The sequence below is a fragment of the Cannabis sativa genome, chromosome X (genome assembly GCF_029168945.1).
Source record: "Cannabis sativa cultivar Pink pepper isolate KNU-18-1 chromosome X, ASM2916894v1, whole genome shotgun sequence".
NCBI lineage: Eukaryota > Viridiplantae > Streptophyta > Magnoliopsida > Rosales > Cannabaceae > Cannabis > Cannabis sativa.
The window spans coordinates 31,296,789-31,368,877 of record NC_083610.1 but is presented as its reverse complement, the minus strand read 5'-3'; the positions used below and the strand labels follow the sequence as shown (position 1 = coordinate 31,368,877).

General features: G+C 30.0%; 2 protein-coding genes across 2 annotated transcripts; both read right to left on the bottom strand.

The window, feature by feature from the left end:
• Positions 1–17,961: 17,961 nt before the first annotated feature.
• On the bottom strand, positions 17,962–19,734 carry LOC115721788 (uncharacterized). The gene is made up of 3 exons (XM_030650869.2): positions 19,137–19,734; positions 18,367–19,073; positions 17,962–18,231 (listed from the first exon to the last, which is right to left on the bottom strand). The coding sequence occupies exons 1-3, from the start codon at positions 19,732–19,734 to the stop codon at positions 17,962–17,964; spliced, it is 1,575 nt and encodes a 524-aa protein (XP_030506729.2).
• A 23,776-nt stretch (positions 19,735–43,510) lies between these two features.
• On the bottom strand, positions 43,511–45,015 carry LOC115712206 (WUSCHEL-related homeobox 4). Its single transcript, XM_030640459.2, has 3 exons — positions 44,644–45,015; positions 44,180–44,506; positions 43,511–43,993 (listed from the first exon to the last, which is right to left on the bottom strand). Exons 1-3 carry the CDS (start codon positions 44,908–44,910, stop codon positions 43,814–43,816), a joined length of 774 nt encoding a protein of 257 aa, XP_030496319.1. The 5' UTR covers positions 44,911–45,015; the 3' UTR covers positions 43,511–43,813.
• Positions 45,016–72,089: the final 27,074 nt, after the last annotated feature.

The following is a 72,089-nucleotide window of genomic DNA, read 5'->3' as shown; positions in this document are numbered from 1 at the left end:
CTCAGGGAAAGCCAGCTCCTACAAACTTTGTATTTAAACATTAAACTTTTATAGTTATATACATATACATACAAAAATTCGAGATCCAGTTTTAAAATTTATATTCATGTTCTGAATACATTTTATAATCATGTCGCACAGTGACTACAAAATAAAGCCCAAGTCGTCCTAAGATCAAACTCTCCATGTCGAACCATCTTGACATGTACAATCATCCCTGAGCTCTGGACTCACTGCTGCTCAACCTTACCCTTTCCCTTACCTACACATGTAAATAATATCTGTGAGTCAACAAACTTAGTAAGAAAAGTATGTATAATATAATATATATTATCGACTTGCATTTAGGCATCCATACACCTATCCACAAGGCTTAACAAATGATCAAAAACGTTCTTAACAGAGGTATGACCTCTGTACCATATGCACTGAGTACAACTATTGTACTAGTATTGGTAGGGTTGAATCGTACCCGCGTACTCTTGAGTGTTGTACACCCTTTGAACAGTATATATTGTACCAATGCACTCAGTAACACTACCGTACTAGTGTTGGTAGATATGAATCACATGAACTGCATGCATATAATACACATACACATATACATATACATGTTCTATACTAATCTTACCTCGTTTCCAAACTCAAGTGTGACAGTCGACCTGAATAGAAAATCACGCGCTGAGCGAAGGCCCTATGCCACAATCACATAAATTGGTAAATAACTTGCTAAAACCTTCTTGGGATCTAAACTCAAAACTAAAAATTTTCCTATCGATAAAAAGCATGGCAATACCCTAAATATCTAAAAAACACAAAACCTAAGGCTCTAGAGACTGCCCAAACTGGTAAACCAAATTTCCAAACGGCAAACTGCTTTCTAGGGTCCTGTTTGGAAAACGGTTAACCGGTTCTCTACAAAAAAGCCTAAAAACCTTAAAACACATTAAATTTTTCCCCAAGCTCAACCACACTTTCCAAAATACTTGTAACATCATCCAAGAACAGTTTCTACGCAAAAGCAGCAACAAAAATACACAAAAACTCAAAAAACCATTATTGAGCCAAGTTTGAATTTTTCAACTCAAACTTACTCAACACTCAATAACCCACTAAAAACCACTCAAACTAGCTCCAACTAATGTAGAATTAACTGAGAAAACTAAAATAATTAACTCATACAAAAACTAATTCTCATTTTGCGTACTTAAACTTAGCAAAACCTCAAAAATTCAAAGGATAAGGGTTTTCTAGGGTTTACCTTTGCTTGAACCACCTCAATTCCTTGTTGAAATCTCTATAAATTGATGAGATTGGCTGGTCCTCCTCTGGTTCTAGTGTGCCGAAAGGGAGAGAAAGAAAGCAAAAAATAATTTTGCTTTCAATTTAGGTTTTTTTTATTAACTTAATTTAGATAACTAAGGATAAACTTAAGTTTATCTATTCACAAAATAGTGGCCAGCTGCCATTTAGTGGAATAATCCACTTATCCTCAAGGAAAAATACCGAATTTACCCTTACTTCAAAGCTTAAATAATAAAATGGCCGAACACCATAATTTTGCCTAATCCTAATATCCAAAAATTAAGCATATGATTTTCCCCCTAAATAAAAAGTTCTAAGTTCACCCATGTGACTCTAATGGTCATCCATCACATTTTCCATCCTTACCGAGCTAAAATCATAAAAATTGTAAATTTCTCATTGAACATAAATAACACACTTAGAGTTTAATAAAATCTTCAAAATTGAGAACTTAAAAATCTAATGCCCATTTTCTAAAAATAGGACCCACAACATATGTAGGAATTTATTTTACCAGGATCTTAGATCTACTCACAAGTATGTTGTTTAAACACCCTAAATATGAACTTTCTAAAACGATAAATTAAACACATATAAAGTTAAGAAAACCTTACATTGATGCAGCGGAATTAATGTCTCCTTCCGCTCAGATCTCTAACCCTTGTGTCCTTTCTGTAGCAAAGTATAATCAAGATCTGAGCCCGACTGTCCTTCTTCTTCAAGTTTGATCCTTCACAGTCTTCCAATCTATGATTGAGTTACTGCTTGATGTGTGTGGACACTCACTCTTTCACTAGGGTTCGAAATTGATGAAGGGAAAAGAGAAGAGAGGGTTTCGACCAGGTATAGAAAGTGGGGAAGGCTCAGTTTTTCTGAAGAGAGAAATTTCTGTCAGAAAACTAATGAAAACATGTGATTTGACTGAGCCCTCACTTTCTATTTATAGGCAACTACTAGGTTTAGGTTAGGAATAATTTGGCATTAAAATAATGAAAAAAATCAATTTGAAACTCCACAATAAGTGGCCGGCCAAGGTGTAGTAGTGGGTCCCACTTGATTTTGCAGTTTTATCAAATTTTATTTCTATTTTCTCAAAAACGCCAATTTTCCAATTCTAACATTTTAAATGCCAAAACTAATTATTTAATAACTAAAGTAGATTATTAAATAATATTGTCATTTAATTTAATTATTAATTAGACATATAAAGTCTATTAATAAATAAATAAACCTAGAAACTCTTTTCTTTACAATTTCACCCCTGCTTAGTGAAAATTCATAAAATTAGACATAGTCTAACTTTAGAATTATAATTGATCAATCACGAATCAATTAATGAGTCTTACAAGCAGAATGTTCTCAACTAGAATGGGGACCATGGATCTATATGCTGAGCTTCCAATAAGTGAACCAAATTTACCAAGTAAATTCATACTTATTAATTCTTCGTTGAATCCACTCTTAGAACTTAGAATTGCACTCTCAGACTTATATAGAGCATATTGTATGTTCCACGATATCAATATGCTATCTCATTTAACCATTGTTATAATCTTATTGTGATTTAAAGATCCTCTATATAGATGATCTACATCGAGATGGGATTTCTTTACCGTTCTCACCCCTCAATGTATTTTGCCCCTTAAAACACTTAGCTACCTGTAAATGGTGTTTAGTGATCTAATGATTAGTCAGTTAAACAAGAGCTCATCCATTTACTTCTATTTGCTAAGCTCGAAGGGAATCATCACTGGACTTCTATACACCATTAGAAGCTATAGATTTCATATTTATGTTCAGCACTCCCACTCAATCATACTATCATGTTCCCAAAATATACGTATCACCCTGACCTAAAAGTAGGCTTAACTAATAAATCAAAGAACATGAATAGCACTCCTGAGTTTAGCCTAAGCATATCAGGATTTTGATTCTTTTAATCTTAAGATCAACTACTGATATTGACTTGGAAAGATATATATAACGGTAAGTTTATAATATCTTAACTTAGTTGCAATATCGGTCCAGTCCAATGTATACTCCATACATTCGAAAGTAGTATACTTTACTAATGTCTTGGAAAGAACATACACTTACTCCAAGTGTAAGTACGCATCATCGCTGATTATCACATTAGTGTAAATCCAATAACACTGATGAAACAGGGACCAAGTCTTTTGATTCATATGATCACAATCACATTCCACTGTGTTGACGATACTGTAATTGTGAATAGACATATGATCTGGATTTAACTGATTCTGTGTGTAAATGTAATAAACATATTAAACCCAATCACTTCAAATTTCGTATATTGATAACTAATCAGATTGTAAAGAGTTTTATTTAGGGCATAAAACCCAACAAACTCCCACTTGCACTAACATAAAACAAACTGTGCAAATAGGACAATCTGATGTCTTGATCTTCAGATCAAGTGTAGTATATTTGAATCCACCCAAACTTCTGGAAACTAGTTCATAAATACAGATATGAAACATCCTTTACTATATGCTTTACTCATCAAGGGATACTGAAATCTTTACTGTTTTAAAAGTACATCCGAATTAACAGAAGACATATCTCTCATATTTTGAAATATGTAATTGAGATAATACAGTGTAGACTTTTCTTCAGCAATATAACTTTCTGGTATTTTCGAATAGACAAAGTTATAATTCTTCTCTGGTAGAGCTTGAATTATTATTCAATAATTTCTCCACCCCCAAAGTAAGCACCATCTCAAAGATCTCGAAATTAGATGGTGAGATACAAGGACAACTGATACACAGATCCTTAATATCTAGCATATAGATCACTTTCATAAATCTTTCTTGAATATCTTCTAATGTTCCCTATTTGATTGCATCTCAGATAGCTCCCACTCAATAGCAGATGTCTGGCTAAATAATACTTTTAACCTCTGATTGTTTGGAGAGTTACCTAGTTGTGACTTTTGTATTAGTCTGAATCATTAAGTTAAGACTAAGTCATCAACATAGCAGACCGGTATTTGATGTGAAAAATACATGCCAGAGATAAAGTAATCAAAATTAAGATACCATCAAATTTTATGAGGATTAAGAATTCTAGGTTCAAGTCATTCGAATGGACTAAACTAGAGTTCTTTATCTTTTTCTCATAATTCTGATAAGCTATTCCTATCCATTTGAATGGTTAGATTTGCTTTTCAGTAGTGTTCTTAAGTACCTATCACGAGTATCAACCTGATGAAGATGTGTATAGAATTTTAAAATTCTCCCACTCAATTAAGGTAGTGTGAAAATTTATTAAAGAACTTTCAAAGGTATCAAACTTTTACTTACAACAGTAAAACGAAATGGAACATACAATCAAGATCAAGAATTTATATTGATAATAGCTGACTCATTATATTACTTCCATGTTTAAAGAAAATATGTGTTACATAGGGAATTGTGGAATAGACTCCACCCCTAAGAATATACATATAGGGTACTTGTGGATAACTTCCACCCCTAAGTATATAAAGATTATGATCCACCCCTAAAGGTTGTAAATATCATTATTCTCTTAGTGTGATAGAGTTTATGTGGAGTTGAATACTATTCAGAGTTCATTAGATATAAAAGATCGTTGAACTGCATAGTTTTCTTAACTTTTCTCCACCCCTATCAGATCAAAAGATCATTTTATTAAACAAACTCTTAATAATTGTATTAGAATTAACAATTATTAATAAACATAGAAATAGTTTCTAGTGTTTATTTAATATAACTCTATGAAGAGTTGTAAATATTATAGAATTTGCATCAATAATAAAAACACTTACACATACAAACATATAAATATAATGTGGTAATAATTGATGAAGATAAATTAAATGAAGCTCATTCTCATAAATTGCAATGGTTGAATTCGAAAATAAAGAAACTTTATTAATAATAAATTTTAAAAAAAAATGTATTGCAACAATATAAGAAAAACAGGGATAAATATCCCTAACTAAAATTTGAAATCCAAATTGTCTTTAAACTAAAACAATTAATTCAAAAAAAAAATTAAATTAAAGAGCTTCATCTTCATCTGGACGATTTCACCCTTTGATCCAGCTTTCTGATCCAACTCATCTGAGTTCAAGTAGCTTGGCCTATAAGAAGAAGAAAACAAATAAACAAAGTTAGTCCAGAATCATAAATCCAATTGGATAATAATTCACTAAAACTCTTAAAGTTTATAAATAGAAATACCTTGTTTCTTTGCAAGAAGTTTAGGACATTGGGGTTTCCAATGACCTTTTCATTGCAGTAGAAACATTTTCCCTTAAGTGTAGCATCACCAGAAGGAATAGCCTTTTTATTCTTCATTGCTTTTGTTCGCTTCTTGGTGTTCTTCCACTTCTTCTTCGATTTGGGCTTCGAAGCAGAGGCAACATTTGCTTCAGGTTTCATCGTCCCATTACCATTCCCAGGATTGTGAGGTTTACTCCCTTTCTTCTTGCGTCCTCCAATCAAATTTTCATAAGTTTGAAGGTCATTGACTAATTCATGAAAGTCAATTTCTTTCTTATTCATGACATAATTTGAAGTGTATGGTAGAAATGCTAGAGTTAGGCTATTCAAGATAAGACTTACTTGAGTAGCACTATCCATTTGAGCACCATGATCCTGGGCTTCTTGGAAATAACTTGACATTAGGAGAACATGGTCACGCACGTTTTGATGAGGTTCCATCTGTGCATTAATGTACTTCTTAGTCGCGTCAAAGCGTGACTGAAGTGATGCCTTACCGAATAGCTCATTTAACTTCGTCATGACTTCAACAGCCTTCTCGGTTTTAGAAAGGGTGTCAACCATGCTAGAAAGCATAAAGTATAGAACTTTGTCATTTGCTTTTTGCCAACGCTCATACTTTTCTTTCACAGCTTTGGAAGCATTGTCCCCGGGCACTTCAGGTGACGGCTCAGTTAAAACAAACAAGGCACTTTCTCCTATGAGAGCAATATTAATGTTCTCATTCCACTTATTAAAGTTAATCCATTCAGCTTGTTTTCAGTCAACAGTGATAACATGGGATTCATTTTGATAATATAGGATACTACAAAATAATAGAAATCAACAAATAGAAATTAATAATGGTTTAACACAAAATCAATTCAGAAATTATAAGCACATAGCAAGTAGGAATGATATGAGAAAATACTTAAAAAAAAAAATTCAATCCTAAATAATTTCCAAGGTTTTTCAACAAACTGATATCAGTGTCCCGTTTAGGCGAGAGTCAAAGCTACCATCCATTGAATAGAGTTGTCAACTCATCTAAAATGTTAAACATTCTAGCAACCTTTTATTCGATCAAGATTGGAATCCAGCGTTGTCCCGTTTAGGCGAGAGTCAAGGCTATTCTATCTTATGAGCTACTACCATTGTTTCGCAATTTGCAAGTCAAATATGGTCGCCACCATTAGGGTGATCTATACCATATAAAACACTTACAAACTACTTATCTTTCGAGATTAAACGGTGCGAAATTGCTAATGAACGTTCCTCCATTAGGGAGGATTACTCACTAAAACAAACGCGATGTAAAACCAACAATGGAGATCGAATATCTTAATAATAATAAAGCTCATTCTTTAAAATGTATTCTCTTTATTATTCTAATAAATAAATTCTCATTAAATTCGAAATTTAGAATTAAAATTCAAAAATAAGAATTTAATATAATATTTATAAAATTATACTTAGATGGTGATTGAAATAAAATTAATTATTTACATCTTAGTAATAATCTTAAATATAAATATTAAGGAAATTAATTTAAGTTGAATTAAATTAGATTAATTAGCAACTTAAAAATTTCCTTGAGAATATATTTATTGAGTTCGAAAATTTAAAGTATAGAAACTATATAATTTTTGAAAAAATAATAAAAATAGAAAAGAAATACTTCAAGCAAAAATATCACCTATCTAGATTTTCTATTGACTAGTTAATTCAATTTCTAATAATATATATTTTAAATTTCTTTTATTTTAAATTAATCAATATATGAAAAAATCATTGATTTAAGTTGGCCAAAGAATTAATTAAAATAAATAATTAATTTACAACTCAATCTATTTTTCAAGAAAAATTCAAAATTATTGCATAATTAAAATTCAATTTTTGAAATTGATTAATAAAATAAAAAATATATATTTTTTGAAAATTATTTAAATTTAAGTTGAAAAATTAAATTTCAACCTAAAAATAATTTTTTTTTATTTAATTAAGTGTCATGAAAAATAAATATTTAAGTATCATGATGAAAATCAACTTAGATATTTAAATTTTTCAAGTTAATTAAACGTATTAAATTCAAGAGATAAATAATTAAGTGTAGAGAAGGCTTAATTATTAATTTCTAGTTTAATACTAGGAAAAATATACTTAAATAAAATTGTACCAAAATTAATTATTTAAATAATTAATTTCACAATGTATAAAATTTTCTATGTAAATATTAAAAATAATAAGTAGTCTAGAAATTACTATCTAGAACATATCTTATTTGACTAAGTATCTTTTCAATAAAAATTTGAAAAATATCTAATTTAAGTTATATAGAAATAATCTAAAACTTAAATAATTTCAAATTTAGATTTAATTAAATATCAAAAATTAAGTTATAACCACTTAATTTGAAGATATCTTTTTAAGTTAATATTCGAAAAGATATTAACCTAAAAAACATCTAAATATTCCATTTTAAGTTAATATTCGAAAAGAAATTAACTTAAAAAAATATCTTAAGAATCTTAATAACTAATGCCTAGGATTCCTCAACTTGATTTAAAATTTAAATAAAATATTCAAATTTAAGTTAGATAAGAAAAATCAGTTGATACAACTAATTTATAACTTAAATAGGAATATTTAATTAAATAAGTTCCAGAAAGAATCTAGTTAGTTAAAATTTTATATTTAATTAAATATAAAAAAAATACAAATAGTTTGTCTAGAAATAATATCTAAAACTAAAAGTGTTTTTCTTAAAATTAACTTTAAAATATTAAAATGAAAATAAATTTTCATATATTTTAAAAGTTAATTATGTTGCTAATTCAATTTTATTAGGTCAAACTAATATAATTAACCTAATACAGTTATTCAAATCAGGCAAATGGGCCTTCACAATTGGGGTAGTTCATGTGAGGGGGTGCTGGATTCAGTATGTCGTACCCACTTCTATGGCTCCCAACTCTCACACAAGGCCCAAAAGAGAGGAATTTAACCTTAAAATAAATAACTGTTATTAATTGAATAGGTCCAAGAACTAAATGGACCTAAATAAAATCTATCATGGTGTGACATTTTATTTAGCAACAACCTATATGCATCTATATTAAAACAAAATAAACATATAGGCTCACACAGGCACACTTTGGATGGGTCCTATTATGTTGCTAGGTCATACACAGATGAAAGAAGATTGTAAAATTTACCTGTTACAAACTATTAACTTGACCAAGGGAGCCATCAGATCATTAGATCTGGCAAAAAGTAAGCATGACTATTTGCAATCAAGTAATAATAGGTTTTGAAAACTTACACACAAGCTAAAACCACATACTCCTGCAACAAGGTTAGCTGGATAGTTGGAAGTAGGATTTATTTAATTTTAAATAAATAAATTTCGAAAAATAAAGTAATTAAATAAATAAATAAAATAAATATTTTATTTTGAAAAATAAAATAAATAATAATATTAATTTATTTTTCGAAAAATAAAAATAAAATTAAAATTTAATTTTCGAAAATAAAAAAAAAATATTTATTTAAATTTCGAAATTATAAAAAAAATATTTAAAATTAAACCTACAATTTTGAAAAAATTAGGTTTCAACCAACCTAAATATCATTTCAAAAATTTGCTAACTACTTTTAAAAAAAATTAAATGTTATTTTATAAATAAAAATTAAATAAAAATTAGAAAAGATAAATTAAATATCTTTTTCAGATTTTAAATTTAATTTAAATAAATAAAATAACAAAATTTAAAAGTTAGCAAAATATCTTACATCTATTTAAAATTACATGATTATAGTTATCTTATTTTAAATTTAAATATGTCAAATTATTTAAAAAAAAAATTAATTTTAAAATATTTAAAATCTGACCTTAAATTTAAAAATAAGATAAGATATAATCAAATTTAAAAATAAGATAGATTATTAAGCAAATAAGATAGATACTAACTATTTTTAAATTCAAATTACACTAATATCTTGAATTAAATTTAAAAAATATTAAATTAATTCATAATGATAGTTAGATTTGAATTAGGAATAGTAATAGTATAAATACAAAACTACACAAAAAATCGGAAGTTAATTCCATGAAAAAGCATGAAAAAAATGAAGAAAAACGAAAATTTTGGGAGCTGTACGGACAGTATGCCAAGCATACTGTCCGCGCGCGTGCTCCTAGGTGACAGCCGAGAAAACTCGGCGGAACAGGGAAGCTTGCAGGGTATGCGCGCGCGGAATGGGGCACCAAACGTGGTCCGCGCGCGGATGAGGAGTTCAGACAAGAAATTTGTCTGAATCCGCGCGCGCGTGTGAGTGCACAGCCCCCTTATCTTTTTTCGAATCTTCAAAAAATCATAACTAATTCAAATTAAATCGAAATTGAGTTCTGTAAAAAAGTAACTTGCTTAATTTTTTCCATACTATCAAATAAAAATAATTCCGGAAACAAAATTTCAATTATTTTTCACGAAAATTCACAAACATCAATCAATCATCATATAACACTCAATACAACATGAAACCATCCAAATAACAAACAATCGTTTTAAAGTCCAAATTTCATGTAAGTAAATCAATAACCATGGCTCTGAGGCCAGTTGTAGGAATTTAATTTACGAGGATCTTAGATCTACTCACAAGTATGTTGTTTAAACACCCTAAATATGAACCTTCTAAAACGATAAATTAAACACATATAAAGTTAAGAAAACCTTACATTGATGCAGCGGAATTAATGTCTCCTTCCGCTCAGATCTCTAACCCTTGTATCCTTTCTGTAGCAGAGTATAATCAAGATCTGAGCCTGACTGTCCTTCTTCTTCAAGTTTGATCCTTCACAGTCTTCCAATCTATGATTGAGTTACTGCTTGCTGTGTGTGGGCACTCACTCTTTCACTAGGGTTCGAAATTGATGAAGGGAAAAGAGAAGAGAGGGTTTCGGCTAGGTATAGAAAGTGGGGAAGGCTCAGTTTTTCTGAAGAGAGAAATTTTTGTCAGAAAACTAATGAAAACATGTGATTTGACTGAGCCATCACTTTCTATTTATAGGCAACTACTAGGTTTAGGTTAGGAATTATTTGGCATTAAAATAATGAAAAAATCAATTTGAAACTCCACAATAAGTGGCCGGCCAAGGTGTAGTAGTGGGCCCCACTTGATTTTGCAGTTTTATCAAATTTTATTTCTATTTTCTCAAAAACTCCAATTTTCTAATTCTAACCTTTTAAATGCCAAAACTAATTATTTAATAACTAAAATAGATTATTAAATAATATTGTCATTTAATTTAATTATTAATTGGACATATAAAGTCCATTAATAAATAAATAAACCTAGAAACTTTTTTCTTTACAATTTCACCCCTGCTTAGTGAAAATTCATAAAATTAGACATAGTCTAACTTTAGAATTATAATTGATCAATCACGAATCAATTAATGAGTCATACAAGCAGAATGTTTTCAACTAGAATGGGGACCATGGATCTATATGCTGAGCTTCCAATAAGTGAACCAAATTTACCAAGTAAATTCCTACTTATTAATTCTTCGTTGAATCCACTCTTAGAACTTAGAATTGCACTCTCAGACTTATATAGAGCATATTGTATGTTCCACGATATCAATATGCTATCTCATTTAACCATTGTTATAATCTTATTGTGATTTAAAGATCCTCTATATAGATGATCTACATCGAGATGGGATTTCTTTATCGTTCTCACCCCTCAATGTATTTTGCCCCTTAAAACTCTTAGCTACCTGTAAATGGTGTTTAGTGATCTAATGATTAGTCAGTTAAACAAGAGCTCATCCATTTACTTCTATTTGCTAAGCTCGAAGGGAATCGTCACTTGACTTCTATACACCATTAGAAGCTATAGATTCCATATTTATGTTCAGCACTCCCACTTAATCATACTATCATGTTCCCAAAATAACGTATCACCCTGACCTAAAAGTAGGCTTAACTAATAAATCAAAGAACATGAATAGCACTCCTGAGTTGAGCCTAAGCATATCAGGATTTAGATTCTTTTAATCTTAAGATCAACTACTGATATTGACTTGGAAAGATATATATAACGGTAAGTTTGTAATATCTTAACTTAGTTGCAATATCGGTCCAGTCCAATGTATACTCCATACATTCGAAACTAGTATACTTTACTAATGTCCTGGAAAGAACATAACACTTACTCCAAGTATAAGTACGCATCATCGCTGATTATCACATCAGTGTAAATCCAATAACATTGATGAAACAGGGACCAAGTCTTTTGATTCATATGATCACAATCACATTCCACTGTGTTGACGATACTGTAATTGTGAATAAACATATGATCTGGATTTAACTGATTCTGTGTGTAAATGTAATAAACATATTAAACCATTAGCATGTAAAATTCATGCAAACATCAATCACTTCAAATTTCTTATATTAATAACTAATCAGATTGTAAAGAGTTTAATTTAAGGCATAAAACCTACCAACATATATATTTATATGTAATCTTCAAATAACAATAATTAATGCTAATTTTCCTACTAATCTGTATCTTAATCACGCGGTCAATAAAGTACAAATTCAAGGGTCAGGCTTACCTTTGCAGCAATAACTCAATCCGCTTTAGAGCAAGATATTGCCTCGATTGGGACCCACTTGATGCTGATGCACATAGTCAACGCCCACCAATATTGCACCACCTATCTTACTTGATGCAATTTTACCCCATGTTTTCCCATTTATCTCAGTAATTTGTCCCACTAAGCCACTATTCTCATACACGAAATGTATGAATCTTAGAGCAAAGTTACTCTATAAATAAGAGTTAAATACAATGTAAACATCATTAGATTTCAGAGAAAAAATTATACTCCTTTCATTACTTCTTATTTCTAGTTTAGTTTAAGTGAATTATTTTAGAAATATTGGTGAGATTAGAGTGTAGCTATTATACTTTTTATTCATAATATTGGTATTGATTCTTCTGTGCTTCTTCTATATATCTCATTTATTAAATTGTTCTTTATCTTCTAATTTTTCTTCCAAAATTTAATAGTATCTTTTATATAAGTTCAGTCACACTTTTCTTATATTAGTTAGGCTATTATTTATTTTGGTATATTTATTATATTGTATGTCTTTTACTGTATTTTGCCAATGGAAGTATTTTATCGATTTATGATATATATAATATGATAAGCTGTCAAGTTAGAAGTAAGATTCAATTTATGCAAGATTGAATAATTTGTGCTTTTAATATATATATATATACATTTTCCAGTTGTAATTTATGGTGTAGAATTACAACTGCTTTGAATTAATATCAGTATTAAAATGAGATTTGTATAACTACATTTCGATTTTACCAAACTCTTTACATGATCATTATCTCTCTCACTCATCATTTTATTATTTTTAATTCATTCCAATTGTTACAATATTTTATTTATACTAATTTTTGTAGTAACTGTATCTTCCTGTGGATACGATATAGTCCGGTTACTAATACGATTGTAGTGTAACAAATTGGACGATATTAATTTTTGGCATCATTTTTAAGAAGATTTTTGCACTATAAGAGGTTAGTATAGTAGTGTACTTTTAATTTTCATTATTTATTTTTCTATTTGTTTGTTTGTTTATTTCCAAAAAAAAAAATTGTTAGTGTATATATAGTGTAGTTATTTTTTATTACTTATTCTTTATTTCTTTTTAGTATTATAGTTATATGTGTATATAGTTCTATTAAAAAGAAAATCTGTAGTAAAATTTTTTTTCTCTCATTTTGTTATTGTAGTAAAAATAAAATCTAAATTTCGTATAGTCTGCATATATAGTTTCTTTTTCATTTATGTTATTTAGTAAAATTTAATTTACTCTATTAGTTTATTTATTTTAATTCATCATAGACATATTTTAGTTATAGGTTTGTTAATTTTTCTTTTACTTTATTGTTTCTTTAATACACTTTTATATCTAGAATTAGAGTCTTTTTTTAGGTTAGTTTTAGGCTACTAACTTAAAAAAAAATTGTGCCTAAGATAATTCTATCTAAGAATGATTGGCTTTAAAAATTTGTGGTAGAGTACTCTCTACACTTTCTAGCAACCTCAGGAAGTTTTAGTAAAGTGTGGAATGGAGCGGTACCTTAGCAACTTTCTCAATCAGCCTGGGAATATCTCGTGTATATACCCTTAAATTATTACATAGTTGAACTTTATACTAATTAAAAACAAATAAAGAAGGTCATCACCGATTTGAATATTTGTATCCATTATATCTTGTTTCATTAAACAATAGAAATTCTAGTGCTACTGAAAGTACTAGTAATTTTATTGAATAAGAATTTAGTGATAGGAAGGAAGCTTTCCAATACTATTCTTTTTACAAGAATGAGAGTGCCGAAAAGTGGAACAGTTGGTCTAATAATTCTAATAATTATAGTTGGAAACATGAGTACAACTATAATCCATTATATGAGTAGAATTATGAAGAGAAAGATCCCTGGTGTAATCACAGTAGTTTTGATGATCATAGTTGAAAAACTAAGTACAACTATAATCCATTATATGAGTGGAATTGTGAAAATGAAAATTCTTGGTTTTCTCATGACTTTCAATATTTATCGAACTGTTCCCTAGATGACACTATTGTTGAGTTACAAGAATCTATGGCGACATATTACAAGATGATAAAAGACTTACTTGTTGAGCAGAAACAAGTTAAGAAGAATTGAACAAATTATCTAGTCACCTGGTAAGTTTTCATGCTAATGGTTTTCCTTTGCAACTGGTGAATGAAACATTGATCTCCACTACCACCTTTCACAATTTTAACGACGTAACTATCACCTCTACTTCTAGTGGTGAAATTTTTGAAGAATCGACTCTACCAAGTACATATGAGGGTTATCATAATGAAGTGGTACCCACATTATTCATAGAGGAGAACAGTACCACCACTATTCAAAAAGAAACTCTTTCCCATTCTATCATTCTTCCCCTCACTGCAGATGAAAATAAATACTATCATAATAATATCATAGATAAAGTCATTGAGGAAATTAGAAAATTATTTCCACTTAGTCATTTACAATATTTCCTCCACGACTTACACAAATATCATTTTCTTTATTCTAAAAGTTTAACTAATGCTTCTATTATTAAGACACAAGATAAAAGAAAATTCATTTTTGATGCTGGATAGTCAAGAAAATTGAGTTGGTAAGCCAACCTGTGGAGACATGTCTCCAATTTGCGAAGACAAATCATATTTTATCTTTCCTCAGTTTCTTTCTTTTATTTATTTTTGGTACGTCTTAATTTTTCTTTTGTTAGTTTATTTTTTTCATTTTTTTTTCTAAGAATCAACATCATGTCATTTTTTATTTGCTCGCTCTCTTAATGTTCTCATTTTATACACTTCATGTATATATTTTTTTAACAATAAGGATATTTTCTAATTTTAGTTGGGGTGGTAAGCATATTCAAGTACTGTCATTTGCATTTTGTCATATTAATAATTTCATTGTCAAATTTTTCGTATTTTGTCATATTAATACTTTCATGGTCAAATTTTTCCAAAAATTACTCATTTATTCTTGTAAAATATTATTTTAAGCTAATTTTTGTTATCTTTATTGCTTAAAATTTTTTAGAGTTATAAAATGCACATGCCTAACTCTATGGTAAGATGGTTATTAGCACACTTTTGCTTAGAAAATTTGTCAAGTTCATGTGTTCATATTTTTTGAGTGGCGAGATTTGAGAAAATAAATTTTAAATTTTCATTGATTCATAGAAATAATTATAATTATTTTGGACATGGTACTAGGATTTGATTAGATGTTTTTTTAAGGGATAAGTTTCTATAGACAAATCTTATTAGGGAGCTTTTTTATAATTATTTTCTTTTTTATAAAAAAACAAAAAAAAGATACAAGAGAAATATTTCCATCATTATATGTTTTTTCTTAGTCAAAAAAAAAAAAAATGCAACAACAACATTTCTCTCTATTTGTCTAATATGTTGCCTCTTGTTCAAAAAAAAAAGTGTAGTATTTAATTTTCATTTATTATGGCTCTTAGAATAAATGTAAAAGATTGTATATTTCCTTTCAAAATCCCAAAAAGTTAGTTTGTGGTACTCTTTATAGTGGTTTGTCCAAATAATTCATAACATATCTTTTTTTTCTTTATAAATCAGTGAGTTGTATTGCACAAATATATTTACACCCTAATAGCACCCACACAAGGGCCTAAAAATCTATACAATGTATTTCTCCTTTCTTCCTCTACTCAACTATCTTCCATTTTTACAATTCATCTATAAAGCATAAAACCAATCCTTATCTACACTTTTGATTTTCTTTGGTAAAAACATGTTGATCCGAGTCTTCAAGTTCCATTTGATGTCTTCAACAACCTGGCACTTATTCACCGGTTTCCCTTGCCAAATTACCTCATTTCTTGCTCGCCAAACATGGTACACCAGCGTTGCTACAGCAGCTGAAAAAACCAGCTTTTTGAACTTTGAAATCTTTGCCCTGCCTATCCACCAAACTAGTTGAGGAAGAGACACAGCCTTTGCTTTCCATTCAAGCCAACTTTTGTTTCTCTCCAAACAGTACCCAGCAACACATCATTCAAAGAACAAATGCTGCCCATTTTTGACATGTGAATCACATAGGCTGCAGTGATCTTGCACCAGGATGCCATACCTCCTCAGTCGATCTTTTGTCTTCAACTTATTGAGCATTGCAAGCCACAATATCACATTGTGCTTTGGTGTGTTCAGTCGAGCCCATACCTCTTTGCTCCAATTCAGTTTAGCTTGGGGAGAATTGAACATCTTATAGCTGATTGCTATAGTATATTTCTCTCTCTGAAATGAATCACAATCAGTTATAATGCTGATTTGGTTCTTGATAGCTACAAGCTTCTTCTAATACCAACTTGCATGAATAGAAGCATTGTAACTCCACCAATTATGCTCTTTGATGTAGACACTATGAACCCATCTAAGCCAAAGACTCTCTTGGTTATTTGAAATAGCGCACACATACTTACTCATGGCTGCCTTGTTCCAATCTTCAAGTTTTTTAATTCCTAAGCTCCATGTAGCTTTTGGTTGACAAACCATATCCCAAGAGACTGTCCCTGCACCATGAAATAAGGCCTGTCCTTTCCAAAGGAATACTCTGCAGATAGCTTCAATAGATTTCAGGCTATTCTTTGGCATAAGCATTATTTGACTCCAATAAGCTTGAATAGCTATAAGAACTGAATTGATCAGTGTGATCCGTCCAGTAAAAGATAGGTTCATTGAACTCCAGCTTTTAATCCTTGTTGTCATTCTTTCAGCTAGCAATTCACATTCTTTCCCTGCTATCTTCTTTGCACAAATTGGGATTCCCAAATATGTGAAAGGAAGATCCTGTCTTATGAACCTCGAGAGTTGTAATATCTTGCTTACACATCCTTGAGGCATATTGTTGCACTAAATTGCAGTCTTACTTGCATTAGGATGTAAGCTAGATGTGAGAGAGAAGAGCTTCAAAGCCTGTAACATATACACCACACTTTTGAAATCTCCATGACAAAAAAGTAGGACATCATCAGCAAAAGCTAGATGATTCAATTTGAGACCAGCACACCTGTCATGAAAAAAGAAATCATCTTTGTCACCAATCTTCCCCATTAATCGAGATAGATATTCCATACCCAGTACAAACAGTAGAGGGGACATGGGGTCCCCTTGCCTAAGCCCTTTCTTGGATTCAAAGAAACCATGCAAGGTTCCATTGAACATAAGAGAGAACTTAGGAGTAGAGATGCAATTCATAACCAGATGGATAAAGCTTCTAGGGAAATTCAGACCTGTTAAAACCTCCTCAATAAATTCCCATTCAATATTGTCATATGCCTTTTGGAGATCAAGCTTGATCATGCAACTTGGCTTGTTTACTTTCCTTCCATAGTGCCTTACCAATTCCTGGCAGATCATGATATTATGCCCTATAAACCTTCCTTTAATAAAACCTCATTGGGATTGAGATATTATATCAGGAATGATGTTACTGATTTTAGAACTCAAGAGCTTAGTTGCAATTTTGTAGATAACATTGCAACAGGCAATTGGTCTAAAATCCTTAACAGAGTTAGGGCATTTACACTTTAGAACCAAGGTAATTATAGTTGAATTAATGTCTTTAAGAATGTTACCTGATTCCAAGAATGATAGCACAGCCGCACTGATGTCACCCCTATGTACTCACAATTGTCTTGAAAGAAGCTGCTCAAGAACCCATCAAGTCCGGGGGACTTGTTTACAGGGATTCTAAAGGTAGCTTTCTTCACATCTTCTAATGTGAATTTTTAAGTAAGAAGGTTGACATGATCAGGTGTTAGAATAGGACCTCTAGCCAGAATATTAGTCTCTATCTTCCTTCTATTGTCCATTTTGGTGCCAAGTAGCTTGTTATAGAATTCCAAGAAAGCCTTTGTTATCTTAGTTGGATCATTGACCCTACTCCCATCATGCTTCTCAATAGAAAAAATCCTATTCTGCCTCTGTCTCTGTTTAATACAAGCATGGAAAAGGGTTGTGTTACAATCACCACTTTGTATCCAGGAAGATTTAGCTTTCTGTTGTAGGAAAGATGTATAATCTCCTTAAACTTTGATTAACTTCTCTCTAGCCTCTTTTTCCTATGTATGCAGATTAGAGTCTAACGGGTTCTGATGAATCTGATTCTGCAGAGATTCTAATTCTAGCTTTGCCTTGGAAACAGCAGCATGTAAGTCATGGAACCCCTCTTTATTGATCTCTTTGAGCTTGAGTTTAAACTGCTTCATCTTAGAGATGACTTGAAACATTTTAGTACCAACCACAGGTCGATCCCAAACCTCTTTCAAACAACTATCATACTTAGGATGTGATTTCCACATCTTAAAGTATTTAAATGGTTTTTTCCCACTCACCAGGTCTGGATGAAGAGACAAAATCGCAGGAGTATGATCAAATAATCCTTCGTTTAGATACACAGCCTCTGCAAGTTCATATTTGTTAATCCATGTTTGGTTGGCAAGTATTCGGTCAATCTTCGAAAAAATCCTATCCTCTCCATGTTGTTTGTTAGACCAAGTGAAAAAATTTCCACTTGCTTTGACATCTTGTAAAAGGTAGGAATTTACACAATTCACGAACTCAACATGGGGGTAAAATTTAACCCTGTGGCCAACCCTTTCTTCCTTAGCTAAAATATCGTTGAAGTCTCCCATTAAAAGCCATTTCTTAGCTGTGTTCAGGTCCATCAAATCCTTCCACAATATCCTTCTCTCTACTCTGCTATTTGAAGCATACACCACAGTTAAGAAACTGTCATAACCTTCAACAGTTGACAACTTTAAATGCATAAGTTGACTAGTACATTTAAGGATGTCAACAGTGAACCTCCACGGGTTCCAAGCGATAACAATCTTACCACCTGCATGTCATGCAATGTTAGAAGAAAAACACCAATTATCAAACACATTCGAGTACAAGGTACCAAGTTTTGGAGCCTTTACTCTAGTCTCAAGGAGACCAACAAAATCAACCTTCTGAGAATTAATAAATTGCTTTATTAGTTGTTGTTTATGTTGATTGTTGGCTCCTCTCACATTCCAACAAAGGAGTTTATCCATTAGAAAGAGAGGGCTCCCCCCTCCTGTGTTGACCATAATTGGATATTCCTCCACTGCTTCAAGATTCACATCCTCTTCACCAAGTGCCTGAAAAGAGTTTTGCACAATTTTACCACTTGCCCCATCTGAACCATTTATAGTGCCTCGGACAACCCCTTTTCTGGAGTTGGTAACTTTTGTAAGGCCTTCATCATCTACTTGCCCTTGCTTCCTATTATCCTTCTTAATAATCCACTGTTGTGTACCATTCGAGTTCTTCTTACACTCAGCTGCAAAATGCCCCACACCAGAGCAATGAGAGCACGAAACAGGTTTCCATTCATACTTTATCCCAATTGTCGTGTTCATGCCAAACTCATTCTCAAAGTCTACCATATCTGGCAAGCTTTGATCCATCAAGACTTCAATTAGAACTCTAGCATAGTTCAATCTCTCCCTCTTCTTTGTTACATTATCCAACATAATTGGCTTCCCAATCTGCCCAACTATCTTGAACAATGACCTTTAACCCCAATATTTCAAATCCAAGTCCTCCAATTGGATCCAAATAGGCACACTCTTCACATCCTCTTTCTTAAAGTTCACATTAGGGTCCCATGGTTTCAGGATAACCGGTCTTCTATTGATGAAAATATATCCCCCATTCGGAATTTGGTCCCTGTCTTCAATCGAATGGAATCGGATAATAAAGATGCCATATGAAAGCATCTTCACACGATCCACCTTGCCCTTCCAGATTGTATGCACAAAACCATCAAGAATATGCAAAGGAGGATTCACCCCTAGTACATAACAAACAATCGATGGTGTCCAAAATAAAATCTCATCTTCTATGTCATCCATAGTAATCTTCACCTTGCTCTCATTATGTCCAGATTTCTTAAACGAATTGTCTAAATTGTGAACAACAGAATTAGAACGTAAAATAGGGGGAATCGAGTTCTCATCCTGAGTGATGTCACTGTTACATTGGTCATTTGCTTGGAGAAACTGAACAAAATCACTATGAACATCTTCCTGCCTTTGAATCGCAGCTAGGGAGGATTTGGGAGACAGAGGAGGCTGGAAAACATACTTCAGAGTTGGATTGTCCTCCATCAGTTCTTCCTCATCCGAGACCTCCAAGGCTTTGATTTCAGAGATCTATTCTATAAGATTGAATTGAATAGCATCCTTCATCACTTTCGAGCCATTCTTCTTCGTGAATTCGGTAGCAGATTTGGTTCTCCCCTGAATCTTTGATCTTGTTTTAGCCATGGCACCAGCTAAAACCAGCTGCAAGAACACAGACCCAAAGAGATACGATTTTCCACTAAGAAATTGGCATGATATTATAAAGGGCTTATTATCCTTCATAACATATCTTTGCTTCAATATTTATTTAATTGTTTATCCTAAATTGATCTATTCGTTCAAGTGCTCACTTTTCAATTTCTAACTCCATGAGAGAAATTCTTAGCCATATATAAAATATTTTCAATTACCTGTGAGATTAATGGAGTTGAGACTTTTACTTAGTATGTTTCTTGAAGGCTTTTATGTGCTATGGTTTGCGATAAGAATATTTAGGTTTGGTGTACACACTCACAACTTTAGATTTATTTAAGGTAATTTTGTATAGTTTTTATTGGCTTGTTACTAATATTTTATTTGAATATTTGTGTTATTTTTAGAATTTTTGACCATAAAATATTATGTTAACGTTATATTTTTTTGTTTGAATTGTTAGAGACTAGCAATAAATTAAGGAGTTGTGATTAATGTGTAAAATTAAATATTATTAAGAGTCATTGGGTGAATAATTAGAATTAAATTATCTATTTGTATGATTTTAAGTGCAAAAATTTAGAGGAAATTACACTTAGTATGGGATTTTAAGAGTTCTTATGATAAATATGGCACATTTAAGTTTGACCAATTTATATGGTATTTTTTTATTTTTAGTTCTTTGTATGGTATTTGATATGTCATATATATATATAAATTAGGTTTTCAAATTCCATATTTAATGTTTTTATTTGTTTAGGTAGTTTTATTTGTCACTGATGTCGGAAAAGTCACCGGAGTTTGCTGTCGGTGCCAAAAAAATCACCGGAGTAGCGGTCAGTACCGGAAAAGTCGTCAGAGTTGGTGCCGACGCCAGAAAATTCGTCAAAATTGGGATTGTCGCCGGAAAAAACACTGAAAAATCACCAAGAAACTTGTTTCTTGAAGAAAAAATCGGTTTCTTGGTGATTTTTCCTGTGATTTTTCTGGCAAAAATGCTAATTCCGACGACTTTTTCGACGCCGGTGGCAACTTCGGCGACTTTCTGGCACCGCAGCTACTCCAACGACTTTTTCAATGCCGACAGTAAACTCTGGTGACTTTTCCGACACGAGTGACAACTTCGGCGATCACTGTAGTTTCATTTGTTTTATTTTTTTAAAAAATAAATATAAAGGGAACTTTAATATTTTTTATGGTAATTCAATTAAGTTTTTATTTTTTATGAATTTTAAATTCAAATTTTCTTTTTAATATTTTATATGGTTTTTTTTTTTAATTCGATTGGTTAGATAATATAATATTTAGTGGCATTTACTTTTTATGTCATATTTATTATAACCTTAATAATTTTTCTCATATTTTTTAAAATAGTCCTTTATTAACTTAAAAATATTTCTTAATCCAATTATGTATTAATTATCAAATTTATTGCATTGGGAGATAAAAAAGAGATGACAAGCAAATGAATTGGCCCAAGCCCAACTCTTCTTTTTCTCCGTGTCATCAATAAATGATAATTTCTTTAACTTTTTGTGCTTTGATGACTCCAACTGAAATGGGCCAAGCGCAAACCAAGTTCAATTACAAGCATACAATTCAAGTGGAATAATTCACTTCATTACAAATTCAACGTGGGTCGGGCTTATCTTTGTGGCAATAACTCAAGGGCTATTTAAAAAAATTATGAGAAAATAAAAATAAGTTTTGATATATATGGCATAAAAACTTAATTACTATGACATTTTTTAAAAAAACTTACAAATATGGGAAAAAGTCATGAGAAATGCCATAAAAAACTTTAAATTTGTGTTTCTTTTTTTAAAAAATAAAACAGTAAAATAAATAAAAAAAATGATCTCAACTATAGATATTATTTTTTTTTACAATTTTTTTTTTTCAACTACTATTTTTTTTTTGTTTTTTTTATTAAAAACTAATTATTTCATTAAAAGCAGCAGAAAAAAAAACCAGTTTCATCAACATCATCCTGAAAAAATAAACAATATAAAAAATTATAATCTAAATATAATATAAACTTTAAAAATCAGTTTCATCAACATTGAAAGAAACTAATAATTTCATTAAATTAATAAAAAAATAGTTTCATTATGTTATTAGAATTTTTTTTTAAGTTACTTTTTTTATTGTTTTGTTTCTTACACTTATATTTTGTTATTAAATTATTGGTATGCATTATGTGTTGTTTTGATTATATTTGTGATTAGTTTTTTTTTTTTTTGTAGTTTTGTGTGTGTGTGTGTGTGTATTTTTATTTGATTGTCTGATGAAACTGGTTTCAGTTAACTTTATTATTAAAATTTATATTTTGTTATGATTTTTCATAGCGTCAAAACTGGTTTCACATGTCGAAACTGGTTTCACAGGTTTTAACTGTTCTGTAATGGGGTTGCTCCATTTTTATGATATTATTGTATATTTTTTAATTTGAATAAAACCAGTTTTATTATTGTATGATATTTGAACAACAGTTTTTATTTTATTTTAAATAATCAGTTTCTGACACACATATTATTTTCATAACTGGTTTTTTTATGTAACTAGTTTTTATAACTGATTTTTTTTTATTGTTGTTCATAATTGAGTTTTATTCAATTTTTTATTAATTTATTTCAAGAAACTGGTTTTTATTTGTTTGTTTTTGTTTTGGTTGTTTTACTAACTGGTTTCTCACATTCCACTGTTTTTTTTTTATTCTTTTATGGTTTTTATTGCATTTTTGTCTCTTTAATTTTCTTTGTTTCTTTTTTTTCTCTTTGATTTTAATTTATGATTCTCTTTGTTATATTTGTTGCACATTGTATGTTTAAATTAACTCTAATTTTTGAGCAAGCAAATAAAAAAATTAAATGTCAAAATAAAGAATGAAGTTAGAAGTTTGATTATTAGGTATTGATGTAAACTTTATATGTTCGAACCTGGTTTTTAAATTTAGTATCTTTTGTAAAAGTTTCGTTATTAGGCATTGTGTATTTTTCATTATGTTATTGATGAAACTATTTTTTTTCCTCTTTTAATGAAATAATTCGTTTCTTTTAATATTGATGAAACTGGTTTTTAAAGTTAGTATCGTTTTTAGATTGTAATTTTTTTCATTATCTTGTTGATGAAACTATTTTTTTATTCTTTAAATGAAATTATTAGTTTCTTTCAATGTTGATGAAACTAGTTTTTAAAGTTTGGATTCTTTTTAGATTATGATTTTTTATATTGTTTTTTTTTTTTCAGGATGATGTTGATGAAACTGTTTTTTTTTTGTTTGCTGTTTTTAATGGAATAATTAGTTTTTTTTTTAAAAAAAAAATAAATAGTAGTTTAAATAAAAAACAATTTTAATTTTTGTAAAAGAAAATGAAATATAAAAATGTACACTTATGATATATATTAAAAGAAAAAAATTAGTTTGAGAAAAAAAATAAAAAAAAAAGAGAGACAAAGAGAAATTAGAAAAAAAAAATAGAGAGAGATAAGAGAAAGAAAGAAAAAAAAAAGGTAGCAACTGACTTAAAAAATGAAAAAGAAAAAAGAGAGCCAAAATTGACTAAAAAATATATAAAAAAAGACAAAAAAAACTTTTTGAAGCTTCAATAAGTAAAAAACAGTAAAAAAGAAAAAAAAATTAAGAAAAGTATAAAAGTAAAATTTTCTTGTCAAATTAAAAATGTAATGTTTGAAAAAAAAAATGTAGTATTTGGTGTAAATTTTCCAAATAGAAAGATTCCCTAAAATATAAATGTAAAATAAATTAAAAAAAAAATAAAACTAATTAAGCTAAAAACAAAAACATAAAATATGGGTTTGGATAATAAGTTTATAAAAATATGGCATATCAAATACCATAAAAAATCTTAAATATGAAAAAATATCATAAAAGAGTGACAAACCTATAAATACCATATTTTTCTAATTTTTTTTTGGTATGAAATCTTATATTTTATGTAATTTTCACATTACTCAATTCCACTCTAGAGCAAGATTCTGCCACAATTGGGACCCACTTGCTATGCACACAGTCAACGCCGACTAATATTGCGCCACTCATCTTACCCGACCCGATGCAATTTCACCCATGTTTTCCCATTTTATCTCAACATTTTGAGCCACTAAACTACTATTCTCATGCACGAAATATATGAATCTTAGAACAAAGATAATGTAAACATCATCAGATTTTAGAGTAACAATTATACTTCTTTCATTACTTCTTATTTCTAAATTAGTTTTACTTGTGACAAAAGTGAACTATTTATAAAATATTGGTGAGATTAGAATGTAGCTATTGTATTTTTTATTCATAAAATTGATATTGATTCTTTTATGCTTCATCTATATATATCTCATTTATTAAATTATTTTTCATCTTTTAATTATTCTTCCAAAATTTAATAGTATATTTTATATATGTTCAGTTTAGATTTTTTATGTAAGTTAGACTATTAATTATTTTAGTATATTTATTATATGGTATGTCGTTTACTGCATTCTACTAACAGTTGTATTTTGTCAATTTATAATACATAATATGATATGCTATCAAGTTAGAAGTGAGATTCAATTTATATATGCAAGATTGATTATTTTATGCTTTTATTATATACATCTTCCAGTTATAATTAATAGTGTAGAGTTGCAACTGTGTTTCGAATTAATATCGGTATTAGAATAAGATTTACATAACTACATTTCGACCTTACCTTTATCTAATCATCATCTTTCTCACTCATCATTTTATTATTTTTAATTCATTCTAACTTCTATCATATTCTATTTATACTAATCTTTAGGGGTAATTTGCCTCCCTATGGATACGACATAGCCCGTTTACTAACACGGTCGCAGTGTAATATGTTGGGCAACATCAACGATTATTCAAGATATGATCATACTTACCTAATGGCCAAGAAAAATGTGAAACTTTTGCAAAGTTTATGAGTTCAAAGCTTAGCTGAAAAGCAATTACGTAAGATTAGATTGAGGTAGAGAGTATTTAGACAATGAATTCAAAGACTTCCTGATGTAGCATGGGATTCTATCCCAACTCACAGCACTTGCAACACCAAATCAGAACGACGTTTGAGAGAGAAAAAAGCAAACCTTGTCAAACATAGTTAGGTCAATATTGAGTTACTCTTCACTTCCACTCAACTTTTGGCACTATTAAAAACATGGCCTTTAGAGGCGGTTTTGGTAAAATTCGTAACTCTTGGTGTTCCAGGGATCACTAAAGGGGTTGAAAATTAGAGGCGGTTGTTAGCAAATAACTGCCTCCATAGGTGTTTTTTTTATTTTATTTTTTATATTTTTTATTTTAATGGCAGTAAAATGGAGAATAATGAATAGAGTGAGACTAACTAAGAAATTGCAGATCTAAACGTAACAATCCATAATAACACCTTTTTTTCTTAAAAAATGCATCACAAATCTAAGTTAGCCGCGAGAACCACCTAAAAACAAAAATAAAATGGTAAAGAAAATACAAAATGAAAAATATGGCAAAAAAAGAAAGAGATGGGACCTTCGGTGGTGGTTGGGTTGTTGGAATTGGTTTCTTCGTGGTTGAGGCACCGCCGGTACTAGAGATAGATTTTTTTGCTGGTGGTGGTGAGTTCTTAATGGTTGAGGCACCGCTGGTGCTAGGGTCGACAGTGGCTCAACTAAGAGACACATAGAAAGAGTGGGAGAGAAAAAGAAGAAAAAAAAATATACCTTTCATGGCGGCCAGTGTGGTGGTTGGTGAGCCAAACAAAGAGAGAGAGAGAGAGAGAGAGAGAGAGAGAGAGAGAGAGAGAGAGAGAGAGAGAGAGAGAGAGAGAGAGCGGGGTGTTTCCTTAGGGTTTTTTGTGGTTGAGGCGGCTGAATTTTCATTAGGGTTTTATAAGGGGTTGATAGGTTTTCTTATGGGCTGAAGCTCCTTTAGAAGTTTGCAACCCCTTTAGAGGCGATTATTTGGAAATAACCGCCTCTAAAAGGGTTTCTATATATTTTTTTTTCTTTTACCTATGGCAACACTTTTTTTTAAGTGAATGAGAAAAACAACCTCTGAAAATCATTTTTGTAGTTGTGTGGGAATACATGCTTCAAGCGGCTACTTACATTCTTAATGAAGCACCTTCAAAGAGCATAAGCAAACTCTAATAGAATTATAGAATGGAACAAAACCTAGTTTGAAACATTTCTGTATTTGACACTATCCTTCTCATGTTCTAAGACCGAAGATAAGGAAACTTGCTCCTAGGTCGGAAGCGTGTATAATTATGAGATATTCACAGGAGACTTGAGGTGCATACTTCTATAGTCATGTGGACTAGAAGATATTTGTTTCTATAAATGCAATCTTTCTAGAACATGATTATCTGAAGGATCACAATGCGTGCAACGAATTGGTTATTGAGGAAATAAAAATGAGCAGATTTTTGAATTGTCAACTTTAGTACCATCAGTTGAACGACCAACCATGGTTGCCACAGTTCCTGAAAAGGAAACCCCTGTACATCTTCGTAGTGAGAGGGTTGTGAGACAAGTTGTTTGCTATGAATATGAGGCACTCGTTCTTGTCTTACACAAACAAGGTTGATCCATTGACTTTAAAGCAATCAATGGATGACCCTGACTCAGACAAGTAGAACAATTTTAAGGATCATGAAATAGATTCCATGCGGACAAAAAAAGTCTAGGAGTATGTAATCCTACACGATGGGGTAAAACCTATAAGGTGTAAATGGATTTACAAGAAGAAGAGAAATGTTGAAGGGAAGGTTTAAACCTATAAAGCAAGGCTTGTAGCCAAAGGCTACACATTGCTAGAAGGTGCAGATTATGACGAAACCTTCTCTCTTGTGGCCATGCTTAAGTCCTTTTATATTTCCTTCTCCATAGTTATCACATATGATTATGAGATATTGCGGATGGACGTCGAGACTGTTTTTTTAAATGACAATCTTGATGAAAATATTTGTGTGTACTAACCAAAAAGGTATGTGTAAGACGGGGAAGATAAAAAAGTTTATAAATTTCTTAAATCTATTTATGGATTGTAGCAAGCCTCTAGATCTTGGAATATCGCTTTTAATGAAATAATTAAAACATACAGCTTTGAGCAAAATGTGGATGAAGTATGTGTATACAAATACATTAAAGGTAATATAGTGGCATTCCTTGTTCTTTGTGTTGATGACATTCTACTTATTGAAAACAATGTAGAAAAGTTGTAAGACGTAAAGAAGTGGTTAGCCAAAAAGTTCCAAATGAAGGATTTTGGAGAAGTTACCTATGTTCTCAGCATTCGTATATATAGAGATAGAAAGAGAAGAGCATTAGTACTTTCTTAAGAAACTTATATTGATAAATTTCTGGATAGATTCTCAATAGAGAATTCTAAGAAAGGATAGTTATCGTCCAGACATGGAATTCATCTATGCAAGAATCAATGTCCAAAGACTCTGCAAAAGATGAATGACATAAGAAAGTATCCTAATGCATCAACTATTGGGAGCTTAATGTATGCAGTGTTGTGTACAAGACCTGGCATATGCTATGTAGTTGGGATTGTTAGACGTTATCAATTAAATCAAGGTTTGGAACACTAGATAGTTATGAAGCACATTCTCAAGTATCTTCGAAGAATGAGAGATCTCATGCTTATGGAGCAGAGTTGAATACTACTGGATATACTAATTCTCATTTTCAATCAGATAAAGATAGTCCTAAATCAACATGAAGAACAATATTCATACTTGGTGGTGGATCTGTAGTCTAGACAAGCAATGAGCAAACCAATATTGCAAATTCAACCATGGATGTCGAATATATAGCAGCTTGTGGGGCATCTAAAGAAGCAATTCGGTTGAAGAAGTTCTACACTGATCTTGAATTAGTTCTAAAGATATAAAATCTATTGTTGCTCTATTGTGACAATAGTGGAGTGATGGATAACTCTAACGAACCAAGAAGCTATAAGAGAGGCAAGAATATTGAGAAGAAGTACCATTTACTCAAGAGATATAGTAGACAAAGGTTATGTGACGGTCTTAAAGATTGCATCGAAATGTAACCTAGCAAGTCCATTCAATAAAGACGCTACTAGCAAAATCTTTTACGAGTCATATAACCAACACGAGATTTTGGGGAAATGCTCAATTTTGTTTAAGGGCAAGTGGGAGATTGATATGGTTTATGCCCTGAAAATCCTACAAAGACATTTATGATTATAAATATTACTCGAACTTTTGAAGATATGCTTGCACATTAAATTATTAATATTTTATATTGAATAATTTATATGAAAAAAATTGGAAAATTTCTTATCCATATATAGAGTTGTGACTTGTATTGTACAAAGAATTAAGATAACTGGCCATGAATAAAATAGTTAGCAACATATCAAAATTATAGAATTTTTAATCAACAGTTACTAGTACAATTCATTGATGCTCGTTATCCAATGCAAGCATTCTCGATTTGAATTATTGTAGTATGATATCTAAGTGAAGGTGTTGTATACAATAAATATTATAAATGACCTGGACCGATATGTAATTATGCTATTTTTACCAAATATGTCGTTCACTATAAATTAATTCATATCAAAATTATCATCAATTAGTAGATGGGTCTAAATTTTGAGTAATCATGAACTCATGTTCTTGTTATTAGTATCTTTGATTCACTCACTAAAGTTTCTCGAAGAAGATGATTCTCAAAACTACTATTTTGGGAAGCTAATAATGTGGATGGTTGGGAACTTGATTTAGAATCATGGAATCCTGACTTTCCAAACATATCGAATGTTGGTTCCCATTAAGTGTGAATTCTAGAACTAAAAAGTTGTGCACAAATTTAAATTGGATCAAAATTATACTTTATCTAGTGAATTAATGGTACTAATGGCTAAAGAAATAATTAGACGGATAAAATAATAATTTGACCAAAACTAATTATGAATCGATACAAAGAGGCTAATCACTAGTATTTATTGATTAATATATATGGATACTGTAGTAAAACTCAGTGAATATAATTTTATTATTACTAAGAGTTCAATTCTATATTTATAGTGGAGTAATCATGAAATTAATAAATAAAATTATTTGGTTGATGATCAGATTCAATAAAGTATCTAATTTATTGAAGCTTGGTATTATAAGTCCATGGTCCTCAGATGATGTTCAAAAAAATCTATTCTTAATTAGAAAAATATTAATTATTTATTTTGTAATATATAATTTATTTTAAATTTATTAAATAAATAAATTGGGGAGACAAAGTATTTTTAAGATAAAGACATCACTATTGTTTGGTTAAGATAATGGTAGCGCTTAGCACTGTGTAATAACAAAATGATAGGCACTTATGGATAATGATGGTCCTCGTTAGATTTGTTTTTAGATTAATTAATTAATTTAAAGGTAAATATTTATTTAAATTTGAATTTAGTTACAGATAATTGATATGGTTGAGATATTCCCTCAAGTTGTTGAGATATTCTTTCCAAGTTGTTTGAAATATTTTCAAGTGGTTGAGGTATTCCCTCATTCGGTTATTAGATATTTAGTTTAATCTAAATATTTAAATTCAAAATAAATATCTATAACAAAATCAGTCATATATATTTATTCAAACATTTAAAATATTATTATTTTTTAGTTGATATCTTATTTACTTCAACCTTTATTATTATTTTATTAGTTTAAATTATAATACTAGTATAACCTAATTATTATATACATATAATTTAGGATACCTAAAAGGATGAAGCCATAAAATTATTTTCACTCTAGAGAGAGTTCTTGCTCATTTGTTGAGACAAAACCAAGAACTTCATTATTTAGTGTATCCTAATTATCCCACACTGATTCTCATATGTGGTGAGAAATTTAGAAGATCAAAGTGTGAGTTTTTTTATCGACGTTCTTGGATACAACTGTTGGAATTTATGCCCTAAAAGCAAGTAATTAATGGATAATATATTAGAGAATATATGAAATATAATTATAAGATAAATTATATATTAATTATAATAGTATAATTATTAAATATATGAAAATTCCTTATTCATATGGAGAAGGTATAATAATTTTATAAGAATGTACAAGAGAATTAAAATTGTACGATATGAGTAAGCTAAGTCGATAGTGTATTGAAGTATTGAGAATCTTTAATATGGTACTGCTATATACGGTTTACTATACACTATGCTTGTAGAGTGTGTGATTTGATTCGGATCACATATGTAGATGGACATGTAGTAAAGATAATGTATATAATTAGAATATACATGACTGGACCGATATGTAATAAACATATTTCATTAACTTGCCAATTTATCATATCACAATGATGATAATTAGTAGATCAACCTGAATCTTGAGTATACATAAACTCATGTTTGTGTTCATTGAGTTCTTTGATTTACTCGTTAAAGTTTCTCAGAGAAGATGAATCTTCCAACTTCCACTACTACAAAACAACCCTTTAGAGGCTATTTTTTTCTACAAGTTTCATAATAAGGGAAGCTAAAGGGTGTATAAATAATTGCCTATTAAAAATTGACATTTAGAGGCAATTTTTCTATAAAAACCGTAGAAATAGAATTGGACTATACCATTTAGAGTCAGTTGGGGGAGTTATATTTCTAAGGATTATTTAATAATCTTATGTCGTCGGTCATTAGGAAATAACCAACAACATAGTGTACACACGATAAATTGACACGTGTATCTTATGCCGTCGGTTATTTCCTAATAACCGACGAGATAGGATTATATAAAAACCATATCAGCTTCGTCTTCTCCATCTTCTTCTTCCTCCCGAATCCAAAATACCAGCAGCAAAGAAAACCCCAAACCCTCGCCACCTTCGCCAACCACCCATATTACAGCCCATATCTCCCTCATTTTTGCATCATTTGAGCCCATTTTTTTTCAATCATCTTATTTTCAATACCTAAACACATACACAAAAAATGTTTTGATTTTTCCCCCTTTTCACAGTAAACTGAACCCATACAAAGAAAGTAGTGGTTATAACTCCGACCACCAATTTTAGTACATAAAATATTGATATTTAACATCCATTAAGGTATAAATATGATTTTTATTAATTTAAGTAATGTACATTGCTTTATTTTTTGTTTTTGTAAAATTTTTTAGAATTTTTTCATATTATTAACATTATTGTTGTATATGTGTATAGTGGCTGGACTTTTTGCAAAATTGATCGCTGGATTGTGGTTATAAGGTAAAAATATCAACCGTAATATATAGTATATATATGTATTTTATATTTTATTAAATATGTGTTTATGGGTGCACTCTTAATGGGTATTACCCATGAATGGGTAATATTAGAAAATTTTGAGTTTTTATGATTAATTTTTCTATTTAATTAGAAAAATTTCTCATTTTTACATTATATGGGCTGAGATTGGTCCATCAGCTGAAAAAAAATAATAAAAAAAAGTTTTTCGACAAAAAAGTGATCAAAAAAGTTGAATTTCACTTAAATATTTTTTCATATAAACATATTTTTGATATTGTGTAAAAAGATGTATTTTTTGATATTTTCTTTAATTAAGTAGCTAAATTAAGCATAGAAATTCAAAATTTTCTTTTATTATTCATTATCGGACCAAAACCCAATAGTTTAATATTTTTAAAATTAATATTTATAGTTAAATTTATTTATTACCCATTAATGGGTAATACCGTAATACCCATTAAGAAGTATTCCATATATAAATGTATTGTGTATATTATTTATGTAAATTTTGTAATTCTATTGTATATAATCTAAGTAATATATATGTAATGTGAATGAGAATAAGATAAGAGAAATTTAATTAGTTAAGAAATAAAGTTTTTAAAATTGTGTTAGCGTGAGATATAATTTATTATATGAGTGACTACTCAATGATTACATTTTTATTGTAACCATGATGGTAACATTTTTTTTTACCTGTAATAGCAGGTTACCAATAAGTAAAAATTTATTTTTTAGAACTAAATTAATCATAATTAACAATTTTCTTAAAATAATTATTTTAAATTTAAATATTTAATAAGACTCTTTTTAGCAATTAATATTTATAAATACTTTTATTTTTATATTTAAGTTCCTATTGTAATATTTTTAACATTTAAACCATTTAACTATAATATTTACAATAAAATTTTATTTTATTTTTTACAAAATTTAGACTTCCACCCTTTCTAAAATAAATTTTTGAATACTTAATTAATTTTTAAAAATTACATCTAATTATTATTTTGCAACAACCGCTTGACCCATCTTCCTCCTTTATAAAAAAAATTTTAAAAATTAAATTTTCAGTTTGTCCCAACCTAACATTATATGAATTTTCTACTTCGATACAATCTCCTACATCTATGCCACAAATCCATTTCTCTATTTAACAAGCTACAGTTAGATTTCTCCTTGATTTTTAATAATTTGCTAGCTATTTCTTACTGATATGCTTATTTGTGAAAGCAACAATTTTAATTAATTGGTAATCTACTTTGATAATTTTTCTAACAATCTTTAGATTGATGAAGATGATTTTAACGAGGAGAGAAAATGGTTAACAATCATTAATTTTATAGTTGTTATTACATTTCTTTACTTAATTTTTCATTTTTTAAGAGAAAAAAACTAAATAACTTGAATCAATCTTGGATTGACACACTAATTTGGCACTTAGAAGTGTTAAAAAAATAAGATTCATGAGCGTAAAATTACCTCTAATTAGATGTTATTTATACTATTTTTTTATTAATTAAGGTTATGTTTGTAATAACTTTAAATTATAAGGAGTTTTGTTGTATTTATTTCAATTATTTAAGTTAGAAAAAATAATTGCTAAAAGATATTTACTTATTAACAAATTGCATAAAATTAATTAATAATTATCAGTAATGTAATTTTAAATAAAATTAATTTTAATTAAGTTTTTATAAAGGAATAAAGTATCAAGTTATAAGTTTTTTTTTTTTTTAATTTCTAAATTAATCACAACCATTCAACAATGATCTCATGGTTAAAATTACATGTAACAATGATGGTAAAATATTTGATGTAAGCATTGAAACCTCCTCCTTTATTATATATGTATATATATGTAATTTTTTCAAAATTAATGTGTATAATTTAGTAACTAGTAACTTGTTACTTTTTTTTTATAACTAGTAAGTAATTAAATAATTAAAATTTTAATTTTATTGTATTTCATTATATTGTAGGTTGTGAGCTAATTTTTAAGGTTCAGAATAATTTGGCGTTGATCGAATTTTAAGTTGCTATAGGTATAGACATTCATTAACTTTTTGTTATGATAATTTATTATCAATGCATGGTTAGTGGAGTTTGAATATCTTAAATATTCATCCATAGTAAAGTAGGTTCTGTGATATATCATAATGTGGTCGGATGGATGTATAATAATATGCATATTAGTTGAGTTTGAATATCTTAAAAATTCAACCATAGTGAAGTAGGTTCTGCGAATACATGTACTGCGGTCGGATGGGTAGATAAATTTTGTATATTAATGTTATTTTGTTTGTTTTGTATTGTTTTGTTTGTTATTTTTGACATTTTTAAAATTTTTTGGAACGTCCAATTACAGCTGTTATCCTGCTGAAATTTTAGTAGAATTAGGATAAATTTTACTAAAAATACATAAATATTAAAGGAAAAGTACATAACATAAATAATTAGTTAATTACTAGATAGTTGTAAGAAATTAGGTGACATAACACAAATAACTACATAAACATTTATATAAACTTTCCTATTATAAATGAAAAACCAAACAAATGAATGGATTCACTTTAGAAAAGTCATTCCATTCCCGGATCCATTCCAATCAACTAATTACTATCCTAGTTAGTAAATTATAATTTATACAACTTAATAACATGAACTAAACTAAAAAATAATTATATTGAGTTGATTATCTATGATATCTATTGAGTTCATTAATTATCTTAATTAATAGAATCAAATAGATGTGATTTGTAACGCCCTAATGTCAAGGCACGCTACAGCGCTTTTTCAATTACAGTGAAATCTTTGCTAATCAAAGAATTTTCTCGAAAAACGTGTCAAACTAAAATTTTTATATTAATTAATAAACTTTATAATATATTAAAATATTTACAAGTGCTGAGATCCCGTTTTTAAACTTTTTAAACTTAATATTCCAAAATACATAATATACAGGTCGCACAGCGACTACAAAATACAACTCCCAGATGTCCCGAGACCGAACACTCCAGGTCGCGCTGCTTCGACATGTACAATCTCATCCCAGCCCAGGTTCACTCCTGTTCAGCTTTCGCCTTTCCTTTACCTATACAAGGAAGCAGAAATGTGAGTCGACAGACTCAGTAAGAAAAGCATATAACATATCATATAATTTGCGACTTGTACTTAGGCGCCCATACACCTATTTACAAGGCTTAACAGATGAGTACGAACGTTCCATACTAGGGTATAGCCACTATACCACATACACTACGTACCTCAATGTACGAGTGTTGGTAGGGTTTGTTCATACCCTGAGTACCCCTGAGTGATATACCACGCACTCCCAGTACCTCTCCGTACTTATGCCGGTATCACGATACTCTCAGATAACATTCGCTATACCAATGCACTCTATACAATAACCGTATAAGTGTTGGTAGTGCAAATAACATTTTAAGCATGCATATACACATAACATATACATACACTCAGATATTCATATCACACATTATATACAGTTCTTACCTTCTTTCTTAATTCAAGTGTGCTGGCCGACCTGAACAGAAAGTCTCGTGCTAGATGGATGCCCTAATCACATTAATTATAACAAAGATGAGTGACTCGCTAAATCACTTTCCGGGGACTTAAACTTGAAACTAAAAGTTTCCCTATCGATAAATAACATGGCAATACCCTAAATATCTCAAAAATGGGAAAAACTAGGGTTCCAAAAACTGCCCCAACCGGCAGACCGGTTCCCAACCGGAAGTCCGGTTCTGGGACACCAACCGGTCGACCGGTTGCTACAGGTCCCCCAGAACCGGAATTCTGGTTCTGTGCTGGGAACCCGAAAAATGCCCCCATGACCTCAAAATCAAGCCAAACTCTACCAAATTTTCCAATATACCTGTACTATGCATATACAACATAATCCAACCAGAAATTCATAGAAAAATTCAATGAATCTCAACTTGCCATTAAAGACCTAAACTTGAGTTTCAAAACTCAAGCTTGCTCAAATTCATCATCAAAGCTCAAAACTAACATCCAGAACTCAAAATCAACTCAAAATAAACTTAGAATTCGAACCCTAAGCATACCTAAACCTAACAGCCACTATTTCTCAAAATCACAAGTTCAAACTAAGTAAAAAGCTTAAAAACACACAATCAAGAGTTCTAGGGTTTACCTCCACTTCAAGAGCACTTAATCCTTAGCTTAATTCCAGAAAATTGAGGAGGAAAAGTTGGCTTTTTCTCTTGTTTTGTCTCAGCTGAAAGAGAGAGAGAGGGAGCTCCAAGGGTAATGTCTCTTTTTTTCTATTTTTCTTGATTTTCTTCAAATGGGAAAATGATTACTTATTAATCCTTGCTGCCCTTAGGAATTGCTAGGTGTCACTAACATAACCAGCCACCTAACCCTCAAATAAACCAAAAGACTAAATTGCCCTTTAACCCAATACTAAGGTTTTTCAAAAGCTAGGGGTAAAATGGTCAAATTCCATAACCCCGCTCAATCCCGATATTTTATTTTCTCTAAAATATTTCCCATTAAGAAATAAGTTTCGAAACTTACCCATGTGATCAAACTAGCCATCCATCGCATTTTCCGTTGTCGCCAAGCAAAAATTACAAAAATTATATATTTCACATATAAGTTAAATAATACCCCTAGAGTTTAATAAAATCTCCGGAATTGAGAAATTATAACTCTAATATTTATTTCTAAATATTGGGGTCCACAAATAATTAATTTCATAAATAATCATAAAATAACAGAAATTAGTGCAAATTGCCTTTTATCAATCCAAATTACTAAAGCGGTCATTACATGATTAATGGAGGGGTCTAGATTAATCAATTTCAAAAATAAGTTTTTAATAGATACAAATATTTAATATTGAGAATATTAAATGATTAATCAAACAAAGTGAGCCTGAAGGAAATAAAAGTATGAATAAACTAAATATACTAGAACCTAATTCTGTATATTGATCTAATAATAATGTGGTGGTTTCTGGGATCTGGTGCTACATTATGTGGTGGTGCTACATTATGTGGAGGGTCTCGTTCATATGATTTAGCTTGAGCATTCGAATGAGATAGAACGTTTGTAAGAGTTATAAAATGAGCTACACTTACTTTTAGTGCAAGTGGGAGATTGTTGGGATTTATGCCCTAAAAATAAGTAATTAATGGATAATATATTAGAGAATATATGAAATAAAAATTATAAGATAAGTGATATATTAATGATACGAGTATAATTATTAAATATCTAAAAATTCCTTATTCATATGGAGAAGGTATAATCTTGTAAGGATGTAGAAGATAATTAAGATTATATGATATGAATAAAACAAGTTGGTAGTGTATTAAAGTATTAAAACTCTTTAATATAGAACTGCTAAGTACGATTTAATATACAACATCTAGTGTGTGTGATTTTAATTTGAATCACATATATTGATAGACACGTAGTAAATGTACTGTGTATGTTTAGACTATACATGACTGAACCGATATGTAATAAATATCTTTTATTAACTTTCTTTTTACAATTAAAAGAGTTTATCATACCACAATGATGATCATTAATAGATCAGCCTGAATCTTGAGTATACATAAACTCTTATTTGTGTTCATTGAGTTCTTTGATTCACTGGTTGAAGTTTCTTAGAGAAGATCATTCTTACAACTTCTACTTTGGGAGCTTAATAACATGAGTGGCTGGGAACATGTTATATAATAGTGGAATCCAAGCTTTCCTAATAGATCAAATATTAGTTCCCTTATAGTGTTAATTTTGGGAGTACTAGCAGTTGGATCCAAATCTATAATAAGTTATAAATTAACTGTTCACATTAAATTAATGGTACATAAATCAAGAGATAATTAGAAGGATAAAACAGTATTTTGACAAACTCTAATTATGAACTAATAATTGGAGGACAAACTACTTATATTGATTATATCAATAGACTACAAGTAAGAATTCTATAAATATAATTCTATATTGTCAAAGAGTACAATTTCATATTTATAGTGGCGTAATAATAGAATTAATAAGTCAGATTATTCTATTGATGAGATTGATAATAATCTTGGGTTTATTAGAACTTTAAATTATAGGTACATGGTCCCCGAGTCACTTCTATAGATCACTGTCCATGGGAAGGTTTTATTTGATGAATTAATTTCGAGTGAGAATTAATTTCTATGGGAAATAAATTCTTAAGCACAAAATAGTAATTTGTGAAATTATTTTTTTAAATTAATTATGACAATTATGAATTGTATAATTAATACTATTTTAACTATTTAGTTTTATTGGATAAAACTATATTAATTAGTTAAATATAATATTATTCTTAATTAATATTAAAGAGAGAAATATATTATTTTAGAAATAATAATATTTATTTTAATCCTTGTGAAATAAGAGATTAATGAGAATTAATAAATTATTATTTATTGGTAAAATAAATGATAAATCTTATTTATGACAAAATTGAGAAATCAATTTTGAATCTTAATATATGGCCCACACGTGTAGGCCCATTCTACACGTGTAAGGTGACATATAAAGGTTCATGATTAATTTAGTTTACTTATTTTATTAAGTTAAAATAATTTAAATTAAATTAAGTTAATTCACTTTTATTTATTAATTAAATATATTATTAGATAATTATTGAATTAAAAAGATAATTATTAAAATAAAAGACCTACTGATATTTTGATATGCAATTATTAAATATTTATATTTGAATTTGAATTATGAATTCAAATAAAATTAGATATTTATCTTTTATTTTAAATAAAGGATTAAAGGCTTTCTATATAACACTATTTATAGATATATAGTAGGATAAATACAACACAGTAAATAAGCCAATTAATAGAGAAACAAACCGACAAAATAGAGAGAAAATAGAATTAGATTTTCTAACCCTATTCTCTCTCTCTCTCTCTCTCTCTCACGTGTCACACTTTCTCTCTCTCTCTCTCTCTCTCTCTCTCTCTCTCTCTCTCTCTCTCTCTCTCTCTCTCTCTCTCTCTCTCTCTCTCTCTCTCTCTCTCTCTCTCTCTCTTGTCTCACACGCCCATGCCATTCAAGGTGTGTGTGAGATCAAAATCCTAATCTCATTACAGTGTCTTATGAGTTGAGTACACAGTGTGATACCTAAATCTGTTCATCTAATAAGATCTAATAGCCCACTCTACTCCTGAGTGTTGAGGCTGGCTTGGAAGATCAAGTTGTTGATTCTTCAACATAGTTCTTGGATTGAATGTTTAATTGTTATACAAAAAGAAACAAAGATACCTTGATATGCATCAAGAGGTAATTGAATTTGTTTCAGTATATTAGATTCAATCTATATATTTTATGTTGAGATCACTGGGTTTATGGTTCATATTAAATAAAACTATTTTTATCAAACTTCTACTTCCGCTTTTATAACACTGATATGGACTATAAAAACCAATAATAACTTGGCAAAAAAAAAAAAAAGAATACCATGATAGGCTTCAAGTTGTAAATGTTTCTATTCATCTATTTATTTTAAATTTAATGTATATACATATGGAGACACTGAGTGTGGCACAATGATAATCATTCAAAATGCTTAGTACCACAAAACTAATAATTAATTTATTACTGGTGATCTTATTCGAGTACATTAATTGGTAGCTTTATTGGATTTTTTAAGTTACAAAAATTTGTTCTTAATATTTTATAAATCTTAGTGATGTTTGAATATTTTAAATATTTATCTGAAGTGAAGCAGGTTATGCGATTAACTATACTATTGTCAGATGGGTAGAGTACGTATGAGAGTTGAATTTTAATATCTTAAATATTTATCTATAGTAAAATAGGTTTTGTGAATATATGTACTAATTCAATGATGCTACTAATTCATCTTTTCTTTCTTTAGTTTTGCAGGTTAGGTTCGACACGCCATACACCGATAATGATATTAATGTTCTATGTGATTAGTGGGCTAATTACATGAAAGATGTGTTTATGTGGCAATGAAAATTATGAATATATAATCATTCATGTATATTTTTGGTTAGCTTAGATGCTTTGTTTGGATTAAGTAAGGACATGTTTACTTTGGTGTAATCAAAATTGGAGTGAAATGGAGATTACAATTATAATGTTTGGAATTGGGCCTTTTAATTTTTGTAATCCTTTTACATTGTAATGAGTATTACACCACTTGCAATTTGCATGAATTATCATTACATGAGTATGACTCATGAATGAGGATTACAATTACCAATACATTACAAAAAGACTTTTCTGCCCTTCTCTCTCTTACCACTTTATCAAATGTAGTTGACAATAAATAAAATGAGAACATTTTGGTCAATATATTAATTATTCAATTTTTTTTATACAAAACCAAATTAAAAAAAAAATTGATTACAATGTTCATTACAAAATAAACCAAACATGTACTATTACCATTACATTTTATTACTATTCCTATTACCATTACAATTACATTTCAGTCAACCAAACACCACCTAAGTAGTTTCATAAATACATTGGCATGATTATAAAGTTAGTTTCTTAATATCTGGAATTTTTTTATATTAACTCAACCACATTGCTAGATAAATTGTTGTAGTTGTATATATGAAATTGTAAAAAATCAAATTAATGTAGGAGAATAAATAGCAGAAAAAATTTATATTTTCAATCCAACAACACATCATTGAACTAGAATCGATGCTATTCAAAGAAATAGGCATCGATTCCAAATAGTCTCTTACTGATAGGCGACCGTTCAGAACCGACGGGAAAGGTTTTCCCATCTATGTATAACTGACGACTATAATCTACCCTTTTGTTGTTGGTTTTGAAGGGTTGGTATTGCTCTTTACCGACTATTTCTAACTAGCACCTATTCCACTCAGTTTTGCGTCAGTTGTATAGGCGTAGATTTTACGACCCATCGATAAAAATTTACCTTACTATTTAAAATGGTTGGAAAATATTTATTTTTAGTATTGAAACTTTGTATTAAATAAGCTAATCCCAAGACGAGAGAACTTCATAGTGTCGTTGATACTTTTGTGAGGTTCCACGTCCATGACAAAATAACACTTGGCGCAATGAATACATGCAACAAATTTGTGTAAGTTTTAATTGTTACTTATTAATTTATTCATACCTTTATGTATTTGACTTCTATTACATTTTGACAAATTTTTTTTTGTTCTGTGTAGGCCAGATGGTTGAAAGGTTCGAATCTAAACCTACGTCGAGTAATCAGCCTAGTGTTGGTGATGTAGATCCCACCCACTGTCTCCAAGACTTCTCTGTTATGACATAAGTACTTGATGAGCAGTTAGACCACTTAAGAGGCCTTGTCCATTTGCTTAGACTAAGAGCAGTTAGGGGGAAAAGGGTGTCTACAAGGCCAGGTTCCACCTCCGGGCAACCTACTATCAGCATCGAGGAGTATAAGACATTGAAGCGAGAGGTACAACAGTAGCGAGAATACAACGATATGCATACACAGTACATGTAGTCAAAGAATCAGTACCTCACAATAATCCAGGATCAGTTTAGGTATTTGTCACCCTTTTTCCTAGCTCTCAATGGCTCAAGTGACCCCACCTCCACCGCTCCATGTTCTTGACTCTGGATCTTCGTCTCAAGCTGCCCTACCGACCTAAGGCAATGATGATGATGACATTTATCTTTAGTAATTGTTGTATGGTGTATATATAATTGTATTGAGCCATTATGACTTAGGATTATGTTGAATTTTATTATGTGACGAGGGTACTGAATTTTATTATGTGATAAAGGTATTGAATTTTAATTAGGATTTATTGAATTTTAATTTCTGGCTTTAAGTTACTTTTAAATTATAATTATATTCAATTTCAAAATTTTAATTAAAATTGAAATGTATTAAAAAAAATTCAAAAACACATTTATCGGCGTAATGATCTACATTGAAGAAAATGCAAAATTAAAGAAAGATATTAATAATGACTTTACATGCACGGGTAAAAATTTCTTTCATAATTATTATGTTTGCAGGAAAATTTTGTTCGTGCATTTTTACGTAGGCAAAAGTTTCCAACCAAGCCATGTCTCACGAGCACACATCGGTGCATAGTTTTTCCTAGTGCACTAACGCGTCAATGAAAACCACCTTTGCCGACGAAACATTAAACACTAAAAGAGTCTTTGTTGACTACACTTTGCCAGAAACTTGTGCTGCCGAAGTTTTTCATCGTCAAAATTTTCGTGTGCTTATAGTGCACCTTTGCTGGTGTAAATTTGCGCGAAGAAAAGTGAGTTTTCTTGTAATGGCTATTAATTTCATAACAGGGTTTAATATTGTTTATGGAGAAGTGTTAAGATCGTTTCTCCTATTGGATCATTTGTGTGCTCTTGAATGGCTCAAGGCGCTTTGGTGTGGGTGGTGACATGGTTATCCTTCTCCATGTTTATATTTTGAGCATTGCTATTGGGCACCAGTGGTGCCTAGCACATTCTAAATGTGTCGACTTGCAATTGGCTAGCGATACTCTATAAAAATTATTATATTAAACTATATGGGACCCGATACTTAATTGCACCAATAGCGATATTGACACGTAGGAGGGTGCTAGGCACCAATGGTGCCCTTTAGCATTTCTCTTATATTTTGGAGATTTCCAAATTGTTATTAACTCCATATTTTGTGGTTTGATCCTACATCAGTGATTAGTATAAATACTTGAGTTGCCAATTTTAATTTTTATTAAAAGATCTTTGACAAATGCATCTTTATTCTAAGTGAATTTAGCATTCATTGCAGTCCTTTGAACCGTTCACAACTTATTAATATTTTAGTGGAACGTAATATTAGAATTTTCTTTTATTGTAAATGACATCAATTTTTTTTTTTTCATCTCTATGAGTATTATTTTCATGTAATATATTTTGTCCAATTTACCAGTAATATTTTTATTTTTTTTTAATAACAGAATTAAAAAAAAAAAGGAGTAGCAGCAATAATTAATATTTTGGACTGAAATCGTAATAGGAGGGAATTAATTAAATTGGTTTTGGTATAGCAAAAACTCATAATTAAGTGGTGCGCAAGATCTTTGTATTTTAAACTTTCCTGATCTGCCTTTCCCTCCGAATCCCATCTCATCATGATCAGCATATATGGTTCACAATTGGACCCACAACACACTATCAGTATACTTTTCTTAAATTTAGTCACCAAAAATAAAATTAAGTTGCATGTCAATGATTTCACAATATTATAACAATTAAGATATGCATGTCTCTCTTACTACTTTTATTGAAAGTCATAGAATAGAAGCGGCAAATTAAACTTTATATTTTATTTATCACACATACATACATACATATATATTTATATATATATATATATATTGGTTTAAAATGGATGCTAGCTAGCTAGAAAAGACGATTTCATTTTCAATGCCAATTTGAATTACTTAGAAAACGAAAGGTGTAGGTTTAAAAAGGGAGAAGTAGTAGCTATTGCTAGGTGCGTGGACTTCAGTGTTTCTTAGATAGCTAGGTTGCCGCTTTTAACCTAAAAGCTTCGAAGAAGAGCCAAAGTTGGCTCTTTAGTCAAAACTCAAAAAGGGAAGAATGGGCGCACACACACAAACACAGTGACACCCAACAGAGATTGGAATAAAGATCAGTAACAAAGCGCGCTTTGGTTCCAATAAGCAGCAGATATCAGATCATCATATATCAATAGTACAAAGAGACAATTACTCTTTTTCTTCTTTTCCCGAAGCGAAGAAAAAAGAAGGAAAAGAAAAGTGAACAAAAGCTAGCGTACATGATTTATATATATATATATATATATAATCAAAGTTGCTAGTGTAAGGATGGCATTAGAAACATTAAAGCTGAAAAATATACCCCAAGAATTAAACTACTATATATATATATTTTTTATTATTATTATTTCCCAAAAACACCCGCATCATGGTCATCATCATCTTCCTTCCGGGTGCAAGGGAAAAAGCTCCAGAGTTCTATCTCCCTCCTCCTCCTCGTTATTACCATAACATAATCTACTATAATCTTCTACCAAACATTCGAATCCCCAGCTTCTACACTTTCTCTTGTACGGACTAGTACAGCCTTCTTGCTCTCTCTCTACTACGTACTCTCCCTGCACAGATCAAGAGCTTAATTAATTAAGCATTCCATTAAACAATGATCTATTGGCTATTTTGACACGTAATATAACTACTCAAATGAAATAAATGTTTATAAAACGCGATACATGTGCTATAAACATATATATTACATAGTCACGTAAATACGTAGCTATAATTAATTATAAATGATGTATTACCCCAAGTCTTGTTTCTAAAGCTACGGTAACGGAGTGTAGAGTAGTGGTGGATGTGTTGGTGTTGGTAGTTGTAATGGTGGGAGTTCGTGGACTATGGCTGAGGCCAAGACTGTTACGCTTTTGCTTCTGTCTCTCCCTAGCCTTGTGGTTCTGGAACCAGTAAAAGACGTTTTTGCCCTCGATCTTCCCGAACTTACCAAGCTGCGCCGTGATTTGTTCGATTTGTTGGGCGTTCGGAGTCCGCATTCCTCCTCTATACAGCGTCTCCAGTATTCCTATCTGCTCTTGCGTTGGATTCCACCGTGTCCCACCAGGGTGTGTTTCAACCTGTATTATATGCACCCCACCAATTATTATTATCATTAATATCTTTGTTGGTGTCAACTATTTTCATTTTCAGATAATATTTATGTATACAGCACCAAGTACATTGCAATGTACGTAACGTAAAACAAATAATATACCTGAGATGAATCTTTCTTGTGGTGATCAAGAGAAGATCCAAGCTTTCTAGGACCACTTTCTGGTCTAATGAAGCTCTTGAGATCGAAGGGAGCAATGGAGTTTGGAGAAGTAGTGGTGGTAGAGGAACTAATATTACTACTGTCTGGGCTATTGGGTTGAAGTTTTGGAGCCAGAGGGCGTAAGCGTTTGCAGCCTAGGGTTAGAGATGGTTCGTGCGCTTCCCAGAGTCCACGTGCGAACTGATGAACCTTCATGCTTCCTCCCATGGTGGAGGACTAAATCATGTGGAAGGCCTGATTATATAGAAGAGAGACCATTCATGTCATGATAAAAGAAAAAAAAAAACAAAAAAAGGTCACTAAAGTGGGAAATGAGGTGGTGCTTGGGATAACCAAGACCAAATGATGAGGTGAGGTTGACTTGGGGTTTCTCCATATATATTTTTTTAATTTTCTTGTTTTCTTTAAAAATAATAATAAAAGTAATCTGACAAAAAAAAAAATTAATAAAGCAAACATAAATAAATAAATAAATAAACAATGAGAAAGAAAGAGAGAAAGTGAAAAAAATAAAATAAAATGATAATGAATAGATCTTTATGGCTAGCTATTAGGAGGATTGATGATTATTGTGTGTATATGCATGTATGATGATATATGGATCGTACGTGTGGGTTTTCATTTGTGTGTATGTGCGTGTGGGTTGGCCCGTCAAATCGGGTCGTTTTTTCTTGCTTTCATGATAAGGTGTACATGCTTTTCGGTGGCCTCTCTGTTTTCTCTCTCAAGCTTTTTTTTGTTATAAAGCAAAAGAGAGGGAATGAGAGAGATCCCTCCAATCCCAAAACTCGAACATGGCAAACCCTTCTCTCTCTCTCTATACTTTTCAAGATACGGATAATATCATATATGGTTGTTGATGAATGCCGTCGTCTTTTTCTTTGGTATAAATGGAATGTTTGAAAATTACTAAACACAAAATAAAGATGAAAATTCTCTCTGAAAGCCGTATAGGAACACCTTTCTTTTATTTTTATTTGCCCAAAACTGTAGCTCCAATTTCCCAAACAGTAAAGTATATATTATATGAAGAACTATATGTATTATTTTAATTTACTTTTTTATTGTAAGGAAGAACTATATCTTATTAAACCACCGAACCCCACTTTATTTCTTTTTTGTTATTTCAACCTGATCAATTTCTCTATCTATATCTGTCTATTCTATAATCTAGCAATTATAACTAAATATATATAGTTTATATGGCTGTCCCCATTACGTATTTCACTACGTATAGTGTTTGAGTAAACTAAACTGGGCATATCACAGTGCTCATATAATTGCAATCACCAATTGTATGGGATAGATTTAGGATAAACACGTGTGACGGGGCACGTGCTTCATTCAACGATAGTCACTGAAGAATTATCACAAACACCTGCGGTGCATTGAAGCCTCATTATGGCAATAAGGCTAAATTCCATACATGATCATTCTTGAGGGGCCAATGCCCAACGCCCCTACACTCGACTCATGCACCCTTTTTATAATTTTCTTCTCTTTTTGTTCTCAACCTCTTATATTTAATTTATATGTGTTAATACTACTGTTCACTACCAAAAAAAATTATTTCTAGTCACAACAATAGTCGTGGCTAAAAAATAAAATAGTTGTGACTAATTACAAATTATAATTCTTGTGTTGTGACTAAAAAGTTAGGGGCTAAAGGTATTAGTTACAAAAATCACAAATTGTTGTGATTAAATATTTTTTTTAATCACAATACTGGTTCTGACTAACACTAAATTAGTGACAACTTGTATCTAAATATTATGTTTTAATTACAAGTAATTTTTTGTTGTGATTAAAAAATTATTACTAAAAATAACTGTTTTTTTTTAGTGGTTTTGGGCGGTACAGTTACACCGTGGCAAAAATATTCGGATAACAAATTAATCAACGTCCACTTCATTTAATTGCACTATATTATCTCCTTAAGCCTCTAAAAAAATTAGGGATAAGTTGAAAACTACCCATTTTTATTATACATTAACTAAATATAACTCTAAAATAATATTAATTGATAAATACCCTTTTTTATAATCAAAGTATCAAATATAACCTCACAAAACTTATCAAAATTAAACTTTTTAATGCACATAATAAGAATATAACTTATAAAAGTGAGTATAAATTAAAGAGTAGTAAAATAAAAGTAAAAATTAAAATATGAAACAAAAAATAAGTATAGCGTATAATTTCCTCACAAAATTAAAATGAAAAAAATGAATTAAACTGAGGGGTTCATTTCTCAACTGACAGGATTATTTGTAAACTTATTTATTATAAACACTTTATATTGTCATGCCATCATATTAATTATAGAATTCGATGTGAGGCTCCCACTAATTAAGTAATTCTATTAACTAGTATTGTCTTTTATTGGATGGAATACGAAACATGACCATGGTAACACAAATGTGGGGCCCATGTATAACATACAAGGAATTGATGAAGTCTTAAAATGACATTACCAAAAGTAAAAAAAAAAATGGAAGACACTACAAATGTGAATGTATTAAAAGGAATTGTTGAAATTTTTGAATAAAGGGTTTGTATGAAACTTATGTATATTTCTGTAAAAACAATATATATTGGTAATCAGCGGAAGGACATGGAATATTAATGTTGTATCAAGATATGGTTACGAGTATGATGTGACTCGTTCTCCTTCTTCCCGGACCTTAGACTATGGAAAGAACTTGACACTGACAATTATTATTTGATATCGTTATATATATATATATTATATGTATATATATATATATATATATATAAATATATGTGTACAACTAATTCCTATGTATGCATTAATTGGACTTTTGGCTGCTTAAGTTGCGAAACAGCTCATATTTTATGAGGTCTATATGGATTTTACTTGGACAACAAATCTCGGTGGATCTCACTTTTATCCCATTCTTTCAACTTAGACTTCACATTTCCATGTGCCACAGTTACTCTTGAACGAAATTTGCTCAAACAAAAATTCTTTGCACCTTCGAGTTACAGATTAGGCTAATCAAAACTGCTTCTTAACCAAAAAAATAAATAAAATTATAAGTTGAAAAACTATTGTTAGTATTGTACGTGGAGGGTCTAAAGAGGAGAGAGAGAATAATTCTTTACTTTAGTTTAAATTAAAGTATATATAAATAATTGAGTGACTTGCCGGGGGACATTTAACTTTCTTAGCTTTATTTAATTTTCCAAATGTAATTATGTAATTATGTAAATATAGAGTTCTCAAAAATACCATTTTAATTATTGTACATGAGCTATATATCATACTTAATTTTTTGTTTTAGAAAATTACAATGGGAACTTTCTTCTTCTTTTTGTTTTTTAATAGTATTCTTTCTTCTTCTGTTTCCTTTTTTAATAGTATTTATTAATTTTAATCATTTACCCATACTAAAAGAAAAATTGCCATGAGGGACGATTACATTAGGGACGAATTATAGTCATCCCTAATAATAAGGGTATCATGGATGACTTTTTACACTTCAGGGACGACAATATCCTCTCTATATGGTTTGTTTTTTTTGAAATGTGATAATTTGAAATGAATAGGATTTTTCTCTCTTGTACATTAGGGATGACAAAAATAATCTTGACACATCGTCGCAAAGGGATAAAGGATGATAATATTTTAAACTATAGTGAACAACATCGTCGTTTGAAATATTATCAGAGATGATAATATTTTAGTCTTGACACATCATCGCAAAAATAATCTTGATATATCGTCGCAAAAATATTATCAGCGATATTATGATCCATGATAATCACATTAATAATAATAAAATAATATTGTCTCTTCTTCTTCATTTTGATGCCTCTATCACTCACTCTCTCTCTCTCCCCTCTCTATGTCACTCGATCTCGCCTCTCCCTCTCTTCGATCTTGCCTCTCTCTCTAATCTCCGCTCCGTCTATCTCTCGCTATATCTTGCCCTCTCTCTGTCACTCAATCTCTTGCACCTCTATCTCTCTCACGCATTTCTCTGTCACACTCTCACCCTTGCATGGGTCGGGAACGACACCAGAGTTTCTCCGCTTGTATGCTCATCAAACCTCTCTTTATTTTTTATATATATTATTTTGTAATTATATATATATATTTTAATATAGGGAGCTAATATAATAAGTATTGTAGTTTTTACCTATTGAAAGGTACATTAATTTATAGCAATTGATTTAATCAAATGACTCAAATTAATTTTAGAAAACTTAAACATAATTAACAATTTTTTATTTATAATTTATTTTAAATATTATTAATTAGCTCTAACTAACAAAACTGCACACCTAATTCCAAATCTATAATTTTTTTTTACTTATTTACCTTATGCCTTATAATTTTTAATTAATTACTTTTTTTTTTTTAAAATTTGGAATTTATATATTTATTTTGAATTAACTTGATTTTTCTACTTTAACCCAATAATTCTAGCTAAAAAAGTACAAAATATTCAAGTTATTTAATCCTACAATAATCAGTACAACTAATAATATAATCATGGAGTAAGCTGTAAAATTATCTTATATCAAGTATAATGACATGAGTTCAATTCTTTCAAAAGACATGTTTTTTTTTTTTTTTTTTTTTTTTTTAATTTATTAAGCTTTTATTTTGATTTAATAATTTGAATTTCTTTATTTTTTTCTAAACAATAATTTGAATTTCTTTAATATTTACTAATATGGAATAATTCTTATACTATAAAAATTGTATAGTTTGTAATTATTGTAGTGAAAAGTCTTAAATTTTTATTTGTTAATATATAGGCAAATTACCCCATATATTATTTTTTTAACTTTTTTTTTAAAAAATGTACAGTTTGGGTTTCTTAGGTGGTTTCTCTGGTAGTTTCTATGTGGGTTGCTATATGGATTTTGGTTGCAATTTAGGTTGTTCCGTTAATTGATATATGGGTTTCTATGTGGAATTCCGTAAAAATACAAAAAAAAATTATTTTAAAGTGTAAAAATAAAAAAAAGCTCCTAATATATATTAATGGTTGTATTACATAAAGTATATTAATGAACAACAAAATAACACATGCAATAATAACAATAACAATAATAAGATTTGAAGAATTAAATAATAATTTTTTTAAATAAAAAAATACATTATAAATAGATGAAAGTTTGTTCACTAAAATAATATCTGAACGATCTCGATTTACTGTCGATCTCATCCAAATTTAATAGTCTATGATAACTTTAGATAATTATGAGGTGCTTCAAACATACTATAAACGATCGAATTGCTACCCTTGTAAATACATGGTTTATGTTATTTTATTTATTATTGTTGACTGAGGTTTTCGGCAACCAATATAATAATAATATTTAGGAAAGCTGTAAGAAGTTAATGCACAAGATTTTTACGTGGTTGGGGCATTAATGAGCCTTAGTCCACGAGTTTGTCTATTTATGAGAGTATTTATTACAGAGAATGTTCTTGGTGGTTTTCCTCTCTAGTTCTTATGAAACTCAGAATTCTCGACCCCTACCTTAATGAGTTTGGGGGGGTATTTATAGTGTTTTTGTGGGGTGATCCCTAGAATTGAGGTACATGTCTTTCTGTAATATTCAGTAAAGGCACACCTTCCCAATGGATACATCATAGAAAATGCCTGGTCTAATCCCTAGGCTTTTTAGGGGTTTAATGGATGTAATCCATTATCCTTTCTTGACTGATGTGATTTCTCATAAAGTAGCCGTCGCTAGGCTCATTAATCATAGCGTAGTAGCTGCAGAAGGGGGGTTATGCTGTCAGACTTTAATACTTATGGCAGTTTCAATACGCCTTCTCCCATGCGACATTAAATGCGAGGTGACTGTTTAGATAGAATTTGATACCTCCCGGAGGTGCTTCGTTGTAGCCTTGCTCTCCGGGAGTATATGAAACCTTCATGCCTATTCCGGGAGGCACGTTGATGTTGGATATTATTTTACCAGGATCTAGATTTACTAACAAGTATGTTTCATTAACATCCTAATACGAATTCTAAAATAATGAAATAAACACATATAAAGTTTAGTAAACCTTACATTGGGTGCAGCGGAATATAATGACTCATTTCGTTCAGATCTCTAGCCCTTGATTCCTTTCTGTAGCAGAGCATCACCAAGATCTGAACTTGGATCTCTTTCTCTCCTTCCTTTGATGCTGAATCTCCTTCTTGTTGGTTGATTTTCCACAGTCTTACACACTATGATTGAGATACCACTTGATGTGTGTGGGCAGTCACTCATTCACTCAAGGATTTCAAAATTTAGAGAAGAAAAGAAGAGAGAAGGTGGCGGCTAGAAATTTTCTGTGAAGGAATGAGATGTATCATCTTTTTCCTGAAGTCATCACTACCTATTTATAGGTAACCACCTAGGTTTAAGTTAGAATTATTTGGCATTAAAATAATGAAAAAATAAATGGTAAAATACACTAAGTGTGGCCAGCCATGGATTGTGGATTGGGCCCACTTTGTAATTTTACCATTTTGTCATTTTTCCATCCCATTTTCTCAAAAACGCCAATTTTCCAATTTAACCATTTAAATGCCAATTCTAATTATTTAATAACTAAAAATTAATTATTAAATAATATTGTCATTTAATATATTTATTAATTAGACATATAAAGTCTCTTAATTAATAAATAAACCTAGAATCTCTTTTCTTTATAATTTTGCCCTTGCTTAGTGAAAATTCACAAAGTAGACACAGTCTAACTTTAGAATTATAATTGATTAATTAAAATCAATTAATTGAGTCTTACAAGTAGTATGGTCTCAACTAGTATAGGGACCATGGGTCTATATATCCGAGCTTCCAATAAGCAAATCAAGAATTTATATCTTAAATTCACTGACTTATTAATTCTTCGTTGAATCCACGCATAGAACTTAGAATTGCACTCTCAGTATATAGAATGCTCTATATGTTCCACGATATAGATACGTCATTAGTTATCCATTGTTATAATCCTAATGTGATCAATGACCCTCTAATAGATGATCTACATTGAAAAGGCACTAAGTTACCGTTACACCTTCAATGTATTTTATCCTCCTTAAAACACTTAGCTCCGTATAAATGATATTTTAGCAAAGTGAAATGAGATCTCCACCATTTATCTCTGTTTAGCCTAGCTCGAAGGATATCATCGTTTCACTTCTAAATTCCTATAGAAGTTATAGATTCCATATTTATGTTAGCGCTCCCACTCAATTATACTATCATGTTCTCAAAATGTACGTATCACCCTGACCCAAAAGTAGGCTTACCTAACAAATCAAAGAACATGTATAATACTCCATACATCCGATATTGGTAAACTTTGCCAATGCCCTGGAAAGGACATAACACTTATCCAAGGTGTAAGAATACCTATCGCTGATTATCATGTCAGTCTAAATCCAGTGAACTGACAAATCAGGGAATAAACTGTCGAACATATAATCAAGATTATATTCCACTGTGCTGACAACACTATAATCATTAACAAATTCATATGTTCTGGACTTAAATAGAATTCATACATTATATATATAATCATGAAATAAATCATGTGAACCATGCAACATTAAATGTTATTTCTGATCTTTATTAATAAGTAAATCTGATTATACTGAAATGAGTTTTATTTAGGGCATAAAACCCAACAGTTGAATGCTGATCCTTTTGATTAAGGAGACTTAGTCTAATTATCTCAAAGTCTTGCTTCTTCAGTCCACGTGTCACAGTCCGGTTGGTCCACGTATTTTGGACAAAATCAGGGGCAATAATTATTAATCTGACTTTTAAAGTAATTTAATAATTTAAAATTTTTATTTTAAACAATAATGTCTGGAACAATTATACTATAAAAATTTTAAGGTTGTACTTATCATAGTGGAAAGTCTTATATTTTTTTATTGTTAATATATATAATGACGGTTGTATTGCATGAATTATAATAGTGAACAATAAAATAATACATGCATTAATAAATAATATTCAAATGAAAAGTTATGGCTCTTTGTCAAAAAAAAAAACATGCATAATAAATAGATAAAAAGTTTTTCACTAAAAAAAGATCTGAATAATCTCGATTACGGTTGATCTCATTCAAATTGGATAACTTTGGATAACTATGAGATGTTTTAGACGTACTGAATGATCGAATTGCTACCCTTATATTTTAAGATTAAAATTTGCATATTTTGGCCTGTATGACGTGCAATCAAAATTGTAACATGTAGTAAGACAGGTTATTATCATAAGACCGTATCTCGTCGGCATATTAAGATTGTACAGAGAGGTATTTTCCTTGAGGGCGAGTTATCATCTGGTCGATAGAGAGACAACAACCTGATAAAGAAGCTTGTTGGATGCTTATATGTTTGACCAATATATATATATTGACAAAGTAAATAGTTCAGCGCGAGACAGTTGTTTCTTTGCTTCCCACAACCCTAAAGATGACATGCTCAATTCATATTCACTGTTAGTTAAAGATCCCACAAGATTCAATTTTTATAATATTCATTTCAGTTTTGAGATGAGTTTTAATTAACTATTTTAAATTTTTATGATAGTATATTAATTGAACTTGTAATTATGATAAAACTCTTATAATTTTTTTTTTGAAATTTTGTAATACAAGTAATCTTCTCAAGATATTTTATTTTAAAGAGGGTTGTTAGCGCCTAAGTATACTTTAAGTAATACTTCTCGCATCCTTCCATAAGTGTTGGACGAAGCAAATGAAAGACACCATCACAGTATGACAATTATGAGATGAATCATGTTGGGAATGTGACCCTTAGTCTCTTAGCATACTCATGATTATGTGAGTCAGTGAGTTGCAAGCTATGTAAATAATTTGTTAATTCCATTTTTAGCATATTTAATTGACAAAAATATTTTATTATTCTTTGTATATTTCGGCTGGCATATATTGATATGGTTTCCCTATTTGTGTATATCTAAACTTGGAAGGAAAGTTGACTAGCTTTCCTATTTATGGAAATTGAGGTAAAAATGGTAAGTTTTGATTACACATTGATTCTTTGCTAACCAAATTTGTTATTCTGATCTTGTGTTGAGTTTCCCATTTTCTAAGATCAGGTTTCTTGAAGAGAAAACCGGAGCTAGACTTTCCTTTTCTATAAAAGGAAAGTTGTAGTTACTGCCCACGATTCTGTAGGTACAGAAACGGAAATTCCTGGACTGATTGAAGAATTATTTTAGGGAAGTTTCTAGTGGGTTGAGGTCTTATTCAGACCGAATGTAAGCTGTCTATGAGATGTATATTCATTATAAATACATCTTATAGTAGCTAGGTTTTGCATCTCTTTCATACACTTAGAATTATATTCATATCTTAAGGAAAGAGTGTCTTTGTTATGTTAACTCTTTTATTCACTTTCATATCATAAGAAAAGAGTGTCTTTGATTTGTAGAGAAGAGTTGTTCTACTCTTACTCTGTTTATTTGTTGTTTGTATTGTCTTGAGTCTGTATTCAAGTCTACAACGAAGAAGAACATCAGTGCACCTTCGGGAGAAGGTATTTACAAGCTTTCGGGAGATTGCTTTTGAAGTCTTGCATCGGGATGATACAAGCACACAACCTTCGGGAGATGGTTGTATAGGCTTTCGGGAGATAGCCTTTAAGCCTTGAATCGGGAGGATTCAAGCACTCTTCAAGGTGATCGAAGGGAGTTCGAGCTCTTGGAGTTTTATCAAGATTCGGTTAGTAGGTGGAATACATCAAGCTTGCGGCATACAATAAGAGGGAGTCTATTTATGCATAAGTCAATTACTTTGTATTTTTGATACCGATCTAATGAATCTTATCTCTGGGCGTGGCCCCGTGGACTAGTAACAATTTGAAAGGATTGTTGAAACCACGTACAAAAATCTTGTGTGTTTTTACTTTTATGCACTTTTTGTTTTTCTCGGTTTCTCTGGAGTTACAGAGTTGTATTCGTAACTACGTAAAATCGTTTTCGATACAGCTTTTATTATTCCGCATTTAATTAATCATTTAATTAAATAATCAAACTGGGAATATTAAAATACGGAATTTCAATTGGTATCAGAGCAAGTCACTAAATTCTTAGTGAGATCTTGAGGTTATTCCGTTTAACTTGTTTTGTGTGAGATGTCTTTATTTGCAGAAGGAAGTTCTATCTCTAGACCTCCTCTATTAAATGAGTCGAATTATCCTTATTGGAAGGTCAGGATGAGAGCATTCATCAAATCGCAAGATGAGAAGGCATGGAGAGCTATTCTTACAGGTTGGTCTCAACCTACTGAAAATGATGAAAAAGGTAATATTCAGGTAAAATCTGAACTCAGTTGGACCACTGAAGATGAAAAAGCATGCAGTTATAATAATAAGGCTTTACATGCTATTTTTAATGGTGTTGGTGAAGGCTTTATTAAATTAATCTCATCTTGTGAATCTGCAAAGGAAGCATGGGAAATCCTTCAAATTCAATTTGAAGGTACTGCTGATGTAAAGAGATCACGATTTACCATGCTGCAAACTAGATTTGATGAATTGAGAATGTCAGATACTGAAACTTTAAATGATTTCTATGAAAGATTATCTGATATTTCTAATGAGTTTTTTGCCTTGGGAGAAAAACTAGATGAATCTGTCTTGGTTCGAAAAATTGTTCGATGACAGGTTTGATACAAAATTGCTTGCAATGGAAGAGGCAAAAGATTTTGGCAAAATGAAGGTTGAGGAACTCATGGGATCTTTAAGAACCTTTGAGTTGAATCAACAAATCAAGAAAAAGAGTAAGTAAAATCTCTCGAATGAGAAAAGTAAAGGTATTGCCTTTAATGCTTCTGAAAATATTGTTTCAGATGATGAAAATGATGATGAAATGGTTCTATTGGCAAAAAATTTCCAAAAATTCATGAAATCTACTGGAAATAAAAAGATCTTTTCAAAGAACCCAAAAGGTAACATTTCTGGTAATATTCCCTCTAAACCTTTTTCATCTAACAATAAAAAAGGTATTAAATGCAGAGAATGTGAAGGTTTTGGTCATACTCAATCCGAATGTGCTAATACCTTAAAGAAAAATAAAAAGGGATTAAATGTTACTTGGAGTGATGATTCTGAAAGTAGTGAGGATGAAAACGAAAAGGTTGTCCTAACAAGTGTTTTGTCAAGAAATTTGCAGGAAAAAGGAAAAAGCATTTGCTTAAACAATATCCTGATCAATGACAACAAGGAAGAATCCAGATCCGAATCAGATGAGTCAGAAATTGATGAGGATTCCATGGTTGAATCCTACAAGGTAATGTTTGGTAAGTGGTTGGAAACTTGTGCTGAAAATCGCTCCCTGGTTAAAGATAATAAAATTTTGTGTAACAACATTAATGAGTTGGAAGATAAACTCAAATGTTGTGAATCTGAATTGTCTTTAAAAGAGTCAAAGATTATTTCTTTAACCAAGGAAATTGATAACATTAAAAAGAATGTTAAAATGCTAAATCCAGGTTCCACCATCTTTGAAAAAATTCAAAAATCTGGCCAAACCAATCATGCTGGGCTGGGTTATGTTCCAAATCAACCTGTTTCTAATACTACTAATAGTTTTGTTTCTGGAAGAACTGTTTCTACCTCGCAGGTTTCTCTGCTGACAAAGCACTCTGTTATTACGAGAAAAGAAGCAGCACGGTAAGTTTGACAATTTCAAAGGGACTGGAAGACGTTTCATTCCTATTTGCCATTTTTGTGGAGTAAAAGGTCACATTCGACCTAAATGCATAACCAGGCATAACATGTTTAAATCTAATTACATTGGAAATAAACATGTTTTACAAAAACAAAAATGGGTTGTCAAAAACAAATGCTTGGTAGGTTATACTTGTTTTAAAACTGCTGCTTCTAACATGTGGTATTTTGATAGTGGTTGTTCTAGACACATGACAGGTGAAAAAGAATTTCTTGTGAACATAAGACCAATGCACTGTGGAGAAGTTACATTTGGTAACGGTCTTACTGGTAAAGTCATAGGAATGGGAACTCTCAAGTTCGAAGGGCTTCCTAAACTAAAGAATGTCATGTTGGTTGAAGGACTAAAAGCTAATCTACTTAGCATTAGTCAGATTTGTGATCAGGGTTATACTGTGAGCTTTGATAGCAATCATTGCTATGTATATAATATTCTTGATGAAATTGTGTTACAAGGGCTGCGATCTAGTGATAATTGTTATACTCTCACTATGCATGCCACTTGTCATTCTGTCATTGAAAATGTTACTGACCTATGGCATGAAAAACTTGGTCACATCCATTTTAAAAAACTGAAAAAATTATCTGTTTCAGGGATTGTTCGAGGATTACCTAAATTAGGTAAAGAGTCATTGGGAAAATGTGGACCATGCCAGTTAGGTAAGCAACTGAAAATTTCTCACAAGAGTGTCCCGGATGTGAATACTTCTAGAGTTCTCGAACTCTTGCACATGGACTTAATGGGTCCAATCCAGGTAGAAAGCTTAAATGGTAAGAGGTATATTTTTGTTTGTGTTGATGATTATTCTCGATTTTCATGGGTGGATTTTTTGAGAGAAAAATCTGATACGTTTGAAGCTTTCCAATCTTTGTGTTTGAAATTAAGAGTTGAAAAAGATTGTAACATTGATAAAATTGTTAGGATTAGGAGTGATCATGGTAAGGAATTTGAAAATACCATATATGATGAATTTTGTAAAGCTAACGGTATTTCTCATGAATTTTCTGCTCCTAAAACTCCTCAACAAAATGGAGTGGTTGAAAGAAAGAATCGTACTCTAACAGAAATGGCTAGAGTAATGTTGAATAGCAAGAAGCTCACAAAGCGTCTTTGGGTAAACTTTGCCAATGCCCTGGAAAGGACATAACACTTATCCAAGGTGTAAGAATACCTATCGCTGATTATCATGTCAGTCTAAATCCAGTGAACTGACAAATCAGGGAATAAACTGTCGAACATATAATCAAGATTATATTCCACTGTGCTGACAACACTATAATCATTAACAAATTCATATGTTCTGGACTTAAATAGAATTCATACATTATATATATAATCATGAAATAAATCATGTGAACCATGCAACATTAAATGTTATTTCTGATCTTTATTAATAAGTAAATCTGATTATACTGAAATGAGTTTTATTTAGGGCATAAAACCCAACAGTTGAATGCTGATCCTTTTGATTAAGGAGACTTAGTCTAATTATCTCAAAGTCTTGCTTCTTCAGTCCACGTGTCACAGTCCGGTTGGTCCACGTATTTTGGACAAAATCAGGGGCAATAATTATTAATCTGACTTTTAAAGTAATTTAATAATTTAAAATTTTTATTTTAAACAATAATGTCTGGAACAATTATACTATAAAAATTTTAAGGTTGTACTTATCATAGTGGAAAGTCTTATATTTTTTTATTGTTAATATATATAATGACGGTTGTATTGCATGAATTATAATAGTGAACAATAAAATAATACATGCATTAATAAATAATATTCAAATGAAAAGTTATGGCTCTTTGTCAAAAAAAAAAAACATGCATAATAAATAGATAAAAAGTTTTTCACTAAAAAAAGATCTGAATAATCTCGATTACGGTTGATCTCATTCAAATTGGATAACTTTGGATAACTATGAGATGTTTTAGACGTACTGAATGATCGAATTGCTACCCTTATATTTTAAGATTAAAATTTGCATATTTTGGCCTGTATGACGTGCAATCAAAATTGTAACATGTAGTAAGACAGGTTATTATCATAAGACCGTATCTCGTCGGCATATTAAGATTGTACAGAGAGGTATTTTCCTTGAGGGCGAGTTATCATCTGGTCGATAGAGAGACAACAACCTGATAAAGAAGCTTGTTGGATGCTTATATGTTTGACCAATATATATATATTGACAAAGTAAATAGTTCAGCGCGAGACAGTTGTTTCTTTGCTTCCCACAACCCTAAAGATGACATGCTCAATTCATATTCACTGTTAGTTAAAGATCCCACAAGATTCAATTTTTATAATATTCATTTCAGTTTTGAGATGAGTTTTAATTAACTATTTTAAATTTTTATGATAGTATATTAATTGAACTTGTAATTATGATAAAACTCTTATAATTTTTTTTTTGAAATTTTGTAATACAAGTAATCTTCTCAAGATATTTTATTTTAAAGAGGGTTGTTAGCGCCTAAGTATACTTTAAGTAATACTTCTCGCATCCTTCCATAAGTGTTGGACGAAGCAAATGAAAGACACCATCACAGTATGACAATTATGAGATGAATCATGTTGGGAATGTGACCCTTAGTCTCTTAGCATACTCATGATTATGTGAGTCAGTGAGTTGCAAGCTATGTAAATAATTTGTTAATTCCATTTTTAGCATATTTAATTGACAAAAATATTTTATTATTCTTTGTATATTTCGGCTGGCATATATTGATATGGTTTCCCTATTTGTGTATATCTAAACTTGGAAGGAAAGTTGACTAGCTTTCCTATTTATGGAAATTGAGGTAAAAATGGTAAGTTTTGATTACACATTGATTCTTTGCTAACCAGCTGTTATTCTGATCTTGTGTTGAGTTTCCCATTTTCTAAGATCAGGTTTCTTGAAGAGAAAACCGGAGCTAGACTTTCCTTTTCTATAAAAGGAAAGTTGTAGTTACTGCCCACGATTCTGTAGGTACAGAAACGGAAATTCCTGGACTGATTGAAGAATTATTTTAGGGAAGTTTCTAGTGGGTTGAGGTCTTGTTCAGACCGAATGTAAGCTGTCTATGAGATGTATATTCATTATAAATACATCTTATAGTAGCTAGGTTTTGCATCTCTTTCATACACTTAGAATTATATTCATATCTTAAGGAAAGAGTGTCTTTGTTATGTTAACTCTTTTATTCACTTTCATATCATAAGAAAAGAGTGTCTTTGATTTGTAGAGAAGAGTTGTTCTACTCTTACTCTGTTTATTTGTTGTTTGTATTGTCTTGAGTCTGTATTCAAGTCTACAACGAAGAAGAACATCAGTGCACCTTCGGGAGAAGGTATTTACAAGCTTTCGGGAGATTGCTTTTGAAGTCTTGCATCGGGATGATACAAGCACACAACCTTCGGGAGATGGTTGTATAGGCTTTCGGGAGATAGCCTTTAAGCCTTGAATCGGGAGGATTCAAGCACTCTTCAAGGTGATCGAAGGGAGTTCGAGCTCTTGGAGTTTTATCAAGATTCGGTTAGTAGGTGGAATACATCAAGCTTGCGGCATACAATAAGAGGGAGTCTATTTATGCATAAGTCAATTACTTTGTATTTTTGATACCGATCTAATGAATCTTATCTCTGGGCGTGGCCCCGTGGACTAGTAACAATCTGAAAGGATTGTTGAAACCACGTACAAAAATCTTGTGTGTTTTTACTTTTATGCACTGTTTGTTTTTAAGGTTTCTCTGGAGTTACGGAGTTGCATTCTGTAACTACAGAAAACTGTTTTCAGTACCAGTTTTATTATTCCGCATTTAATTAATCATTTAATTAAATAATCAAACTGGGAATATTAAAATACGGAATTTCATAATTCATTATCTACCATTTCCAATTATTGTCATTCTGTTGTGTATTCTATATTTCTCGAGATGAACCCTCTAAGTTGATCGTTCATCTCACAAATTTTATCAATCGGTAGTTATTATTCATAGCTCGCCCTTATTTTTAAAATGATAAGTTTGAATATTTCTACCACATGTATTTTTTGAGGAAAATTGATTTATAACATGAGCTAGTTTCTTTATACGTGTCAACACCATATTATTGCTTGAAAAGGGTATAATAAAGACATAAAACAACATAAATTTATTTTATTTTTTTGTAAGTTATGTGAAAAAAGAATTAAATTTTTTAAGTAATTCAATATTAAAAAGTGACCAATCCAAAATAACCGATTTAATATGCACTTTTACGGATTGGATTAGATTTAAATTATTATGCAGATTGGATTGAATCCAAATATATAAAAAATAAAATTACTTAATACAATATGATAGAATTTCGAAATTATTAAATGGGTAAATACCATTTTGGACTCTGTGTTTTGCAAAAGTTACAGATTGGACCCTGTGTTTTGTTAAATGACAAAAGTGACCCTGTATTTTCTAAAATAGTAAAAATAGGATCCTGAGCTTAATTTTTGATAACTTTTTTTTTAATACAACGAACTTGAAGACAATGCTTAATACGAACAGATACAAAAAATGTAAACAGTTTTGTCATATAGCACTTTTAAATCGGATTATAATTAAACTTTATTTTGACAAAAAATTAATTCAGGGTCCTATTTGTAATATTTTAGAAAATACAGGGTCCATTTTGTCATTTAACAAAACACAAGGTCCAATTGGTAACTTTTGTAAAACAGAAGGTCCAAAATGGTATTCACCCTTATTAAATTAATTAAAATCTTCGATTAAATATAAGTAAAAAAATATCTTTTCTAAAGTATTGAACACATGACATTTTAATTATTTTAAGAGTGATTATTATAATATTATTATAAGTTGAATATATTATAATTTTTTATAAGTATAATTATTGTTTTAAAATAAATTTAAATAAAATATTTTTCTATGTAAATTCAAAATTAAAAAGAAAAATGTAATTAGAACTAAATTTTAGATAGACATAAAATAAAAAGTAAAAAAAAAAGAATTGGTTTTGAGTTAAGTTTGGAGTTTGTTAGTTGAACGTATAATTAATAATATTCAAGTTTAATTATAAATTAAAAAATATATTAATTATTGTGTAGTTTTCAAGGATTAATTTGAGCTTAGATTAAACCAAAGACTATAAATTACTATCCCTATTAATAGGTAAAATACCCAATCTCTACTGTAATAGCCCCTATAATATAATATCTATATATATATATATATTATTTTATTAAATTAATTTCTTATATCTAAACTCTCTTATGTAATGATTTATAATATATAATATATATTTATAGATTTTAGTAATATTTTATGTTTTGTAATATAATATATATTAATTTAGTTTTTTCTTACACATTTATTTATTTAAATCAGTAAATAATTTTTGAAAATTAATTTTTTCAGATTTGGGGAAATGTACATTTAGAAAAATTAGTAGGTTTGAATAAGAAGTCATCAAAAAATTTCATTTGTGAAAAGTACTATGCTATTTTTGTTGTATGATTTTTTTTCAATAAATTATATATGTGTTAGTTTTATTTGTATTTTATATATTTTGTAAAAATTGTGATATTTTTTGTGTTAAAAAAAACAGATTTGAGAAAAATTGTTGTTAGTGTAGAATTATTGTAAATGTTAGTTTATTTATATCTATAATTTATAATCTATAATGTATCTATAATTTATAATCTATAATCTATTTTAAAGATGAGTGTTGGTTTTTGGGTTTTGGTCAAGTTATTTTATCTTTACTTAACATTTTTTTTTGTCAATATTATTATTTCATATTTTTTTTGATATAGTATTGATAGTATTCACTCATAAATTATTTAATGATATGGCATTATTTTAAAAAAAATGTGATTGATTTGTATTTTAGTATATATTTCAAGAAAATAAAATTATTGGCTATCAAAAAAAAAAAAAAAAAAAACGTTTTGCTTTTGAGATATAATATTAACATTTAAGGTCTCTAATATTATTTATAACACATTTATAAAGATGAGTGTGTGGTTTTGGGTTTTGAGTTTTGGTCAAATTATTTTTCATAAATTATTCCATGATAACATGACATTATTTAAAAAAATGTGATTGATTTGTATTTTTAGTATTAATTTTAAGAAAATATAATTATTACTTATAAAGAAGAATACTTTTGTCTTTTGAGTGCATTTTGGATCGGAATGGTATTTGGGTTTTCCTCTAGACAACTTATTGCTAAGGAATTCACGGACTACTTTAGTGCTATATTCAGAGGCGAGGCTAACTATGTTATTGAAGACTTTACTTCACTTTTATTTTTGGCCTAAGTTGCAAAATAGTTTTAAATTTGAAAACTAAGTTAGTAAATATTATTTTTTAAAAAAATTAACAAAATGACTAAATATATTCAATTAGCTAATACAAATCTAAAAATTATAATACATTTATTATATATTAATTTTTTAAAAAATATATAATAATTAAATTAAGTTATATAATTTTTTTTAGTATTGCATATTAATTTATTGTAACAAAAATAAATAAATATATTAGATCATTAAATATATACAACAGTATTTGATATATTTATATTACTAAAAATTAATATACCGTAATAATAAAATTATATACCACAAAAAAAAAAAAATTATAACAATACTAAATTAATACTCAAAATTTATATATCATGCTAACAAAATAGAAACTAAAATTTATATATACTACTATTAAAATATGTATACATAATAAAAAATTTATATATAATCAATATATACCAAAATAGAAACTAAATATTATCTTAAATAAATGCTATACTATACACAACAAAAACTATATACCATATAATAAAACATATATGCCTATAATAAAAAATAAAATAAAATAAAATAATATGTATTAAAAGAATTGTATATACCATATTAACAAAATTATATATAGCCATAAAATAAGTAAACCGTACTTATAAAATTACATATCACATTTATATATAATAAAATAAAAACTAAACATGCATGATCTAAAATAAAATAATATACTATACAATAAAACTTATCTACCATAGATGTAATGCCCATATTTAAAAATTTGCTAATTCGAAAAGTATCTTATTATATTATATTTATATAACCTCGTAAATCGGGATCCCGAGTTTAAAACTGTTGTTGAAAATACATGTATTACATATAAAGTTACATAATATTTATTATTTCTCTTACAAACTACAGGGCAACAACAAAATGAAACCTAAAATGTTATAAGATTGGAACCCTCCAGGTTGCACTGCGCCGCGATATGTACAATTCTTGCCAAGGCCCAACTCACTGCTCCTCGAGCTTAGCGTTACCCTTACCTACACAAGTAGCAATCTGATGAGTTGACTGACTCAGTAAAATATGCATAATATCTATATAAACAATGCAATACCGGCTTTATGCTTAAGCCGACCTGAGCCCAATTACCAAGCTCACTAAATGGTTAAGAACGTTCTCAATGGAAGTACGACCACTTTACCATATGCACTAGAGTACCGACTCCGTACTTGTGTTGGTAGGGTCATTATTATACTTCCGGGAGTTACTGGGTGTTGTACCACATGCACTCCGTACCCCGTGGTACTCGTGTTGGCAACACTGTAACTACCCTAAAACCCTACACTGTACTAACACCCCTTAAAGCTACATCTTAGTCAGTGTTAGTAGTGTAAACAAATAATAACATGCATTCATTCACATATATATACTTTATGCTATCTTATCTTATTTTCGTGCTTAGGTGTGCTGATCAACCTGATTGGAATAGCAGCTCGACGCTTTACAGGGCCTTAAAACACAATATTTGTAATCCTGATGAGAGACACGCTAAAACACTTTCTGGGGTCCTAAAATTAAAACTAGAAATTTCCCTATTGATGAATAATATGGCAATACCCTAAATATTACAAAAGTGGGAAAACTAGGGTTGACCAAAATACCAAAACCGGTAGACTGGTTCCCCAACTGGAATTCCAGTTTGATGGGACTTTCTTGAGGACCAACCGGTCGACCAGTTGCTACAGGTTCCCCTGAACTGGTCGACCGGTTTAGTGCAGGAACCACCAAAAATGTCCTCAACACTACAATTCAACTCTAAATTTCTCAATAATCTCCAAGACACCTGTATATACCTCAATGAACCAAAATCAAGCAATAAACCTCATAATTAAACACGGAAACTCAATCCACCATTAGAGGGCAAGGTTTGAATTTTTAAACTCAAACCTTGCACAAACATCACTATAACCAAAAAAATCAACTCAATTCAACATAAACAATCTCAATTAAACTTCAGTACACAAAATCACACACTAATATACAAAACAGTAGCCTACTACTCAAATTCAACCATCATAACTCATCTTAAGCTTGAGAAAATCAAAGAGGGAGAGGCTAAGAAATTATACCTTGGGTTGGGACCTTAAAATTAAGCTAGAATCCTTAATGATGAGCAGAAAACTCACAATCCCTAGCTGTCCTTCCTTGCGAATTCGAGAGAGAGAGAGGGTTGTAGAGAGATAGTTGTTTCTACGTTTTTCTAACATTTTCCCCTTCAAGAGATAATATTAACTAATATTAAGTAATCCTAGCTTAATAATCTGAATACTAATGCCACAAAAGACAAATTAAGGTACTAAAAGAAATGACTATTTTGCCCCTTAACATACATCAAAGAATTTAAAGTCTCCAAGGTAGTTTGGTTATTATCAATCCCTGCTAATTTTTTGAAACCTCCAATGTCTAACAATGATGCCCCGCAAATTGTAACGTTCTAAACTATATGAAAGTCTGACTCTCTAATGGTCCTACTGTTGGAAATTATTTTACCAGGATCTTAGATCTACTCACAAGTATGTTTATTAACATCCTAAATAAGAACTTTCTAAAACGATAAATTAAACACATATAAAGTTTAGGAAACCTTACATTGGGTGCAGCGGAATATAATGACTCCTTCCGTTCAGATATCTAGCCCTTGATTCCTTTCTGTAGCAGAGCATTATCAATATCTGAACCTGGATCTCTTTCTCTGAATCTTTGATGCTGAAACTCCTTTGCTGATGATCTTTCTTCACGATCTTCCTCACTATGATTGAGGTATCACTTGATGTGTGTGGGCACTACTCTAATCACTAAGGATTTCGAAATTCAAAGGAAGAAGAAAGAAGAAGTGGTAGCTAAAGATAGGGAGAGAGAAGGCTTAGTTTTTCTGATTCAGAAAGTGTCAGAAGAAAAGTCTAATTTTCCTGAAGCCTTCACTATCTATTTATAGCATTCCACTAGGGTTAGATTTGAATTATATGGCATTAAAATAATGAAAAAATCAACTTAAAATACACTCAAAGGTGGCCGACCATACACTTAATGGATTGGGCCTTGCTTTTTGCAATTTTGCAATTTTAACACCTTTTGTATCTGATTTTCTCAAAAATACTAATTTCCTAATTCAACCATTTAAATGCCAATTCTAACTATTTAATAACTATAAATAATTATTAAATAATATTGTCATTTATCATATTTATTAATTGAACCATACAAAGTATCATAATTAACAAATATGCCCCTATAAACTCTTTCTTTACAATTTCGCCCTTACTTAGTGAAAATTTCACAAATAGACATAGTCTAATTTGTGAATTATAATTGATTAATCAAAACCAATTACATGAGTCTTACAAGCAATATTATCTCAACTAGTGGGGGGACCATGGGTCTATATAACCGAGCTTCCACTAAGTAGATCAAGAATTTAGCACTAAAATTCACTAACTTATTAATTCTTCGTTGAATCCACGCATAGAACTTAGAATTGCACTCTCAGTATATAGAATGCTCTATATGTTCCACCATATAGACACATTATTAGTTATCCATTGTTATAATCCTAATTTGATCAATTATCCTCTATATGAATGATCTACACAGTAAAGGGATTAAATGACCGTAACACCCTACTATGTATTTTATCCTTAAAACACTTGACCCCGTATAAATGATATTTCAGCTTATGTGAAATGAGATCTCCACCATTTATTTTCGTTTGGTCAAGCTCGAAGGAGATCATCCTTTTCTTACTATTCGCCAGATAGAATCTATAGATTCCATGTTTATGCTAGCGCTCCCACTCAATTGCACTACCGTGTTCCCAAAAAGTACGTATCACCCTGACCTAAAAGTAGGCTTAACTAACAATTCAAGGAACATGAATAACCTTTCAAGATTGAGCCTAATCATAACAGGATTAAGAACATTTGATCTAGGATCAACTAGGCGATATTGACTTGAATAGATTTTACGGTAAGTTTAATTAAATCTAAGTCAAAGTTCAATATCGGTCCCTTCCGATGCATACTCCATGCATCCAACCTGAGCTTTACTTTAACCAATGTTCTGGAAAGAACATAGTATTTCTCCAAATACAAGTAAACTCTTGTTGTAGATTATCATATCAGTAAAACCCTATGTTTGATAAATCTAGGAAACTTTATTCACATAGTCATGTTTACTTTCCAATGTGTTGACGGCACAATAAACAGGATCAAGTATGTGAAAAGGGTTTCAGATGAATCTATACATTATGTACATATAATTATGAAATAAATCATGTGAACCATGCAACATTAAATGTTATTTCTGATCTATATTAATAAGTAAATCTGATTATATTGAAAGGAGTTTTATTTAGGGCATAAAACCCAACAAACTCCCACTTGCACTAATATAAAACAAAAAAGTGCGTTTCAAATAATCTCAACACCTTGATATACAAATCAAGTGTAGTAGTAGTAAACTCCTCGTAATAGGATCTGAAAGGTTGAATTAAACACAACCTTTTCTCCACTATTACTCTTCCTTAATCACAAAATCATTGATGATGTGAAATTCCTCTCTATATGTCTACTCTCTTGGGATACTGGATTCTATACCTTTGGCAACTACTTTTGGTTAATCATAAAATTAACACTAGTAGTTTAAGGCAATTTGGAATGATTCCAAAAATGTATAGAACTTTCCTTAGACTGAATAAGTACCTTTCCTGCAACCTTAACATTCAGTCCCTCTCTGGTAGACCTAGAGACTTCAGATAGGTTTTTACACTTCTCCAAAATCACTATTCCACCCCCAGAGTAACCACCATCTTATCAGAAAGATTTACTAGCACAAAGGCAAATTTCGAAATCTGATATGGTGTAGTCTAAGAGTTTTAAACACACCCTTATAGACTAACATATAGTTCCTCTTCTTAATCTTAGGATTTACTTGATTGTCTTCCAATGTTCTTCTCCTGGATTAATCTGATACCTACTCATTACTCCTACTCAACAGCAGGTGTCTGGTCTAAGGCATACAAAAGCATATCTAAGACCTCTCACTGTTGATATAAGAAATTCTTTCATGGCTTTATCTTTTCTGGAATAGTTAAGACTTTTCCTTAGATAAATAAAATCTATACCTAAGAAGTTGTGAAGCTTCTATAGATTGCCATTAGAAAGAAAATGCTTCAGCATCTTACTAAAATAAGTTGCTTGCATTAGAGTAAGTAATTCCCAGGTATACCACAAGCCATAGGTTTAGATAAACTCAAACCTATAATACTAGGAACAGGAAGTTTGTTAAGTCCATTGAATGGACTTATAAACGAAAATTTCCTTTTATGTCCTTGTAATAGAAAACTTTAGGTTACTCCATGTGAATGGATTAAACCATAGTTCTATTGGCTTTCTTCTTAGTTTCTTATCTTGACAGTCCTTTACTTGTTTAAACTCACAATGGATTTTAATCACTAGTGTCTCCCAAGTCATAAGAAGGTGAGTTCCTAGAAACTCTCCCACTAGGACAAGGTACCGTGAATTATGTCTAAGAAAACTAAATGGTATTGGTCTGTTCGGTTGTGACAAGACAACAGAGGCAGTGGGATCATCATATGTTATATAAGATGATAGAAAACTTTTGGAATCAAGAATTAAATATCTCCTTTATTTGCTACTTGTTTTTCAGACTTAGTCATTATCCTAGAAAAGTAGTATTTGTTTGAACAAACACTTTCTTATCTATTGACAATGGGATGGTCCACCCCTAATCACTTAGAATAGCTAAGAAACCATGGTTAACAGTTCTAGCTTTTCTTAAGATTTTGATTAGGTCATCCATGAATCTAGTAATGATTTACATTAAGTAGCCAACCATTACATCATTCTGAAATTGTATTACCATAGAAGGATTTAGGCAACGACTAGTAACTAATCATCAACATGCAACTCGAAATTTCTGGGGAGGTAAGTTTGGATATAATTCAAAAATCAATTTAATGATCTTTGAACTGCATATCTACTAACTATTTCTCCACCCCTATCAGTTCGCAAGATCTTTAACCACTTACCTTAATGGTTTTAACCATTGCTAGAAATTAATGAAATTTTTCAAACATTTTAAATTTCTTTGCTAAAAGGTATAATTTAGAGTTATCGTTTTAAGAATACAACGAAAAACTCATATCCACCCCTGAATGTACATCCATCTGAGAATGAGATGAACTACTTTCAGTGGATATATGCATATTAACTCTTTGTAGAGATTGATCTTGTCAAATCCACTATGAACAAGATACAAATGCCATTGATTAAAAGAATGGTAGTGTCTATTGATGACATAGGTTTAGTTACATCAAAGAGTTCTTAGAATACTGCAAGTGGATCCTGGTCACAGAATACCTAACTCATATTCCATACAGTTTTAATCCATTAATAGAAGATGGATATTAAACACTTGAGAAAGTGTAACTGTATTGTATTCTGGAATTAGAAATATAAGAAACTTTCTATTTGGAATCTAAAATTAAAGTCAAAGACTTAAATTTATACCAAATATTATGAGTAATTCTGTCTTGGACCAGCACTACTAATACAAACTCTAAGTCAGATTTGCCCATACAAGTAGGAGATTTCTAAGAGTGAGGATTTATATCAATTGGGAATAGAATTTCGGGATTATAATCATATGCGTCATATAAAATGACATGAAATGATTTATAGACCATTCATCCAATGATATGTTTTTAAAGCTAATTCGAAATGAATAAGCTAAGAGGAATTAGGATAATTTCGTTTATAAATAAGAATCCAACGATGCTTCGATTAGCAAAAGACAAAGTAATCTTATTTATGTAATCTTCTTGTTTCATATTGTAAAAATACTAGTCTAAGGTGTCATCAATTGATGAACAGCTAGATGTTGCATATACAATATTTATCTTTCGAGATCTTACACTATTATGTATGTCTAATGGTGAAAATCCATTAGGGATTTATCTCATTAGAAAAACAAACATGTTAGACCAACAATGAAGATTCGAAATTAAACTACAACTTAATAACAGAAAATAACATGGTTCAATATAAATTCATACACAATTCAGAAATTATAAACATATAGCAAGTAGGAATGACTAGTGAAAATACTAAAACATACAATCCTAAATAATTTCCAAGGTTTTCAACAAACTGATACAAAGGTCCCTAGGCGAGAGTCAAAGCATCATTTATTGAATAGAGTTGTCAGCTCATCTAAAATAGAAACCATTCTAGCAACTTTTTATTCGATCAAAATAAGAATCCAACGTTGTCCCGGTAGGCGAGAGTCAAGGTTATTCTCATTTTATGAGCTTCCACCATTGTTTCATGTTTTATGAGTTTATCTCTAAGTAGTCACCGTAGGGGAGAGTCTAAATAGAGACGAAAACTCACAAAACACTTATCAAATGAAATCTTACGGTGTTAAATGCGTTCAACGAATAACCATCCATAGGGGGACGAAGTCTAGCGTCTCGAGGTTATATTAAAAACATTTAACTTTTGTAAGACCAACAATGGAGATCGAATATCTTAATAATAATCAAGCTCATTATTTAAAGTGAGTTCTATTTTCTTTGATTCTCTTTATTTAATTTATTTATTTTAAATATATATTTATTTAAAATTTCCAATTTAGAATGAAAAATTCTAAATATAAATTTTAATTTAATATTTATAAATTTTACTTAGATGGATATAAAAATAACATGAATTATTTCCATCTTAGTAATAATTTCCAATAAATATTTAGAAAAATATTCAATTTAAGTTGTTACAAAATTAATATAAATTAATTTACAACTGAAATTTAATTTTCTATAAATATATATTGCATTTCGAAAAATTAAAGTATTTAAGAATACAATTTTCGAAAATGCATGTTAAAATAAAAAATTAATCCTGGAAAAATTATTCTAATTTAATGTTGGCCCAAAATTAATTAATAAAATTAATTTACAACAAAAAATATAATTTTCCTATTTAATTAAATATATAAGAAAAATTTCAAATATTTAAGTATGATGATGAAAATCAACTTAAATATTAATTTTCTATTTAATTAAATACACTAGAAAAATACTTCAAGCAAAAATATCATCTATCTAGATTTTCCTTTGACTAATTAATTCAATTTCTAATAATATACTTTAATTCAATTTATTTTAAATTAATCAATAAATGAAAAAATCATTGATTTAAGTTGATCCAAGAATTAATTAAAATAAATAATTAATTTACAACTTAATCTATTTTTCAAGATAAAATTCGAAATTCCAGCATTTAAGAAATGCAATTTCGAAATTTGATTAATAAAATAAAGAAAAAATATATTTTGAAAATTATTTAAATTTAGTTGAAAAATAAATTTCAACTAAAAATAATTTTCTATTTAATTAAGTGTCATGAAAAAAAAAATATTTAAGTATCATGATGAAAATCAACTTAGATATTTAATTTTTCAAATTAATTAAATGTATTAAATTCAAGAAATAAATAATTAAGTGTAGAGAAGGCTTAATTATTAATCTCTAGTTTAATACTAGGAAAAAATATACTTAAAATAAATTGTACCAAAATTAATTATTTAAATAATTAATTTCACAATTTATAATATTTTCCTATTTAATATTAGAAATAATAAGTAGTCTAGAAATAACTATCTAGAAAATATCTTATTTGACTAAGTATCTTTTCCACAAAATTTGAAAAAAAAAAATATCTAATTTAAGTTGTATTAGAAAAAATCTATAACTTAAATATTTTTCAAATTTAAATTTAATTAAATATCAAAAATTAAGTTGTAACCACTTAATTTGAAAATATTCCATTTTAAGTTAATATTCGAAAAGATATTAACTTAAAAAAAATATCTAAAGAATCTTAATAACCAATGCCTAAAATTCCTCAACTTAATTTTGAAATTTGAAATTCAAAAGATATTCAGATTTAAGTTGGTTAGTTGTAGATAACTAAATATCAACTTAAATAAGAATATTTAATGAAAAATTTAAATTAAGTTCCAGAAAGAATCTAGATGATTATAATTCTATATTTAATTAAATACAAGAAAATACATATAGTTTAGCTTAGAATAAAAAATTCTTTAAACTATAATTTTCTTAAATTAATTTCAAAATAAATGAAATTAATTATGTTGCTAATCAATTTTATTAGGTCAAACTAGTGTAATTAACCTAGTACAGTTGTTCAAATCAGGCAAATGGGCCTTCACAATTGGGGTGGTTCGTGTGAGGGGGTGCTGGGTTCAGTATGTCGTA

Coding starts and splice junctions, on each gene's coding strand:
- LOC115721788 (XM_030650869.2), bottom strand. CDS start 19,734: ATGTTGGATAATGTAACAAAGAAGAGGGAGAGATTGAACTATGCTAGA. Junction 19,074..19,136: donor AGTAAAGGCTCCAAAACTTG/GTACCTTGTACT, acceptor CATGACATGCAG/GTGGTAAGATTGTTATCGCT. Junction 18,232..18,366: donor TACATGCTGCTGTTTCCAAG/GCAAAGCTAGAA, acceptor TTCCTACAACAG/AAAGCTAAATCTTCCTGGAT.
- LOC115712206 (XM_030640459.2), bottom strand. CDS start 44,910: ATGGGAGGAAGCATGAAGGTTCATCAGTTCGCACGTGGACTCTGGGAA. Junction 44,507..44,643: donor ACAAGAAAGATTCATCTCAG/GTATATTATTTG, acceptor CATATAATACAG/GTTGAAACACACCCTGGTGG. Junction 43,994..44,179: donor CTTTAGAAACAAGACTTGGG/GTAATACATCAT, acceptor TGATCTGTGCAG/GGAGAGTACGTAGTAGAGAG.